Here is a 68,443-nt window from a genome sequence, read left to right as displayed (position 1 = left end):
TTGTTAATACATGTAGCAAAACCGGTTACATAAGTTACTGTTTTAAAAATAGCTAAAACGGGATGTTGCTGAACATTAGGTCTAAATTAGACTACGTCAATAATTGAGAAAATAAATAAGGGGAAAGATAGCTCCTTCCAAAAATTATAAAACAATAAAAAAATCTATATAAAATGAATTAAAAAAACTAAATAGGCCATGTTAAAATCAAAAGGCTTAAAAAAAAATAACTGTGCGAAATTCAGAGAGAGAGAGAGAGGCGAATTACTAGAACATTTAGGTCATGTAGACATAATATGTTCAGTTGTGTTGCTGATATCTATAATGTAAAGCATATACAAAAAAATCACATACCTTCCTTTCAGGTTGTTTTGTTGGATGATTGCCATTCCAAGACAAATGTTACTTCTTTAGCCATACTACAGTCTTTTGGTCAGATGCTGGAGTTTGATACATGTACCTTTCTCACAGCAAAGCTATTTATTTAAAATTGATTGTAAAAATTGGTCATGTGCATACATTAGTTTGATTTACTTCAAAGAAGCATCCCTATATTTTAGCCCAGAAAGCAAGGCCGTCAGAAAAAGGGTTGCGTTGGGAACAATTGCATTTCCTCTAAAAAAAAAAAAAATATTTTTGGGAAAAAAATCATCATTTGTTTGTCCGTACATTTCTTTTTCATCATGAATGGTTTTCCTTTTTGAAATTTGAAATTTTTACCCTCTATCTGTTTTTTTTTATTTGGCCCATGGGGCCACAATTTGAACAAATATGAAAATAACTACATACTTTTTCAGAGTTCTTTCCCATCTATTGACTCATCAGAAAAAGATTTTTTTTAACATTATTATTCTTTTACTCTACCTTATTTTTACCATTTCCTAATAATTTCCTTCTTGAAGAACGCACAACCTTTGCTGAAAAGAAACAAAACCTAAAACAATAAGATTTTTTACATTGATTAAAACATACAGTAGTCTGTTCTTGAAACATACTCACTTTCTCTTTCGCAGACAAACATAAATTGTCTGTTACAGTCTACGTCTGCCCATTTTCCGTAAAATTGATGTGAAATAATGACATAGTTTTCCCCTGTTTGACCATCAGGCTCCCGTGATTGGAAGGAATTGACAGATATGACTTCAGATGTGGAAGGAATTTATTCCCACTTTCGTCTTGGACAAGGTCACATACCCCAATATAGTAATCCCGATCTGAAAAGTGCACACAAAAGTAACACAATGAATAAAAAGAAAAACAAAGTGAGAAAAATATAAATCAAAATAAAAGTAGAGAAGTTCAAATCCAACAAATATGCCTTTAGTATATAAATACATATTAATATCAGAAAGCAAATGGTGGATTACGTACTAGAAGGGAAGAAGGGCTGTGAAAGTTTTTATAAATTTGTTAACAGTTATTAATGGTTTCATTTTTCTCCAGTTCAGTCGGATATACCAGCTACATGTTTGAATGTTAATGGATCAAACGTGGATCAAACGTAATCGGTATCTTATGAAATATAAAGATGACGAACAGTAATCAAGCTCAAAGTCTCTAAAAACATCAGAGGTCGGATCAGGTGCCATGTAGGAGTCAGCATACCTTGTCGACCCGGTCACACCCGTCGTGTGCTCATTGTCATGATCGGGCAAACGGAAAAATCGTAGACAATACAGTGTTATAATAATGGCCAAACAATTAGTATGAACAACTTCAGCCAGCATTCGACTTAATGAGAGATTGCATTTCCTGACAAGGCCATTGTATCGACCAAAGAACTTGCGATATGTTGACTTCAAACGAGACTGTTGATATCTTTGTTTCATCACCTTGTTTGTCAATAAATTGCTTCGTTTGAGAAATTGTTCATAGTAGAGCATGTTCTTGCGTATCGAATCAACTGGGAGACAAAAACCTCATATGCAGGTGATAAGGGTATATTGCTAAGTAAGTAAGGGGAGTTGACGATTGAAAAATTAGCGTTTATCATAAAGCTTTGTTGTTAGGTTACCATTAAAGTCTTTTTCTAGGAAAATATCCAAATACGAAACAGATGTGTCTTTTATTTCAAGCTCAGTAAGATATATCGAGTCGACATATGAATGGAAGTAACTTTTGTTAATTGATAATACGTCGTCGATATATCTAAATGTCCAGTTGAAGGCCACATCAAGTGTTTTCTTCTTCTCATGTAGAAGTTTTTGAAGAAATTCTGCTTCATTTGAATACAAAAATAGGTTTGCTAATAAGGGGGCACAATTGATGCCCAAATACGAAACAGATGTGTCTTTTATTTCAAGCTCAGTAAGATATATCGAGTCGACATATGAATGGAAGTAACTTTTGTTAATTGATAATACGTCGTCGATATATCTAAATGTCCAGTTGAAGGCCACATCAAGTGTTTTCTTCTTCTCATGTAGAAGTTTTTGAAGAAATTCTGCTTCATTTGAATACAAAAATAGGTTTGCTAATAAGGGGGCACAATTGATGCCCGTGGGAACTCCAACAGATTGTTGGAAGACCTGGTCTCCAAAAACTACATAGATATTGTCAATCAGAAACTCAACCAATTTTTAATATCAACTTCAGAGTACTTGTGTATAATTCAGAATGTTTTTTTAACAAAAATTATTTGTAAATGACCAATGACAAGGTGAATATATTTACGAGTTCCATTTTCATTGAAAAGGCAGCTGTTTATGATGTCAAAAAGCATGGACTTTAATGTATCTTGGGGAATGGTTGTATAAAGTGTTGAAAAGTCGTACGTTTTAATGTTATTGATTTTGTTAAAATTTTGTGGTTTCAAATTTTCTAAAAGTTCCTTGGAGATTTTAAGAACCCTCATCTGAATTACACAACTTTTCAAATATACTGTTGTACAGTTCAACTGAAGTTTCTCCTTCACTGCTGTAAATATTTTAGTGAGGACTAAAGAAAGAGGCTTGGTAGAAAAAAACTGGAACCCGCTATCTATCTTTGTTTGTAAGGATTTTTATGGAGTTTTGGAATCCAGTATAGGTATGGTAATCAGGGCCCCGTAAGGAATTGCGGGTGCCGTATAGTAATCAGTCTGTATGTCTGTCCGTCTGTCATTCTTCCGTCCACAAATTTTCTTTTTTTTCCTAATAACTTTTTTAATGGTTGACCAATTACGTTTAAATTAATTTAAATATTTTGGTTGAATAGGCAATAAGACATATTTTGATGCTAAGTTTGGTTCTCTTTGTCATCCAGTTTGGAGCGAGGGTGGTGGGGTAGATTAGAATGAATGCCAGGGCAAAGAGAGATAACTGCTGAGAATGTTCCTATTGAAAACTATGAAAGCTGCAATGAGTCCCTTATGATTAATTAACTTTCCTCTTGAAGAAAATTCAAAGCATTTTCTTTATCTGTTACATTGAGATTATTCACATTTGTAATACCTCTGTCTGAAAATGAAGTTTATTTTGAAGGTAAGGTCAATTCCGAATAATTGTTATTTAATAATTAATACTTTATTTTGGTTAAAATACACAATGACTTATGATTTTATTGAATTCTTAAAACAAAATATAGATAAAGATATCTTTATTATTATCATTATTATTATTATTATTTCATTTATTATATATTTTTAAAAAATTTTTCTTTTCTTTTCTTTGCTACCTTATGTAAATTCAATTAATTTTAACAGGTAGTCGGATAATAACCTCATTCTATCATTGCTGAAAAAGTTCTTATTGTAAACTTAGAAGAAAAGGATGACAGAGCAGAACATTAATTAAGGTGTCTGCTGCAGAAAATTTAGAGGCTTATCTTTATCTTCACTTTAAGATTAATTTGTCTGCAACTGATGTTTGTTTTGAAGAGAGCTTGAAGAGAATTTGTACACTTAAATAATGGTCAAATTGCTGTTGAATTTCAATATATTATTCTAGAATGAAAAGCTTTAGCTAATGAAAAAAAAAATTCAATATATTATTCTAGAATGAAAAGCTTTAGCTAATGAAAAAAAAAAATATCTGGGTAACTATTATTCTCATAGACTGAATGTTATTAAATTTGCGGAATTAATGTCAACTTAGAACGAAAAAATCCTGAAAAAATTATGTATGTTTATTTTAAAACTTTATCATGCTCTCTGTCCTCCTTGATATATTTTGATATATTTCCCACTTCATTCTTATTTTTCTATCCTCATTTTATACCAGATTTTGTGTGTGTATATATATATATATATATATATATATATATATATATATATATATATATATATATATATATATATATATATAAAATTTAGGGATGGCAATTTGTAACCGGTTAACCGATTACTCGGTCGGAACGATGGTAATCGGTTAGAAAATCTGCAATCGGTTAGTCGGAAAAAATAAAATATTTGTAAGTTTGAAGGCAATTTTTTTAAAATTCATTTTTAGACAGGAAACCTCTCCATAAAAGTTGATAATTAAGCGTTTTTAAAACATCTATTTAAGCTTATTTGGAGGTAATTAAGGCTCCCCGGATTGAGATGGATGGGTAATTAGTCAGTTAGTAAAGTGTTAATTGCTGCTCGTTACCCCATGGTTTTCAGAAAACATGAAACCATTTTGATGTATTACATTTTACTGGTGTTTCAACCAAATGAATACCATCCACCATGTTAAATTGTCTAGTATCTTTTGCTCTTATATTTTAAATTATATTGTTAGAAAAACATCGTATATTAAGTTAAAGTTCGGGTATAGTTTTGATTATGGTGATATTGCAGAATTTGAATGAATCTTGTGACATCTGCTTGGGAAAATTATCCATGTTTGATTTCTCAGGCATTATTCATGGTTTTCTTATATATTTTTTCTTGTCTATTGAAATCAAAATAAAACATACATATAGCGTCGTGATCAAGATAATAAACAGAATATTTCTAACTTCTAGCATCTTTTAGTTTTCTTGTGTATATGAATTGAAAAAAAGCCCCCCAAAAATGTGTATTTTGATACGATTAACCGGTTAATCGGTCGGAACGTCTTGCGGTTAACCGATTAGCATTTCTGTAATCGATTGCCATCCCTAATATATATATATATATATATATATATATATATATTATATATATATATATATATATATATATATATATATATATATATATATATATATATATATATATATATATATATATATATATATATAGTTGTGTACCTCTGACCAGTTTGTTTGAAATGTATATATGTTAGAAATGTACCCCATGTACCAATATTTGCTTTGGGAGAATAAACTGAACTTGAACTTGAAATTAATGTCAAGCCTGGGTGATATTTGCATTCACCGAAGGCTGGCATTTTATAAAACTTGACTTGTTTAGATATACATTTAATTAATTAATTGAGTTTTTATAAGATATGATTTTTTTAACTGCCGTATGTAAATACAAGGATACTATTTACAGGTTGTTGGATATTTATAGGAATTATCTTGAAATTTAAACTTTATAAATACAGTTACTGTTGCTTATTCTTCTTCAAATATTTTAATTTTTTAATCAAGTAAAATTCTCATTCCATAATGAGCACCCTTTCATTTCTACCCCTCGGCTGGGCCCTTGCTGACAGGTCAGTTTTCTAGTTCAAATTCATTTTGATTGTTGGGAGTATTAAAAATATTTAAAACTGACATATGGTTTTGAAGAATTTCCTCCTTAGAAAGAGGGCTTCGGGTATAAGTTGGATTACCATTCCTCACGATAAACTATAAACAAGACTTTCTGATATCATAGTTAACTGCCTCTTCAATAAAAATGGAAGTCAGAAATTTTCCTACCATGTGATTGGTCATCAACAAAATTACTTTGTTAAAAAGCACACTGATTCTACACACAAGTACTCTGAAGTTGATATCAAAAGGATGCTGGAGATCCTTATTGACAATATTTATGTAGTCTTAGGAGACCAGGTCTTCCAATAATATGTTGGAATTTTAATGGGCACTAAATGTGTTCCTTTATTCTGTTTTTATATTCCTATGAAGCAGAATTTATTCAAAGACTTCTACATGGGAAGAAGAAAACACTTGCTGTAGCCTTCAACTCGATATTTAGTTATATCGACGATAAATTATCAACTAACAATAGTTACTTTCATTCATGATATGTCGATTCGATATATCCCAGTGAACTTGTTATAAAATACACTACAGGGTCTGCCACATCTGTTTCATGTTTGACTGTTTTAATGACTATAGCTGATAAGTGCCAACTAACAACTAAATTGTATATCAAACGAGATGACTTCAAATTTTCCATCGTCAACTTTCCTTATTTATGTAGTAATATCCCACTGTCACCTGGATATGGTGTTTACATCTCACAACTTATTCGATACTCAAAAACATGCTCCAAGTACGATCAATTTTTGAACCAAGGCAGGCTACTGACAGAGAAGTTGATGTTAAGGGATTTCAGCGACCTCGTTTAAGGTCAGCATTTCGTAAATTTCATGATCGTTATAATGACCTTGTTAGCAAATATAACCTATTATTGGGTAGTACTTTGGCAGACTTGTTTCGTAAAAATTGTAAGGCCTTTGGTTTTTTTTAACTGAATTTGAACGTCTCGTCTACCTGATCATTATATAGGGCTCACGGCGGGTGTGACCGGTCAACAAGGGATGCTTTCTCCACCTAGGCACCTGATCCCACCTTGGAATTTCTAGGGGTTCGTGTTTGATGCCCTCTTCACAGTATTGTATTGTTCATAGATTTTTTTAGATCGATCACTGCTCGTCATCTTCACCTTTATTCATAACCCTGTTTTATTGGCTTCACAGCAAAATATGAAATACAGAAAAAAATGTGTGTGTGTGTGTGTGTGTGTGTGTGTGTGTGTGTGTGTGTGGGTGTGTGTGTGTGTGTGAGGGTGTGTGTGTGAGGGTGTGTGTGAGGGTGTGTATGTGTGTGTGTGAAATAATCTTGCAAGGGACTTAAAAATACACTGAAAAAATTGATAATCAATCATGATGTTTACATCACAAGATCAGGTTGCAAATAAATATCTAACAAAGCTTTTATGCAGAAAAATTAATTTAAGGACAATTCAAGCTGCAGAATTGACATTTTCATGACACTTTTTCCGCCACGATCTGTCCCTAAAAAATCACAACACATTTTTGATTAGGGATGGGTATCGGCAAAAATTTCGTATCGTGATATATCACGACCCCCCACCCCCCACCCCTCCAAACAAAAAAATATCACGACAAATCGTGATATTTTGCACACAATTTTTACTACAGTTTCATATATGAATTTCCATAATATTTCTTAAAAATATGCTATAAAAACAAAACTTTACTTTTTAATTTTTTTATCTATTTTAAAATATAAAGCGTATTTGGATGCCATTGTTTAACTGTTTTTCAACATATTTTCACTTCCTGTAATTGTCATTCAATAGTTTGAACAAATAAATGAGTAATTTCCGGAATTTATAGTTATGTACCTAATACCGGTATTTTAGTCTGTATCACGATACGCAAACTCCATACAGTGTCAATTCTCCGGGACTACTTTCCCTACGAATAATGATATGGAGTTGTAGCGTAACGTAATACTGAGCTGTCTGGAGCTTGCACGATACGTATCACGCAATAAAAAATCGCCATATACCGGTAAACCGATAAAATCGCGCATCCCTATTTTTGATAGATAACTAAAGTTCTCGTGTCTTTTCTGATAAAAGAGGAGGACATCTAATTCTTCTTTATTACAGAAAATGTCTAACAAATAAAACGTTTACATGTAGTTCATTTCTTTTACTTTGCAATGGTCTTTATGATCTTTTTTTTGAAAACTTAATTCTATTGACGCATAGAGTACTATTTTAGCACATGATTAGAATTTTCCAACTTTTCTCTCATCTACATACTGAAGTCAACTTCTAAATACCGGTAACTTAGGCTTTGGCCAGTTAAATATATTATCAGTGCAAAGTAAACGCAGTACAGTTAAGGCTACACATGAAGATAATATGGTAATGAGGTCATAATGAGGTTTGACGTCATGACAGTTGCTCCGCCTTGATAGATCCATATAAGGAAATAGAGCTCAAAAAAGCTATTTAATGATGATTGCGAGAATTTGTAATGAATGTCTGTATTTTCAGGTTTAAATAAATAAACATTAGTGATTTTCTCTTATATAGTAACAATACGTCTTCGAAATAATTCTCTTTTTGTTGTGTCGTTTGGCTGCATTCGGCTTCAGCCAAGCGCTTGCACTCGGTGACACGGAATGTTGTTTACATCTAAAAACGTGGCGACAGCAGCTGAGATATGCAGTGGATAAATGTAACAATCAGGCAATCTTTAAAGAGAACAGGGATAAAATAAGAGACCTGGGCCTTGTTTATCTTTTTGATGAGAAGATGATGACGTTATTTCGGGAAATCATGGAAAACTGAGACGATCCGCACTACCTCCCTAGGTCCCTTTCTGTTCATTAAGGTGTGTATGTGCATAGGTATTAACATGTAGACATACTATTCTTTACATCGATGTAAAATAACCTTGAACATGTACAATAAGATGTATTGTTACAGTCCGTCACAAACTACAATGCAGTGCCCTGTGTGTACCCCCACCCCCCACCCCCAAGCACACACATACACAAAAACACACACATTATGAAAGTTGCACACTTTTAAATATGCAATGATGTTGTCCTTTGGCATACATGTACAAACATGTAACATAATATAAGCACAGCACGTCATGATATCAAATAGTATAATTTAGATGCAGTCACACAGTGTATTTGTGAAGTCAAACTGCACAGTGTACAATGTATGTGCACTGTACATACAAGAGTATAAGACCCTATAAATTTTAATTTTTACCTCTGGCAATCAAAAATATGTGAATTTTAAGATTTCAGTTTTTACCAGTGCTTAATATTTTAAATTCATCATAGAACTTTTACTATCTATATCACTAGGCTGTAAATTTGTAGAATTTCTACATTAATGAAGATAAAATGTTTGAATTTTCATTTGTCTAACTACATGTACATTAAGTCAGTCTGATATGTATATACATGTGTTTATGTACTGTTTATATGTATAATTCTTTTGTCATTGTAGCTATCACAGAACTGGTTAAAACGAACATTTACATCAGCTAGAACTATCAAAATAGATGCATCAATTTCTCCACTGGGTATGATCACACTAAAGCATTTCACATTAATTTTATAGTATGCCAGTGTTAAATATTTTTTTTTAAATGTTGTATAGGTGAAAGAATTAAATGTTATCTCTAGTATATTGATTTTTTTTTTACTTAAATTAAGTATAGCTACCAATTCTACTTTTGCAAATGTCATAGGTTTCAATTTCCCAGAAAAGTTTTGTATCAAAAGTTTGTTTCCATTTGTTTTATGAATTTCAGAAAATATAGTATAGCATGGTTTGTTTTGTACAATGCAATGTCATTTCATTCTACAAAAGTAATCATTATGTTTTTCACTCATTACATATATATTGTGTTGTAGCTACTCCCAAACAATTTGAGCAATTCATTCAGGCAGCAAGTGTTTCCACCAATAAAATAAAAAGGTATGCTCCATATAAGCTCTAAACCATACATATTCCTAGCAAGATTATTGAAATGTTTTGATAATAAAAACAGTAGAGTCATGTATATGCTTTCCATGTTACTCAATGCATTGTTTTGAGTATCACTTTTTTAAAACACCAATGAACCTTCCATAATGGTATTTCATTTTGTTTTCAGAATTGATTTCATCCAGAAGAACTGTTTGAATTGTGGACTGTTTGAAATATTTGCACCTGCTCAGAAATCCCTTCACAGCTTGTCTTTGAATTTGAAAGGCTGTTTTTAATTAAATAAATTTTCTAGATAACTAATACTTTGAATTTTTAACAGTACAATGGTGTGAAAGTTTGAAGGCTGTTAAGATTTGAGTATCTTTACTTGCATGTATTCTGACAGGCGCGTAGCTGCTTATACGCAAATACGCAGGTGCGTACACATCGTTTACAAATTTAAAAAAATGGGGGGGGGGGGGGAGGGAGAGATTTGTGAGAAGAGAAAAAATATCAATACCATCCAGCAAATATTTCTGTTTCAAATTATTTTATCTCATACTGTTTCGATTCAAATTCAAATTCTATATTACTATGTCTTTATAAAAAAAAAAAAAAGTGTAATGTTTTATTAAATCATTGCCAAACCAAATAAAACATTCATTAATTTGTAATTCTTCTACAACACATTGATAATTTATTTTAAGATCTTTGAGGAAATATCAACCGTTGAATGCTGTGATCCACTAGAATATGATTTGAAATATTATTTTTATTAAAAATTGAAATTATTAATTATATTTGCTGCCGAAAGATGATACCAATATATCTTTTAAAAAAATATTCAGCCTCTACATGTACAATAAATTTGCACGGAAGTATTTAACTTTGTGTTAAAAACAATATTACTATGTCTTGTATTTTCTAAAGAAAATCGAAATGGCATGATTTTGAATGAAATATTTGGTAAAAACCATGAGCTTCCAGGGACTTCGCCCCTGGGCCCTCATCTGGACCCACTGGGGGTCTCAAAGCGGACCCCAGCCGTTCTCTGCGTACATTTCACTTCCATTCTGGTATGCGCCTGTCTGTGTTTTGGGGTACAACAAGATCTAAATTTCAGCATGTATATTGTGTTCACTTGTTCTTTAACAGAGTATCTGTTTCTGTATTACAAAGTTTTTACTATGATTATCTTGTTTGCGCATTGATTGATAATTACTCAAAAACATGAGACTAAGGCCCCCCTCCCCCCTACGCTGATATGATTTGTGCTACAATACCCAATTAAGTAAAACCTGATGTAAACACTGTTTAATAATTTATTTTTAACATGCCAGTAAGTATATGGTATCAAAGGAGCCAGAGGCAAACTGGTGAGGGGGGGGGGGGGGGTTAGATCTGTAGAAAGGAAAACAGGTTATTAAATACAGGAGTAAGCACCCCAATCCCTTCCTTCTGTTCTTAAAACTTTTAACGTAGTCTAGAATCCATAAACAGTTGAAGGTTTGATAACTAAAATAATCACATATGAAAAAAAAAAAAAAAATACTAAGTTCTGTTGGAGATATTTTTTCTGTGTGTCTACTGAGGAAGAATAAATGTTTAATCATTGATAGGGGCTGTCTATTTTTTATTTTTATTACAAATGACTGAATCTTTCAATATTTTTAACCATGGGCATTTTCCAATTTATTTGCATGATGGATGTTGCGGCAAATTTTAGGCGAACGGAGGAAATGCGGTAGGTGTCAAATACGTCTTGTGTAGCGTATAAAAGAACGAAGATATACAAAACAAAGTAAAGTCAAAGATTTTTTTATGCATACCGTTTTGATTTAGTGAAATAAAGCCCAGCGCAGTCCGTAGGTATTTGTTTGAAATTTGCGAGGTACACAAACTCTGCTAAGTACCACAGAGTTATCTCCCATGTTGGGTCAGTGATGCGTTTGAAAACTATATTTAGAATGAATGTGTTAAGATTTCAAATTTTAAGCAAAAAGTGCAAGGGCAAGGCGACAACCCAAGAGGTAGGTTTTTATTTTAAATACTTTATTTTACTGTATAGTTTTTAAAAAGTGATGCTCATTTCTTTGTAATTCATTAGGCAATTTAAAATTTCCGATTAAATGATGAAAAATACCCTACTTTTGAATACTGGTGTTTGTTTTCAATGGATAACTTAAATATCTCAGAAATCTGACTGAATGAGCATCAGTTTTTCGATAGGATAGATACCAAGGGACACAATGAAACCTTGTGCAGTTCAAATATTGTTTGCCTTGCCCTTGCACTTTTTGGTTAAATTTGACATTTCATATTTTGACCTAAAATCGGAGCTCACGTGACTTTAGAGGGTCACATGATGACAAAAAATACCGATGTGAAAAGCGATGGACAAACTCTTCATAAAGCCATTTAGATATTTCAGATAGAGTTTCATGCTAAAAAATAAGACGGTTGAACTTTAAGTGTCTCGTTTTTGGTGCCTTTTTATAGAAAATGTTGCCTTAACTGTACTGCGAAAAAAGAACATAAAAAAATTTACTACCCGAGGAGTACAATAATTACCAGGTTCAAAGGTTGAAGTGAATATTGTACTTGAGGGTTGCTATACCATCGTATTGACTAAAAAAAACAGCAATTATATTGTTTTGTGTATGATTTATCAATTAAAGAGGCATAGACACACTTGCATTGTTGTTTTGTTTACAATTCTGAATTCTAAAAACTCGTTCCATACGCAAGGGCATGCTCTGAATACAATCTATTTTTACCCCAAGACAAGCCACTGACAAATAAGTTGATGTTACAAGGATTTCAACAACCCTGTTTAAAGTAAGCTTTTCGCAAATTTTACGGTCGTAATAACGACACTGAATGTAATTACAACCTATCGTTGGGTCGCATTTTGTCTATGTTTCAAACCATTTATTACATTGTAGATCTTAGTTTTTATACTAAATTTGACTACGGACTACTCCGTAGTACTCAATCAATACATAGGGCTCACGGCGGGTGTGACCCGTCGACAGCTTACTCCTCCTATAGGCACCTGATCCCACCTCTGGTGTTTCCAGAGGTCCGTGTTTTTGTCCTGTTTACGATTCATTTTGTTTACTTGATTTATGAGATTGATCGTTAACTATAATTTGTTATCTTCATCTTTTACATTACTTTGAAGAAAAAAAAAAAAAAAAAAAAAAAAAAAACTCCAGTAAACATTGGCGAGCGAGCTCGTTTACTTTTTGCCAGGTCGATTTGCTGACATTGCTCACATCATTCAACACAAACATACAACACTGTTGTGTTGGTTTTGCTTTCTTACATTTCTTTTACTTTTTTATTTTGACTTTTCTTGAATATGGTTTTAATATGTTTAATATGTTTGCTGAGGCCACAATAGGTGATCAAAGAAGTTTAACACTGGAATGCATAGGAAAAATCTTTAAAAATCTTCACCTCAAGAACAGATAAGCTATAATTAGACATATTTAAATGTCTAACATTTTCAAGTAGTGCAGATTCAAATTTCTTCAAAACATATCCCCTGGGGTAGGGTGGGAACACAATAAGCGATCAAAGTTTGAAATAGGGTACAGGGAAAATCGTTTAAGATCTTTTCAAGAACAGGAAAGCCATGATTATTCGTACATATATATAGAAACATCCTCAGGTAGTGTAGATTCATTTTTTTTTTTCAAATCATGACACCAGGGGGTAGGATGGAGCCACAATAGGTGATCAAAATTTCACATAGGAATACACATAAAAAAAATTCTTCTCAAAAAGATCTTTTCAAGAACAGGAAAGCCATGATTATTCGTACTTGTATATAGAAACATCCTCAGGTAATGTAGATTCATTTTTTTTCAAATCATGACCCCAGGGGGTAGGATGGAGCCACAGTACGTGAATACACATAAAAAAAATTTCTTCTCAAGAACAGCAAAGCCATGATAAGTCATATTTATATGGAAGTATCCTCAGATAGTATAGATTCAAGTTTGATTAAAAAAAAAACATGCCCCGGGGGAAGGGGAGTTAGAGTGGGGTCACAATAGGTGATCAAAGTTTAACATTGGAATATATAGGGAAAATCTTTAAAAATCTTCTCAAGAACAGCAAAGCCATGATTAGTAATACATATATAAATATATATATTATATATATAATATATTTATATGGAAGCATTTCAGGTAGTTTAGATTCATATTTGTTCAATTCATGAGCACTGAGGGTCGGGTGGGGCCACTATCGTCGGTGAAAGTTTTACTAAGGAATATACAGAGAAAATCTTTAGGAAAGCCATGATCAGCCTTATTTATATGGAAGCATCCTCAGGTAATGTAGAATCAAATTTGTTAAAACCTTGACCCCTGGAGGTAAGGTGGGGCCACATTATGTGATTAAAGTTTTCCCCAGGAATATATAAGAAAAATCTTTAAAAAATCTTTTTCAAGAACAGCAAGACTATTTATATGGAAACAGGTAATGTTCTTTAAAAATCTTCTTTTCAAGAACAGCACAGCGATGATTAGTCATATTGATAGGGAAGCATCGTCAGGTAGTGTACATTAATATATTGAAGATTCAAGTTTCTTCAAATCATGACCCCTGGGTAGGGTGGGGCCACAATTATAAAATTTCAATTGAAACATTATAACACAAAAATAATTTAAAAGAACAAATATTTGCTGGATAGCATTAGCTTTTTCACCGAATAATTCTCTCCCTCTCCCTAGATTTTTTTTTTTGATTTTGATTTGATTTTTTTTTCTATCGCCTGCAAATACTCTACTGTAACATACCGACAGTGAACAATATGCTATATGAATGCTGAATAAATCAGGATCCCTTTGTTTTACTGAATACGAAATTAACACATTTTTTTTTTTTTTACTGAATACGAAATTAACACAATTAAGTAACAATTCATCTTTATTTCTGCACATTTTCTGCATTAAAAAATGGCCTAGCATCAACTTTGGCCAAGCGTCTTTTTCTGCAAATTCAAAGTGTTAACACATCGTCAAATAAAATAAGGTAAATAACTTTTATGTTCTGATAAAATTGAGTGCATTCATGGAACTTGCGTAACCAAGCAATAGGCAAATTGCACCAAGTTGTTTGTTATTTTTGTACTAAATCAATGAATTAAAGTATATGTAGAAATTTGTTAAAATAATAACAACACCCAGCAACATACCATTAATAATCCCCTTCAAAATATGCCCCTTACAACACCTCCCCCCCCCCCCAAATGCAATACAGTCGGTGTGTGAACAAACACAAATAAACACATCAAGCTAAATAATTCTTATAAATGACCAAATCAAGTCCCAGTGAAACAATTAAATTCAATGAATTGTCTTTTATAAAACTAAATATAGTTCATGCCAGGTAAAAAGTTTAAATGAACAGAGACATAATCCAGATATCTTTCTTCATAAAATGAATGCAAAATAATATTCATAGCACTTTTTATACTTTAACAGATATATGTAGAAAACTACAGTTAGAGAATTTTATTGGAGAACTCCAAAAACATTTATTTATAAAAATTCAGAACACTGTCAGATTTACAATCATACTGGTATCAAAATATAATATGTTGCCTCATTTAACATCTAAGGACAACTTTTTCAAAACATGGCTGCAGGAACTGGTGGTAGGGTAGGTGTGAGAGGATGTGTCCCCCCCCCCCCCCCCCCCCGTGCCAAAAAAAAAAAAAGAAATACTTTGCTGATATACAGTATACTATAGTAAAAAAGCTACTTTATGGATGTGCTCCCTCAGTAAATATATCTGATGACTTCTCTGAAAAAAATTATTATGATTAGGTTTTTTTCTTGTTTGCTTGCTGCCCCCCCCCCCCCTCCCACATTGAACAACTGAAATGACTTCCTACAGGCCTACAAAATGCCTTACCTACACAGGTACATGTATAAATGAAGTGCATGTTCAACATATGTTTACCTTAAAAAATCAAGCAACATTTCAACAATTTAAAAGAAAGGTTTATATACCATAAAATATTCATGAGCAATGTATATGAACACATTCATGTGTTAAACACTGGTTTCTGAAATGAACAGTTCAGCTTTATATGTTTAAAACATATTTCAAACAAATGTTGAGCATACATTAAATAAATGTAAAAAAAAAAAAAAAAAAAAGGTAAACATAAGTCAATTTTTTTTCTGTGTAAATTCCAACTTTCTTCAGTTGTGAGAATGACTATAATGATCTGGAATGTATTGTTTTTCTACTTCTGATCCCCCCCCCCCAAAAAAAAAATATATACGTTTGTATATATATGAATTATGCAGGTTAATCTTCTGTGCTATCACTTGACGAGTATCTGTAATTTGCAGAAAATAACAATGCTTACACCAACACCTCAGAAATTCTTTAACATGATGACAATTTTGCAAGTCGTCCTAGACACATGGCCGCTCATACAGGTACACTGTTGAGTATCAGAGTTATCAATGTCATTTATGTACTATTACAGGAAACTGTAGCATCAACAAAAAATCAAATCTCTTTCTGATTTGTGAGAGTCTTATGTAAAATTATCACATTCACAACTGTTTTATGGGATGACATATGGTTTTAATTTATTAATTAAATGGCATACTTTTTTAGATGACAAGGTTTTCTATTGTGTCAAAATTCAATACAAAACACATATCACACACATGTAACCTCCATCTTTCAACATTCAGCAGTTATGTATTATTTAAAAAAAAAAAACAAAATTAAAATAGTCCTTTCATCAAGTTGCTTTTCCAAGTTCTATCTTTTTTTGTAAAGCTCTGGATGAGTGATAAATCATGGAATCTATTAGACCAGCAACTGTAATATGAAAAATAAAAGTTTGATTTTTACCATTTCTATACTACATTACATTAACCAATGTAATTGTAAGGTGGATTTTCATAAGAATGTGTATCTGAAATTGAAGTAGCTGACTCAACTGTAGAAATTTCAACATCATTATAAGCCAGGAACAGTAACTATTGAAATTATCCATTATTGAAAATAAGGCATGAATTTGTGCAAAAAATGTCAGTATGGTCCAGTGTAGTTTGAATTAACATTCAAAATGTGCTAGTGAATACTTTCTTTTAATATGTGCTCCTATAAATTGACATTTTTCTAAATTTGTATAAACTTGCCTTATACACATATTACACTTATTAATCTGTTGAAAATAAAACCTGAAGGAATTGGACAACTTTAATTTTGATTACTGACTAATATATTAATTTTGCTTCAAAAATACTTAAACTGTTCACCCCAAGAGATACTCCCAAACCCTGGTAAAAAACTAAATCATTGCTTTTAATTTGTTTCTGCCTTGACAAAATAACCCATTAATTCCAAAGATTCTAGGGTGTAATAAAAACAATTTCATTATGCGGGACAGTTTGATGGTAATTAGTGGGGTGGGTTGGGGGTTTGAGAAAAAGTAAAATTCCTATTCAGCAATTAAAATATTTAGTACTTACCTGTGAAAATCCCCCCAACAATGGCACACACTCCAGTTAAAAAATGCATGAATGATCTGAAAAGAACAGATTATATCATACACTGTGTATTTGAGAGGGGAGGGGGCATTTTAATGATGTAAAACTGAATATCTAGTTTATTTTTATTTTTCCCCTTACCTCTGTTTCTCAGTGTATTTAACCATCATTGGTGACAATTCATAAATAAAAAACACTCCTGGCAATCCTGAATCTCCCAATCCATTTCCAACATTTTTGGAATGTTTTGTAACTGAATATTGATTCGTATACAATGCCTGTATATAAAAAGGTTTATTTCAGTGGCATAACAAGGCAAAAATAATGTGGATGCTTTCTTACTGCAGGGCATCTGGGGCCACAAATATCCTCCCTCCCTTGAGAATCCCCCCAGAAACTCCATAAAAAAAAAAAAAGAAAATATCTGAGTGTTAGACTGGGTCTTTTAACTTAAATTAATACCAAAAAAAATTATTTTTGAATAATAAAAACAATATATTGAAATACATTCTTTCATCAAAGAATTTTTTGTATTTCTTTATCAATTTAATATTTAACATTTAAAAAAAAAGAATGTGACTGCTTTGGCATACAAGAATATATGGTAGCTAACCCACTGTATTTGAAATTCATATGAAGACACTAGAACATATAAAGCAGGGTAACCTAATAAACAGTTATTTTTGTTGTTGTTGTCTAAATTGAATTACATGTATTAAATATCACATACACAAAACAAACAAACAAAAACTTACCCTCCCTTTTACATCAACATATGTTGTTGGCACAACTTTAACATAGTACTGGAACATTGTTTGCTCTGTAAACACAAAATTGAGAAGTTACGTGAACTTATGAAATGAGCTTGTACAGACATCACTGGTGGATTTTTTTTTTTGGTGTGCCCGTGGGCCCCTACCCCTACCCCAAACTGCCCCCCCCCTTTTCAAGATTCCTGGATCTGCCACTGGACATGCATACACCAATCTAATTAAAATTAGATGTTAGATCCGCTCGCATACTAGTTAGTGTAGTGAGTATGCGAGCGGATCTAACATCTAATTTTAATAGAAGTGTTATATTATACATTGTATATATTTTTCTAAATATTACATGCCACAAAGACAGTCTCTGCTCTTTATAACATTTTGTCAAAATTCATATTTAGTCTATTCCTTATTACATTTTTCTCTTTGGCTGTATGGTATGATCAGTTGCTAGGTAAAAAATACCTCAAAATAGAGGCTAGTAATAAGAAATGTTTTAAAAAAAAAAATTAAGATCGTTGGTATGCATATCTTATCCACTGTGGATGGAAAAAAAAAAAAAAGAAAAAAAAATGTACTTTGGGCCAAGCCGGGATTTGAACCCGGGACCTCTCGCACCCGAAGCGAGAATCATACCCCTAGACCACTTGGCCATGACAAAATCTCGGCGTTAAACTACTACATATGACATAGGAAAGTCGATGATTTATTTATTAATGCTCAGATGCAAAAAACTAAATATAAATTAGTGTAATGGACTTGTTAACGTATTCCCTTACTAGAATTAAGGGTCTTCTCGTTATTTTATATGTTGTAAATTGTTTCCACCGGAAGTAATATACACCGGAACTAGTATGGTGGCACATGTACACTGATTAACTGAACTGACATTGTTTATCACATCCTTTTTACACCAGATAAGGTAAATTGAGCTTCTGATTACTTAGCGTAATTTTAAATTGCAGTGTATTTTTCATTAAATCATTGTTAGCAGTGGTCAATCTTTTTGGTACTACAATATCAGTATTACTCTCGGAGTCTGACATTGAATTGGTGACATCAGAAAATCTCAGGGCCCCGTTTTACAAAAGAAACTTGCGACAAGGACCAAAATGTAATTTTGAAAATAACTTTCTATTTTATATTAACATGTAAATGGTTTACTGTCTTTTTAAAAAGAATTGAGGAAGATATTTTTCTTAACAATTTATCAGGTCTGGTGCAATAACTCTAGGTTTAGCTACGTAGCTTGAATTACCTACATAGCTTTATTTACCTACCTGAAGTAGCTTTATGTAGCTACTAAATCAACTTATTTCTTAATTTAGCATTTTTCTCAGGATGTGCAGAAAATCACACATTGATGCAGTGATCATTTTCAACTTTTAACTAATCTGAAAACAATTCATGAAAAAATTACTCCTGAAGATGTAGTTAGAATAATCTAACTGTGTCTCGGGACAAGCCCTCACCACAGTTAGAATATGTCCCATATACTTGCAATGTAGCAAATTGGAGCGGATCCACTCCGAAATGATTTTGAAGAATACAAAGCGAGTTGCACTAGAAATAACTACCAAATTAATCATAACAAACCTTTTCGAGATTGTATATGCCTTTTAACCTAAAAAATAATCCATATAAATACGAAAATTCTATTTTTCTCAACATTTTTCCTCACTTCAAATTTACATGCCTTGTTGACATTAGGATTCATAGAAAATGCACAGAGTTCGAGCTATAGCCCGTGTTTATTTTGCTACATTGCAAATACACGGAACGGATTCTATCGTTAAACCGGGTCTGTAGGACAATATCATTTTAATGATAGAATGTTCCATCTATTGAAGATGTATCTTTTTCTGTGCAATTGCAATCAAAGTTCTGAAAGTTTTGGGGCTATATACAACAGTTACTTTGTGATCAAACAATTACTTAATTCTTAAATAAAATAACAAAGAAGACCAGTTCTGGTTAACATGATAATTGATTGATAATTACTTGTATATTCACCACAATGTGAAGTAATCATACTCATCTAAGCCTCACCGAACACAAGGTAGGAAACAGTTACCCAAACAATGGAATTACATGTTTTGCTTAAAAGTGTTCAAATGCAGCAATGTTTAAACTATCTCTGCTTTGGATTGCTTTTTAAAAAATCCCTAGTATAAACATTAGTAGTCTTTTACTTGCAATTTTTTGTCTTTTTTAAATAAAATGCAAAATTGTGAAAAGTTGCATTGAAATAGCTGATGTAGCTCAATAAAGCTACGTAGGTAATTCTAGCTATGTAGGTAAATGTACCGATTGTACTGGACCTGTTTATAACAGAAATCAATGATTTTGCAAGATTTCACAATCACCTAAAGTTTTTGGTCTTAGTCATAAGTTCTTTTGTAAAACAGGACCCAGACTCATATAAAAACGACATATTCCTCCATCACAATGCAAAATTTTGAATATCTTGAAGTTCAAAATTAAAGAATAAAGAAGTATAACTTGTTCAAGTTACAAATTAAATGTTTAATCATTATGTGCTTAATATTCAGATAAACCGCCACTGCTATGCCCTACTCCCCACCCTCAGCATCCGGACATGGTGGTCCTAGCTGTTTCCAGAAAATGAAGATGGGATTCTTAATGGGTTTCACTGTGGGAATGTCTGCTGGGGCAATATTTGGGGGATTTACTGCTTTAAGGTAGTACTTCTTCAATTCTAATTTCAGTATACATTGTAATAACGTATTCAAATGTAACATGGCTACAATTTTTTCACAGTTGTAATTAATATGCACAGATCATCTAATGTAAACTGTTTGAAATCATATCTCTATTTGCTAAGGCCATAAAAAGGGATTTAATTATCCCTACTTCTTTGAAAAAGACTTTGGTTCAAAAAATGCCTTTTTTATATGGAAGACTTTTAGAATATATCAGATTCAATAAAAATGTACTAGATAATAAGGATTCAAAAACATGGACACAAACTATAACAAAGTTGCCTGTAGCCAGATCATGAACACCATATACACTCACAATTTTTTTTATTGTACATGTAAATTTCTTTTAGATATGGTGTCAGGGGAAGGGAGTTGTTACACTTAACAGGAAAATCAATGCTACAGTCTGGCGGAACCTTCGGAACATTTATGGCTGTAGGAACAGGAATCCGATGTTAAAAATTCAGACCAAATGTGATAAATATTTCAATATATTTGACTGGACATCACACATTCTCAAAGTATAATATAATTTCTTAAGAAGATTTACAGAATTTTGACAATAATGATTGACAATGAACCCATTATTGTTCTATAGTTCAGCAGAAACATGATGTGTGATGTACCAAACCACTGTGTGATTTTTTGCCATAAGGACAAATACCACATCTTGTAAAATGATCATTTGACTATTTTATGCACTGTCCATATTTGTAAATAAATTATTATGAAGGTAATTAAAAATAATTTTTCTTTTAATACATATTAAATGAAGCACTTAACATGCCTAGGTAATTACATGTATGTATGTTCTTTGAAGAGAAAAATAAATTATGTATAAGCTGCATACCTTCACTCGAGGCTTGACTGGTCTGATCCAGTGGATTTATTATGCCTGGATAATTTTGTCCAAAAGAGAGGTGTCGAATCACATGACTCAAATTAAACTAAAATTAAATAAATTTATTACTCATGCCATTAATAATCATAATCTTTTGGGCAAACAGGGACAGAAAACAAGTATGTCATGTGTATAAATTGACATGTACAGCTAAACTTCGAAATCTCGAACACGGATATCTCGAATACCCCGGATATGTCGAAGTAAGGCCGCGGTCCCGACGAAATTTGCTTTATAAATGATTAAAATAAACCCCTCTATGTCGAACAAGGTAATGTCGAATACTCCGGTTATCTCGAAGTAAAATTGTGTATCCATTCATTAAAATCACATGCGTTATCTCGAAGTCAGGATAATTTTCCGCTCTGATGATCAAGTCTGTTAGGTAAACTGAATGCTCTATTGATAACAACCACCTGTCTGTCACGCACGGGTTATCTGTGTTCCTGTGACCAATAGATAATAGCGCGATAATTATAGGAGGTGTATGTATGGCTTACTTTTATTTTAATTATGCAAGCCAAAGGTTGTGTGTATTAGTCTTATGCATACGCATGGATGACACGTTAATTGTTTTGTGGCTGGGGTACTTTATCTTGATAATCACTATTTAATGCTATGTGTAATATGCGCTCTTGCATAGTTTATGCATATGAAAGCGAAAATTATAAACATCAATGTGAAACAAAATTCTGTAATTTAATGCAATAAGTATTTATTTTTCCTATATGAGTGCGCAGAATTTACAACCGTCAGTACACACCATCATGTAAGCGTGTGTTGCAGTGAAAACTCGAGTTGTGCTATAGTGCCTTATGATTCAGCGTTGTTCTGTAGTTAGACAAAAGTGCGTGTTTCTTCTTTTCATTTGATTTTAATACGGTAAAATATTTCCTTTTAACTGATTATACATGTATGAACATGTTTTTCCAATAATAAAAAAAAAGTATATATATATATATATATATATATATATATTTCGTTTGCGTTATTCTGACAGCGACCGGTTTTAAATTTACAATGCATAGATGATATCCGGTTATGTATACATGGGAAACGATGCTAGCAGTTGACTTGCCGGGTTGGTAGAAGGATTATACTTCTGTTCATATTATAAAAAGTTTTTATTTTGTGAATTATAAAGAGGATGTAAAAATCTTTTTAATGCTAAATACATGATTGTATATTAAAGAAATCGTAAACAAAGTTTCAAACAGGAAGGAATTTTACATATTTCTACTATTAAGTGCATGTTCACTGCACTAAGTATATTTGAAGTTCATTAGAATTATAACCCTCTATATGTCGAACCCCCGGATATCTCGAAGTTCATCAACGGTCCCGTCAACTTCGAGATAACGAAGTTTAACTGTACTAGTATCTGAATATCCTGGTTCATAACTTAAAAAACTGAATAAATTAAAGCTTCTCCACATTACAGTCAGCTACCCTTAATTAACTCGGGTGACTATGGTTTAAAGCTGAACACGACTCGTAAGTAGGCATATGCCATATTAGTTTTCCTATCTCCGATTTCAGCATTCGTTACACCTGACTGCTTTCTTTCTTGTCACGGATACCTTCGTGGAATGGATGTGTTAGTGTTGGTTATCTCACATTACCTTTGTTTACATTTTATTGCAGTTTACGTATTTATGTTTGTTTGCACTGCATTGACCTGTGCAACTGATGCAAGTTTCTTTGGTAATTTTTTCTTCTGCTGTGGAAGAAGCACACAGTCACTTTTGTCACTGAGAGATTTACAATAGTTACGTAGAATACATGTGTACGTCTGCCCACACCAGTGAAAACTGATTAAACCGAATCGAGACCAAGTGAACGGCTTCTATAGGGGCCGTACAGCTAACAGAAAATGCAGAGTAATATGGCAGACAAACATAGATATCTGCCTTTTACAAATCGTGTTCAGCCTTAACTAACAATACACCCACTCTGGGTAAATCAACCAACCATGTAGTCAGTTAACTTAATTAAATTGATAAAAATACACTGTGGACATGAGGTGAATTAAATATTGCAAGATAATTAATATAGGTAAAGCTGATCCTGGTTAGGCTTAAGAAAAATATATTTGTTTACTATTATATGTACATGCTATAAAAAAAATATAGGGTTGGTGGTAAGATTTGTGATTTTTTTTTTTTTTAAATATTTTTATTTCACATAAGCTTAAAGGCATAACTGTGAAATATATTTTTAAGACCACAAGATGCCCATTTTTAATAGCCATAAAATCTTTTTTATTTACCATATACTGACAAGCGCTAAAATGGCTACTAAAAGGTGACCTTACAACCTTCAAACCATTAGGTTTGAAGAAAAATGTAAAGACAAGCAATTTTCTGATTTTACAACAAAAAAATTTATACTTGGGTTGACACATAAAATTAATTTTGTAAACAACCATATTTTTTTCTTAGGCCTTAATATACTGTATGAAGTTTTGTTACCTTTTGTCCACCAAATGCTTGCAGATCATGCACTAAAAAAGAGAAAATAAGTATTGAGTTGAACATATTAATAAACATAGGTAATCAAAGATTACATAGCTCATCTCAATGAATGTTATCTACAAGTACGGTAAGGCAAAGTCTCGCACCAAACAAATGTTCTGGTAGTGTGCACCCATATACATTTAATATTTATCAAATGTGAATGGAAAAGTGAAATAACTTCTCTCAGTAGAATACAAATTAATAGAGCCCTTCCCAGGGCCAGAACGCTTAACCAAACGGTCCAGATGTTAAAAAATCTGGTAAAAATACCCTTGCTTATATTATTAAAATTTTATTCAGTTTGCCTCCAATATGCCCAGAAGCAGAGAAGAATTTTACAGGTACAATGGTTTTTTTCACTACAGATTCAACAAAGCCCTACCCTAACACCAGAACCCAAGACTCAGGGTCAAGAAATATACAAATTTGGAAGAGTTACCCTCATCATCATAATTATGCATTTCAATGAATTAACACATTTCCACTATATTATCAAAATCCCCCTCCCAGAAGATTTTCAAAGAATTAATGCATTTTCACTATATAATCAATACAGCCCCACCCTAACATCAGAACCCCTGACCCAGGGGCCATGAAATTTACAATTTTGGAAGAGGCAACCTCACTCATCATAACTATGCATTTAGTTTGTTTGCATAATACCAAGGAGCAAAGGAGAAGATTTTTAAAGAAACAATGCATTTTCACTATATATTCAACAGAGCCCCACCCTAGTACCAGAACCCCTGACCCTGGGGCCATGAATTTCATAATTTTTAGAGAGGGCTCAATCTTTATTACAATCATGCCAACAGTTTGACTGCTTGATGTCCTGGAGTAAAGAAGAAGATTTTAAAGATTGCATTAATTTTAGTGGTTTTGGCCCCATCCCTCAGCCCCAAGGGGGGGGGGGGGCAGGGACTATGAAATTCACAATTTTCATTCCCCTTCACCCATAGATGCTACTGGGGAATCACTTTAATTCATGGGAGTCAATGTTCGTGGGTAAGTAAAACTTTACTTGTTCTTGGGGACGTAATTTCGTGGCTTACTCGTTTATACAGAAGATTCAATGAATCAATATGTTTACAAAATAAACGTTCGTGGAGATTTAAATTCGTTGGTAAGGGTGACCCATGAAATACACGAACATTGGTCCCCCACGAACAATGATGATTCCACAGTATATGCCAAAATTGGTTGAAATTGGTTGAGCGGATCCAGAGAAGAAGCTGAAAATGTTGAAATGTTCACGGATGTCGCACGACAACGGACGAAAACAGATAGTCATAGGTCATCTTAGTTTACTCAGGTGACCTAAAAAAGCATTATAGGCTAAACATTTCATGTAGTGGGGCCCAACATTTCTGAAGTTTTAAATATGTGTGTAATCACTTAAAGAATCACTGTCTATTTTGTTGGGTATGCCAGTTGATTAATGACAATTTGAAACATGGGATAATTTACATATGGGGCAAAGCCCGTTATGCATAAATTATCCGTATCCAACTGTTGTTAATGTCCCTGCCATACCCAACATACTAGATAGTGATTCCTTATATTTACATTTGTATGTGAAATAAAAAGGTAAATATAGATAAAAAATACTGTCAAATAGATATGAAATGCATGAGGCATCCATGCTAATTTCCATAGTCCCCACCACATGACAGCTACAGAAAATTGACATGTATATTAGGCACTTGACCTTTCACTTGGCAAAATTTGCATACAGTTGTAAATATTGTGAAATCAACACACTTTTAAAAATTTCTCAGAGTTATCACAGAGGAGAGAGTTGGAATATATATTCATGTATAACAACACCATAAAGATCTTTCGTAGTAACTAACATTTAAAATGTAATTTGCATAAGTATTCAACTTCAGACTTTAAATAATTGATGTCTCCTTGACCTTTTATTTCAATGTCAAAAGGGGACAAGACAATGTAGAAATCAATAGAGCTGGTACATTTGAAATGATATGAAAATTAAGAAGAAAGATGTAAGATAGTGACCAACCATGGACGTGATGCTGCTGAAAACTCTTGCCAGGAGCAAAATGGAAATTTCCCTGGACCTTGTTGACCTCTAAGTATCCATAAACTTGACACCCTTCCTTTTCCTGGGCCTTCATTTTAGCTGTCCATCCCTCCCTATTGCACTGTTCTATCCCCTCTGGTGAATTGAAGGCCCATCCTTTCTTACGATATGCTTCTCTCACATCTTCACATGTATTACAGCATCTGTAGTTATTAAAAAATTCTTTAAGTATACTGTTCTTGACATTCAGTGGTGTGAATTCTCTCACAATATATGCCAAATAACAGGTATTTTCTGTGGTTGGAAATTTTTGCGATTTAACCCCTGAAAAGTAGCAAATTAATTTCTGCATTTTGAATTTCTGCGGTTGCATTATACCACAAAAATTATTTATGGGGTATGATTACCAAACTCTAAGGATAAGCAGAACACTGCCACATTTACATTTCATAAATTCATTAAGACATGATGATCAAAGGTGCATGAGAATTGGTATTAAGCTATTAAGATTAATTAAGCTACTATCTTTTAGTTAGTACTGTGGAATCATCATTGTTCGTGGGGGTCAATGTTCGCTGGTAACCAAAATTTGACTGGTTCGTGGGGACGTAATTTCGTGGGTAACTTGCATATTTTATTAAGATAAATAAATCAACTGTGCTAAATATATGTGAGTTTCAATGTTCGTGGGGACATTAATTCGTGGGTAAGGGCTACCCACGAAATCAACGAACATTGATCCCCCACGAACAATGATGATTCTACAGTATTCATAATCTATTTTCAGATTTTTTTATTTCATATGTAAGCAAAATTCTTTTTTCTAAGAATATAGAATATAGAAAGAAGTTCTGAAATAACATTAAAACATGTTGACTGACACATGCACCACTTATCATATTTGCATGTATAAAATAGCTGAATAAAAATTGAAGAATATTTTGCGATTGTAATTTTTGCGGATTTGTCCTATCTACAAAAATTGGACAACTGCAGAAAATACCCATTATTACAGTATACTAATATCCCCTCAAACCAAAATGAACTAAATATCTTTGTATTACTGAGAATATATTTTTAGATTTATACATTAGAATACAAAACTAATTCATATAATTTATGGTTGTGCCCCATCAAAAATTGTCTTATGACCTTTTTTTTTTCAAAATAAATTTGAAATTGTTTCCTTTGGTTTTGCATGCCTTGTATATGTTGATACACATGTAATAGTAAAGCATTTTTGTCCCCCCCCCCTCTCCTTTCACCGAATGTGGGGGGTATAAGTTAGGTCTGTCCATCCATCTATCTGTCTGTCATTCTGTCTGTGTGAATTAAGCACTTTTGTTTCAGGACGATATCTTCAAAAGTCTTTGAGCTTTTGTGATGAAATTCCATATAACAACTTCTTTTTGCCTAAAACACACCCCCTTTTGATTTTGAGGTCAAAAAAGTCAAGGTCAGAAATTCATACATTCCTTCTGTTTGTAACACTTTTATTCCCGGAAATATTGTAAAAAGCCTTAGGGATTTTGCAATGTAATTTTATATCACAACTCCATATGGCCTAAAGAAAACCCATACTGATTTTTGAAAAGGTCAAAACTTAAGGTCAGAAATTCATACAGTTACTGCAAAAAAAGATTTCCAGATGATAAGTTTAATTCTCTTTGAGTTTTTACAATGAAGTTATATATCTTAACTCTTTGTGGCTTAAAGATCCCTTTTGATTTTTAGGTCAAAAGGCCAAGGCCAAAAATTCATATCTTGCATAAAATGGCTTCCTGATGATAACTCTAGTTCTCTGAGAGGTTTTGAAATTTTTATAACTTAGTCAATATGACTTTTAAAAAGACTCTTATTGATTTTGAGAACAAAACAAAGACAAAGTTCAGAAATTTATATATTGGGTACATAGTTTTCAGGTGATAACTTTAGTTCTCTTTAAGCTTTTGCAATAATAAAACTTAAGGTCATGAATTTCTTTAACATAAAATTTGACGCCCATTGACTTAAAGGCCAAAAGCTGGAAGGTCAATGTTGACCTTTTTCCCCTCCATTTGGAATTTTTTTTAAAAGTTCTTCTGCACTTTTTTCCTCCCTTAAACTGGGGCACAAATTCTTTGAATTAGCTTGTTACATGTATCTACCTGTTTTGCAAGCAGCAAATTATTCATGACCAAGACATCACATTTTCAAAGTAACAGGTGATTTAAGTCAGTATATTTACATTTTCCAATGTCTTTCTCTGAGATAAAACTACAAATAAGGTAATGGCTTTATAACCCCATAAAGCGATTTGCTCAGCACGTGACAGAATGGCATGCTTTTTCGCTGCGTGTTGCTTAGTGATACACCTGACAGGGATGCTGAGATTTCTTTATATTGAATTTTTCTTTTTATTGAATCAAAGATCTGGTAACAAGAAGTCTGTGAGCCAATGCTCACTAGTAACACTCCCGCTTTGATGTGAATATACATTTTGATGTGAATGTACACAAGTTAAGTTACAGACAGACACAAGGATGAACAAGAAGTTAACATCAGATTCGTACAAAAATGAATCCCACCATATTGCAGGCCTAAACAAAGAGTGTGCTAAAATTTCAAGCATCTGCAATCAGTAGTTGCTGAGAAAACTGCGACCAAAATTTGTTATGTATGGTTCGGACAGACACACAGATAAACAGGAAGTTGACATTGGATTCGTACAAAAATTTATCCCACCATTTGGCATGCCTAAACAAAGAGTGTGCTAAAATTTCAAGCATCTGTAATCAGTAGTTGCTGAGAGAACTGCGACCAAAATTTGTTATGTATGGTACAGACAGACACAAGGATAAATAGGAAATTGACATTAGATTCGTACAAAAATGAATCCCACCATATGGCATGCCTCAACAAAGTGTGTGCTAAAATTTCATGCATCTGCGATGAGTAGTTGCTGAGAAAACTGTGCTGAAAAATTTGTTATGGACAGACAGCTAGACAGACACACAAGGGTAAAACAGTATACCCCCTCTCCTTCAGAGCGGGGGTATAAAAATGTAAATATAAGGAATAACTGTCTGGTTTTTTGGTTTTATGATGATGAAACTAAATATCTTTGTATTACTGAGAATATATTTTTAGATTTATACATTAGAATACAAAACTAATTCATATAATTTATGGTTGTGCCCCATCAAAAATTGTCTTATGACCTTTTTTTTTTCAAAATAAATTTGAAATTGTTTCCTTTGGTTTTGCATGCCTTGTATATGTTGATACACATGTAATAGTAAAGCATTTTTGTCCCCCCCCCCTCTCCTTTCACCGAATGTGGGGGGTATAAGTTAGGTCTGTCCATCCATCTATCTGTCTGTCATTCTGTCTGTGTGAATTAAGCACTTTTGTTTCAGGACGATATCTTCAAAAGTCTTTGAGCTTTTGTGATGAAATTCCATATAACAACTTCTTTTTGCCTAAAACACACCCCCTTTTGATTTTGAGGTCAAAAAAGTCAAGGTCAGAAATTCATACATTCCTTCTGTTTGTAACACTTTTATTCCCGGAAATATTGTAAAAAGCCTTAGGGATTTTGCAATGTAATTTTATATCACAACTCCATATGGCCTAAAGAAAACCCATACTGATTTTTGAAAAGGTCAAAACTTAAGGTCAGAAATTCATACAGTTACTGCAAAAAAAGATTTCCAGATGATAAGTTTAATTCTCTTTGAGTTTTTACAATGAAGTTATATATCTTAACTCTTTGTGGCTTAAAGATCCCTTTTGATTTTTAGGTCAAAAGGCCAAGGCCAAAAATTCATATCTTGCATAAAATGGCTTCCTGATGATAACTCTAGTTCTCTGAGAGGTTTTGAAATTTTTATAACTTAGTCAATATGACTTTTAAAAAGACTCTTATTGATTTTGAGAACAAAACAAAGACAAAGTTCAGAAATTTATATATTGGGTACATAGTTTTCAGGTGATAACTTTAGTTCTCTTTAAGCTTTTGCAATAATAAAACTTAAGGTCATGAATTTCTTTAACATAAAATTTGACGCCCATTGACTTAAAGGCCAAAAGCTGGAAGGTCAATGTTGACCTTTTTCCCCTCCATTTGGAATTTTTTTTAAAAGTTCTTCTGCACTTTTTTCCTCCCTTAAACTGGGGCACAAATTCTTTGAATTAGCTTGTTACATGTATCTACCTGTTTTGCATGCAGCAAATTATTCATGACCAAGACATCACATTTTCAAAGTAACAGGTGATTTAAGTCAGTATATTTACATTTTCCAATGTCTTTCTCTGAGATAAAACTACAAATAAGGTAATGGCTTTATAACCCCATAAAGCGATTTGCTCAGCACGTGACAGAATGGCATGCTTTTTCGCTGCGTGTTGCTTAGTGATACACCTGACAGGGATGCTGAGATTTCTTTATATTGAATTTTTCTTTTTATTGAATCAAAGATCTGGTAACAAGAAGTCTGTGAGCCAATGCTCACTAGTAACACTCCCGCTTTGATGTGAATATACATTTTGATGTGAATGTACACAAGTTAAGTTACAGACAGACACAAGGATGAACAAGAAGTTAACATCAGATTCGTACAAAAATGAATCCCACCATATTGCAGGCCTAAACAAAGAGTGTGCTAAAATTTCAAGCATCTGCAATCAGTAGTTGCTGAGAAAACTGCGACCAAAATTTGTTATGTATGGTTCGGACAGACACACAGATAAACAGGAAGTTGACATTGGATTCGTACAAAAATTTATCCCACCATTTGGCATGCCTAAACAAAGAGTGTGCTAAAATTTCAAGCATCTGTAATCAGTAGTTGCTGAGAGAACTGCGACCAAAATTTGTTATGTATGGTACAGACAGACACAAGGATAAATAGGAAATTGACATTAGATTCGTACAAAAATGAATCCCACCATATGGCATGCCTCAACAAAGTGTGTGCTAAAATTTCATGCATCTGCGATGAGTAGTTGCTGAGAAAACTGTGCTGAAAAATTTGTTATGGACAGACAGCTAGACAGACACACAAGGGTAAAACAGTATACCCCCTCTCCTTCAGAGCGGGGGTATAAAAATGTAAATATAAGGAATAACTGTCTGGTTTTTTGGTTTTATGATGATGAAACTAAATATCTTTGTATTACTGAGAATATATTTTTAGATTTATACATTAGAATACAAAACTAATTCATATAATTTATGGTTGTGCCCCATCAAAAATTGTCTTATGACCTTTTTTTTTTCAAAATAAATTTGAAATTGTTTCCTTTGGTTTTGCATGCCTTGTATATGTTGATACACATGTAATAGTAAAGCATTTTTGTCCCCCCCCCCCCTCTCCTTTCACCGAATGTGGGGGGTATAAGTTAGGTCTGTCCATCCATCTATCTGTCTGTCATTCTGTCTGTGTGAATTAAGCACTTTTGTTTCAGGACGATATCTTCAAAAGTCTTTGAGCTTTTGTGATGAAATTCCATATAACAACTTCTTTTTGCCTAAAACACACCCCCTTTTGATTTTGAGGTCAAAAAAGTCAAGGTCAGAAATTCATACATTCCTTCTGTTTGTAACACTTTTATTCCCGGAAATATTGTAAAAAGCCTTAGGGATTTTGCAATGTAATTTTATATCACAACTCCATATGGCCTAAAGAAAACCCATACTGATTTTTGAAAAGGTCAAAACTTAAGGTCAGAAATTCATACAGTTACTGCAAAAAAAGATTTCCAGATGATAAGTTTAATTCTCTTTGAGTTTTTACAATGAAGTTATATATCTTAACTCTTTGTGGCTTAAAGATCCCTTTTGATTTTTAGGTCAAAAGGCCAAGGCCAAAAATTCATATCTTGCATAAAATGGCTTCCTGATGATAACTCTAGTTCTCTGAGAGGTTTTGAAATTTTTATAACTTAGTCAATATGACTTTTAAAAAGACTCTTATTGATTTTGAGAACAAAACAAAGACAAAGTTCAGAAATTTATATATTGGGTACATAGTTTTCAGGTGATAACTTTAGTTCTCTTTAAGCTTTTGCAATAATAAAACTTAAGGTCATGAATTTCTTTAACATAAAATTTGACGCCCATTGACTTAAAGGCCAAAAGCTGGAAGGTCAATGTTGACCTTTTTCCCCTCCATTTGGAATTTTTTTTAAAAGTTCTTCTGCACTTTTTTCCTCCCTTAAACTGGGGCACAAATTCTTTGAATTAGCTTGTTACATGTATCTACCTGTTTTGCATGCAGCAAATTATTCATGACCAAGACATCACATTTTCAAAGTAACAGGTGATTTAAGTCAGTATATTTACATTTTCCAATGTCTTTCTCTGAGATAAAACTACAAATAAGGTAATGGCTTTATAACCCCATAAAGCGATTTGCTCAGCACGTGACAGAATGGCATGCTTTTTCGCTGCGTGTTGCTTAGTGATACACCTGACAGGGATGCTGAGATTTCTTTATATTGAATTTTTCTTTTTATTGAATCAAAGATCTGGTAACAAGAAGTCTGTGAGCCAATGCTCACTAGTAACACTCCCGCTTTGATGTGAATATACATTTTGATGTGAATGTACACAAGTTAAGTTACAGACAGACACAAGGATGAACAAGAAGTTAACATCAGATTCGTACAAAAATGAATCCCACCATATTGCAGGCCTAAACAAAGAGTGTGCTAAAATTTCAAGCATCTGCAATCAGTAGTTGCTGAGAAAACTGCGACCAAAATTTGTTATGTATGGTTCGGACAGACACACAGATAAACAGGAAGTTGACATTGGATTCGTACAAAAATTTATCCCACCATTTGGCATGCCTAAACAAAGAGTGTGCTAAAATTTCAAGCATCTGTAATCAGTAGTTGCTGAGAGAACTGCGACCAAAATTTGTTATGTATGGTACAGACAGACACAAGGATAAATAGGAAATTGACATTAGATTCGTACAAAAATGAATCCCACCATATGGCATGCCTCAACAAAGTGTGTGCTAAAATTTCATGCATCTGCGATGAGTAGTTGCTGAGAAAACTGTGCTGAAAAATTTGTTATGGACAGACAGCTAGACAGACACACAAGGGTAAAACAGTATACCCCCTCTCCTTCAGAGCGGGGGTATAAAAATGTAAATATAAGGAATAACTGTCTGGTTTTTTGGTTTTATGATGATGATCAATCAATTTGCTCGTGTGATAATTTTACGCATAAACGCCTTTGATGTTTATGCAAATTATCAAGCGAGCACATTGATTGATCACATCATAAAACAAACAAGAGGCCCATGAGCCACATCGCTCACCTGAACACATTGGGTGGGAAAAGGAGCAAATCAGTTCAGTATTGAAAAGTTTAAAAGGGGGGGGGGGGGGCTTGAATTTTAAACTACCTGAGGATGCTTCCATATCAATATAACAAATGGCTTTACTGTTGTTGAGCAGAAGATTTTGAAAGATTTTTTCCTATATATTCCCTTGTTCAAAATTTGATCCCCCATTGTGTCCCCCCCCCCAAGTGGGGGGGGGGGATCATCATTTGAACAAACTTGAATCTACTCTACCTGAGGATGCTTCCAATATGACTTAACATGGCTTTTCTGTTCTTGAAAAGATTTTTTTCTATATATTCCTATGTAAAACTTTGATCCCCCATTGTAGCCCCACCTAACCCTGGGGGGTTATGATTTGAACAAACTTGAATCTACACTACCTGAGGATGCTTCCATATCCATATGACCAATCATGGCTTCGCTGTTCTTGAGAAGAAGATTTTTAAAGATGTTTTCCTATATATTCATATGTAAAACTTTGATCATCCACTGTGGCCCCACCCTACCCCCGGGGGTCATCATTTGATTAAAGTTGAATCTACACTACCTGAAGATGCTTCCATATCAATATGACCAATCATGGCTTTGCCATTCTTGAGAAGAAGATTTTTAAAGATGTTTTCCTATATATTCCTATGTAAAAGTTTGATCACCCATTGTGACCCCACCCTAGCCCCGGGGGTCATGATTTAAACAAACTTGAATCTAAACTACCTGAGGATGCTTCCATATCAATATGACCAATCCTGGCTTTGCTGTTCTTGAGAAGAAGATTTTTAAAGATTTTTTCCTATATATTCCTATGTAAAACTTTGATCCCCCATTGTAGCCCCACCTAACCCTGGGGGGTTATGATTTGAACAAACTTGAATCTACACTACCTGAGGATGCTTCCATATCCATATGACCAATCATGGCTTCGCTGTTCTTGAGAAGAAGATTTTTTCCTATATGTTCCTATGTAAAACTTTGATCGTCCATTGTGGCCCCATCCTACCCCCGGGGGACATGATTTTAACAAACTTGAATTTACACTACCTGAGGATGATTCCACATGAGTTTCATCTTTCCTGGACCAGTGGTTCTTGAGAAAAAGATTTTTAAAAGATGCTATTAATTTTTCACTAATTTGTAATTATCTCCCCTTAGAAGAGGGCATGACCCTTCATATGAACAAACTTGAATCCTCTTCACTCAAGGATACTTTGAGGCATGTTTGGTTTGTGAAAAATGTGAAAAGTTTACAGACAGACAGACACCGGACAAAATGTGATCAGAAAAGCTCACTTGAGCCTTCGTCTCAGGTGAGCTAAAAAACTACAGGTAACTCTTGATGGCTCGAACTTCGATCTCTCGAAGTTCTTGATCGCTCGAAGTGAGTCTCCGGTCCCGAATTTTTCCACTATATAACTAAGCAAATTTACTCTTGATTTCTCGAACTCTTGATCTCTCGAAACCCTTGATCCCTCGAAGTCAAAATGCAGTCCCACTATGCATATTCTATTAGAATTTACCCTCGATACCTCGAAGTGGCTATGTGTATACTAGATTATGTAATTAGCCCTTTACCTGGACATTTAAATGGCCCCAGGCAGAAGACGCAGGTCTCGAGGAACGTGATGTTTATTCAGGTGACACTTATGCTGCAAGGTGATAATTGATTTATAATTAATCATATTTTGCCTATATGCTATTAAAATAATTATCATCGACTGTCTTACGATAATTTAGAGACGCAGTGTCATTGAAAAGTAGTAATTGATTAAAAGACAAAACACTAATTTAATTTTTATTTCGAGACAGTGTCAAAGTCAAACGAAATATGAAAAAAAGCAGAAACAGCCTCAATGTCAATATGACGACTATTATTGGACAAATACTTGCAGAACTGCGTTCAATGATCATTTTTGGAATTGTCAAAGCTATGTGCGACGCTGTAAAATGACGTTTTCATGTAACGAATGCATGTATGATGTCCGTAATACGAAGAATAAATAAATATACATGAAATGACGATATACATTTTTTGCTTTACTCAGTTTAATGAAATATTCATCTGAATTACGGAAAAATATCGTTATTTTATAAAAACCACGTGTAAAAGGTTAGCACTGCATGAAAATCATTACATCCGGTAAGACTAATTTTAAAACCTGTCAACAAACCCGGAAAATTCCGGACTCGAACTCTTGATCTCTCGAAGTTTTTCCTAGGTCCCGCGGACTTCGAGGTATCGAGAGTTACCTGTAGACAGAACTTTATTCCTTAAGTCTGCACATACATGTACAAACATTATAAATCACAAAATGACATGTGGTGTTCATGAATTTGTAGAAATAAAAGAAATATAATCTGCATGAACATCTTGAGAAGTTAAACAATGAAAATAATAAGCTTACTTATGTTCACTTGACTCGGCCCCATAGCAACTTTCACATCGGTCAGGGTCTAACTTTTTTGTTGCAACCTAAAAATCAAATATCAAGATTATTAACAATAAATAAATACAAAGTAATTCTTGAACTTTAATAGGATGTATCGGGGATACTGTAAAATTACACTGCAGGTAACTTGATGGCTGTTGTGCATTAACAGATTTCCAGAGAAATGAAACTCTACCTGTTAACAACATGGACTTATGATATTTTTCCTATGTATATTTGAATTTTGATACAAAAGAAGTAACAACACAAAGATCTATTGAAATAATGTATGATAGGAATCTCCATATGGCACTGTTTATCAAAATTAGAGTTTTAAATTGTTTACCTTCTGGTATTCTCTAATAATATTGTTCAATGAATCAGACAAATCCAGAAGGATGAATAATAAATTGAAATTATTTACGATCCAACAAAGACTTTATGAGGAATAAATTTTTAAACAATGTTCATAGACCTCAGACACACACAGAGAGACAACAGAAAGTCTAAACAGTTTTGGTCTGTAACAAATAAAGCTGCAGCTCTCTGGGAAATTAAATTCAAACAGACACATCAGACCCACTCACTAAACAGGCCCACAAGCCACAATGCTCACCTGAGTCACCATGGCCCTTTCTGTTCTTTATCAGCAATTTTTTCCCCTATATATTCCTATGTAAAACTTTGTTTGCCTATTGTGACCCCAACCTTATCTCCAGGAGTTATGATTTGAATAAACTTGAATCTACCTAAAGATGCTTCCATATTAATATCAATACTCATGACTTTGCTATTCTCAAGAAGAAGATTATTAAAGGTTTTTTACAAGTACAGTTGAACTTTGGTATCTCGAACACGGATATCTCCAACACCAATTGCTTATTCCTGAAGTATTTTACCCTGGATATCTCAAACCCTCGGATATCTCAAAGTATTTTCTCGGTCCCATCGGGTTTGAGATAATAAAGTTTGACTGTATATACATGTATTCCTATCTAAATCTTTGATCACATATTGTGGCCCCATCCTACCCCACAAGTAACAAAAATAAGATTAGGAGTAAAATATATGTTTTATTAACAGATACCATGCTACAGGCAAAAGAAATGCATTTAATGTGAAAAATAATACCTGAAACTTGCAATAAAAAATGTATGTAAATCAAAGGTTTTTACAATGGATCTTTAGGCAATAGCCCTCTTTTATGTCTGTCCAAATTTAATTTCCCAGAGAGCTACATGTCTTCAACTATGACAAATAGATGATTTATCATTTAATGTGAACATTCCATTCTACTGAGTTATTATACAAGTACATGCAAACCAACCACAATAAATTCTATACCTCAACAATATCTTTGGACTTATCTCCAAGCTCTGAAAAAGAATATTATAGATTAAGCAACTACAAATCCTTTATCCAGTGATATTTCTAACAATAATTAGCAACTAAAAGAATATAAAAGAAGTTTTAAAAATATTTCTACAATTTCTAATCAATCACCAATTCCATGCTTTGCCTGCCAGTAATGTAATAATGTGCTATAAGTGCACTTTCTATGTGACATATTCTTACAAGCTTAGTAATGCCCATACCGTGTATAAATTTGATCTACTTCACACATCTCACATTTTTGACAATCCTATCATTTTCTAGATATCAAAGTTCAACTGTATGTACATGATTAAAAACAGGATTATCATAACGATGTTCCTAAATACAGGTGTGAATGTGTAAATGTTTTGCTGTATATCTACCTTCTTTTTCTGGTTCAATATCTTTAATTTTCTGTCCACTTGTGTCAAGTCTCTGTTTGTACAAGTGATGGTCTACATCCAGCTGTTGTTCACCAGAGACATCCATAGCATCTATACTTAAATCTACAAAGACATCCACAACACTTAAATCTATAGAGACATCCAGAGCATCTATACTTAAATCTACAAAGACATCCACAACACTTAAATCTATAGAGACATCCAGAGCATCTATATTTAAATCTACAAAGACATCCACAGCACTTAAATCTATAGAGACATCCATAGCACCTATACTTAAATCTATAAAGATATCCACATCACCTATACTTAAAACTACACAGGCATCCACAGCACCTATACTTAAATCTATAGAGACATCCACAGCACCTATACTTAAATCTACACAGACATCCATATCACCTATACTTAAATCTATAAAGACATCCATGTCACCTATACTTTAATCTACACAGACATCCATATCACCTATATTTAAATCTATAAAGACATCCATGTCACCTATACTTTAATCTACACAGACATCCATATCACCAATACTTAAATCTTCACAGACATCCACAGCACCAATACTAAAATCTACACAGGCATCCATATCACCTATACTAAAATCTACAGAGACATCCATAGCACCTAATAAAGTATACTTAAATCTACACAGACATCCATATCACCTTTACTTTAATCTACACAGGCATCCATATCACCTATACTTAAAATCTATAGAGACAATCATAGCACCTATACTTAAATCTTCACAGACATCCACAGCACCTATATTAAAATCTACACAGACATCCATATCACCTATACTTATGAGGGGTGATCAAAAAGTTCATGAACTAATTGTATTACTTCCATAAAAGAAATAAAATTAGGTTTCAGTGTTTATTATTTTTTAAAAGTACATGTAGTCAAATCAATTTTAATGCACATCTGCCACCGTTCTGCCCATGCACGAATCATATGATCCAGGCGGTCACGTGACATGCTCCGTAGCGTTCTGTTCACAGTAGCTAAAAGATTTTTTCCGAGTCTTATATTTTTTACCATGCAAGTTATTTTAATTTTTTAACAAGAACAGTCCATTTGTCACAAATGGACAAATCTCGGCAATAGGAAGGGTGGATATAAGGATATCTTTTTTCCAGAATGAGCATGGTGACCATCACAACCGGACTCCATTGTCTTGTGTGCGTCGTTTTTCCATTCAGGATAAAGTAGGGGTGCCTTTGTTTTATCATATCTGATATGTTTAAAGTCAAAAGTGAAGGATATTTAAGGAATTTAATAATCATATTGTAAATTATTGTCGATATTGAACTATTTTCTCTAACTGTAACTTGGCAATCTTTCATTATGATAACAAATTGCTCTAGACACATCTCTTCCCCAGCTTACTTTCACTGGGCACAAAAACAAACATCATGTTTAACCATCTCCCTTTCTTCACTTAAACATTCAATCCAATTAATGATTGAACTTCTAGCAAGTCTTTTGTCTTCATAAACCTTGTACAAATTATTATATGCTACTGCAAAGGAATTTCCAAGATATACGTTAAACTTTAGAGCTGTTCGTTGCTCAAGTACGAGTGAGTCAACCATTTTTTGTCACAAGTCATCTATATATTGATGTCATTTTCACATTGTGAAGTCACAAACATAGATCAACCATAAAGTCACATCTACTTTTATAGAACATGTTTATGACTATATGTGTGCCAAAGAACAAGGTACAGTTTCAATACAAATCTGGCCCTGTATTTTTCTTAAATATGAAAGTGATGAAAGAAATTAAAATTCATGCTTTCTGAAATGTTGAAACTCCATGCACTAAGGTCAAACAAATTGTTTTTCTCATTTGACTTCCTAAATGCTAATTGTGACGTCATAAACTCGTGCACTTTCCCGTGTTTTCTTAAAAAGTTGCAGAGGACATCAATTTTCAGTGAAATTTTCTTTCAGATAATACAGACCACATGCATCGCTCATTAAGATTTTGAGATATGTGATTTTTTAAAGAATTTTACACAACATATCCAAATATTAAAGTGGGCGACGGCTGTGGACACTATTTTCTCAAGGAAAATACCCCCATGAAATGAGTCATTTTCGGGCTTTTTCTGCTGAAAACTTAGAAAAATACGAAATTAATGACGTCATATTTCCAGAATGGTCCTTCTTCATGCCATATTCTTTCATGAATTATCACACTCATATACTCAACTCATATTTATGCCAATTTCAAAACTTTTTGAAAACATTCAATTTTTAGGGCACAATAAAGCCAGAACCGTACCTTCTTCTTTCATTTTGATCTGAATTGTGGTTTTGTAAATATAGAGATAATTCACAAACTTTTTGATCACCCCTCCTAAATCTACAAAGACATCCACAGCACCTTTACTTAAATCTATAGAGACATCCATATCACCTATACTTAAATCTTCACAGACATCCAAATCACCTATACTTAAATCTACACAGACATCCATACCACCTATACTTATACTTAAATCTACACAGACATCCATAGCACCTATACTTAAATCTTCAAAGACATCCACAGCACCTATACGTAAATCTACACAGACATACATAGCACCTATACTTAAATCTACACAGACATCCATATCACCTATACTTAAATCTTCTCAGACATCCATATCACCTATACTTAAATCTTCTCAGACATCCACAGCACCTATACTTAAATCTTCACAGACATCCATATCACCTATACTTAAATCTTCACAGACATCCACAGCACCTATACTTAAATCTTCAAAGACATCCACAGCACCTATACTTAAATCTTCAAAGACATCCACAGCACCTATACTTAAATCTACAAAGACATCCATATCACCTATACTTAAATCTACAGAGACATCCATATCATGTATACTTAAATTTACACAGACATCCATATCACCTACACTTAAATCTTCACAGACATCCACAGCACTTATACTTTAATCTACACAGACATCGGCCTCTCCGTCTGAGTGAAAAATTCTCGAGAGGGACGTTAAACAATAAACAAACAAACATACACAGACATCCATATCACCTATATTTAAATCTTCACAGACATCCACAGCACCTATACTTAAATCTACAGAGGAAATGATTATCTCGTTTATACAATCAATTATAGAATCAAGAAAGAAACTTTTGTTAAATTAGAGTTACCTATGTCACATTTTGTGCAAGGATAACCTGTTTACAGTTTTCTGCAAGTACGTTATCACAGCTCAAAATTAAGCTTTATACCCCCCCCCCCCCCCCCCCACCACACACAAACACACACACTCCATTAATGTAGAGAAACTGACTGGATGTATTTTCTAAAAGTCCCATGAGAAATTGGTCCTCTCAAACATAAAAGATTGAAGAAAAGTGAATCTTATATGTTGCTTTATGCATATTGTTTTGCAATAATATAATTCAGATATTACTTTTTTGTGAAAGCAAACATTTTGTTCCAAATGTCTCACTGCTTTAGCAGGGTTGTGAAAACTTGGAATCAATTAGTAGAGGACATAGCTGGGTAAAATGCTTACTCTAGAAATGGTCAGATTGTAAAAATTGTCAATTTCTATAGGTAATTAAACTGGAATGAATTAACTTGGCATCAACAAAATATTATCATCTTAAATACTATATTTCTTGAACAAATAAAACTTACATGTAAGCATACTACTTAACAAATTTTGAGCTTTGAGGAAATATCAACTATGTTAATTTATTTAAACAAACTCTTTTCAATCCAGTTGAACAGATGTCCACTCAGATATTTGTCAGTCTAGATGGTCATATAAATTTCAAGCCCTGCATGAGTAAGCTATTCTCTCCAGAATTACAAAATAATTGTTACTGTCTGTTAATTTCAGCATATTGTATTAGATTAATATACAATAATTTGGAAACAAGGTGTCTAAAAATTTACAAATCCATTTCTATTATATGTACACTTACATGCACAAGGCACTTTTGGAAAATCTATATCAATGTTGATACGTATCTTCTGTCCTCTTGTTGTATCAACAAATAATTCTGGTTGAACATCTTTTGTAAGATAGAAATTCAGTTCAGAAATAAAGAGTATCACCATCAGAAGAGAGCTAATCACTGTCACTGAAAAATAACATAAGCATATACATGTACATGTATACCATAGGTAGTTACTGTAATATTTTAAATCTGCTACATGTACTCCTTACCTCTAATATCAATAATCAAAACTTATAGGCACCTTAAAAGTGTATTTGATGTATAAATGGTGTCTTCAAGTAGTAAACCTCTTTGACAACAAAAATGAGCAATAATATAATGGGACTGGTCCCTTTGATAAAGCACTCTGCTGGCAATGCCGCAAGGATATGTGGGATTCTAAATTTGAATCTTTGTCCACTTAACCTTATCCCTGCTTATTTCATGTATATCTATACAAAGGACAGTGGAGGGAACCAATACTAAGGCTAACAAATATAGATAGTTTTCCTATGATATACTTTCCACCTGAGTTATTCCCCTTGGTTGCCATCTTGGAAGTCAAGCTGGTGAATTTTCCTCTTTGACCAACCAATTTTACTCAAGTATGGCAGATATATATTGGGAAATATCTTTACAATATCAAAAGTATGAATTAAAGAAGGCTTTAATAAATATATATTTATCAGAAACATAGTATACAGTATTATCTACACCAGAAATGCCCAGTATGACAAGTTTAAATTGGTTGAATAATGAAGGAATCTGGGCATATGGACATCCAGTATGGCAGCCAACAGGGAATAAGTCTTACTAAAATTGTATCTATTAAAAACAATGTATTACATGTAAAAAAAATCTCACTTAATATTCATATACATGTATACTATAATGGAAGTAACCACATAAATTGGGATAATAATTAAGTCTTATTTGGGAAACTGTTCTTGCCAATTTGGAAATTTCAGATAAACTGAATTTGGGAGGATTTATTTATAATATTGTACTTATTTATTATTCAAAGTTTACATACAGTCAAACATGTCATAGTGACCACCTGTATTTACTATTCAGCGACTTCCTGTGATATGCAACCACTAAATTTCCTCCCATGAATTTTTCGTCATATTTTACCAGAATTCAGCAACTCCCTGTCTATAATGCAACATGAGATTATCATTTTTCATCTCAAAGCAGTTAAAGACCCTGAATTTAGTGACATTCATCCCTGTTTTTGATAGCAAAGTAATCTAAACATTTTCTGCATGAACAAGATGGTGAAGTTTAGCAGGATCTAGTCTAGATAATTACCTACCTTTAGTGAACTAGCTATCATGATAATATTAAACATTCAAAAAAAAATTTAACGAACCTTTTAAATAATAGGATATTATGTGCTATGTTTACAGGTATATTTTAAGAAAAATGCTTTAGAAAAGTTTTCTTTTAAAGTAAAGATATATCAAGATTAATTGTGAAAAATTAATTTCACGTGGTTTCACATATATTGTTAATTGTAGATTAATAATTTTTACAAAATTATGTGACCATGTTAAAGTTTAATCCATTCCTAAAACATTGATATAATGTGACACTTTAATGATATTTAAGTACTTAATTAGCATGTTCTAAATGTAATGGTCAGTCATTTCAAATCAGCCAAAATGGCTTCAGGGGGAAGCCAGCCAAACACTCTAGGGAAATGGCAAGAGCGTCAAATGGTGGCAACAGGGGGACAAGAATTAAAGAATTTTCATGTTACATTCATGAAATTAACTCTTTAGGCTGTTTAAAATTAATTCTACATTTAACGTCACCCACGCGTGTAGGTTTAGGAGAAATCTGTCTTTGAAAAAAACAAACAATTCAGAATTTCATATATCTGTTCCGGTTTGGTTCTACATTTATCGACTTAATTCTGCATCCCGTAGTGACAGAAAATGTGCTTTGATACCGAAGCTCGAAGTTTGTGTCTTATTAAAAGAAAACTAGTGAATTAAACAGTATGGGATCATAAATGTAAGTAAAAAATAGATGATTTTATGATTGAAGTTAAGGACAAGGTCTAGATTGTTGAGTTTTTATCAGTCTTCGTATCACACTGACAGACTCTCAGTTCGTAATTATGTTGGCTGAACTATTCATTGTATTTAGAGAGAATTGCAAAACTTTTTACTGTCTGAGTGCAAAGTGTGTCAAAAACAAAGATTTTATGATATACAGTGAGATGCTTCATCTAAATTTTATTTAACAGTTTCATCTTAAAATATTTCTGTAAAAATTTAAAGGAACATTAAGATTATTGATATCTTCATAAATGTAGCATTCGTGTACCTACAAATGGCTACATTTTTAGGGAAAGTTCATACTAGTCATTGCCATTTGAGCAGGGAGAAGCTTACAGAAGATAGAGCCTTTCAAGTGAAGGAGAGTAAGGAAAGTGATTGGGGTATTCCAAGAAGTGAAGAATCCTGTCATGTGTGGAATTCGAGGTATAATAATCTAACACCTATGGTCCAAATATAGTATTTACACTTTCAAAACTAAATGCTAGTAGATCTAGTACTATGAGTAAAAATACAGCAGAATTCAATTTTGAGACATTTTTCAATTTTATAATGTTCTACATACTGTCAACATAATTTTAATTGTAGATATCGATCAACTATTCCCACAAGAAGAAGCATTTTCCTACAGGATACCATGGACGTATGGCAATATAAATCCAAAGGACAAATGAGGCCAGTTAAAAGCCACTCTCCTGTACACTCAGTCTACATTGTTTGCTCACAAAAGGATTCAAACCAATATACATACTAAGGAAAAACTCTGTTTAATAGGAAATTAGACTTAGATGTCATATCCAATACTTTTATTACTCAGTAGTGTTTTTTAACATACTGAATAGGTTAATTTGAATAAATTCACAAATGTTTAAAATTTTTGTTTGTTTATTTTTTTTCCTCCCTCCCTCGTAGGTTTTGAACTTTAGAGGTGACGTTAAACGTAGAATTGACTTTGAACAGCCTTACCCCTTAATGTCACGATTTGATGCATTGCATAGCCATATATCCTTAGAGTTTTTGCTTGGCTGACCCTTAGACCATTTTAGACAAACTGGAGTGCAATTTAAAACTGAGTGATCAGGGTCAAAATATTTTATTCACACTATGTATTATTGTATACATAATTAGATTTGTAAACTGTAATAAATTAAAATTTTCAAATCTATTGAGTCAGATTGGAAATTTTTGTAAAGAAATAATCCAGGTGAAAGCAAGTGCAAAGAGCAAGGGCCACTTAGGGCCTTTCTTGGCCCTGTAAATTTCTGAAAAATTAAAACTGCATAATTTTAGTCGATAATGCAATAAATATCACTTGAACACTTGGTGACTGAATTTCTACTAAAAATGATGTCATTTTCTTGCTAGTCAATGCATTATGTCGTCATGAATTGCGTCATTATTCACATATCCCGAATATTTCTTCAAAATGGCCAAAATATGATGCTATTTTTTAATATTTCGTATACAGCACAACCTCCGATCCGAAATGTGCAAATATATCATGAAAGATCTGCTTTTTAAGTTTATAAAACATATTTTAATTTTTGGATCGAGGGGTGTGCTCATATTTTAATTCTTTGTTGAAGGTTCTCAAATTCACCTGTTTTCTGCAAAATTCAAGAACATTGCGATTTCACACAACCTATTTCCAGTACCTGGACTCTTTAGAGGAAACTTTTATATACAAACTGAAAGCGCCAAGTCTCTACTTTATATTGATGTTGAGAAAGGGACATAGTGTGTTAGTGGATAAATTGGTTTATCTACAGGGCCATTTTATGCATAAAGTGAACCTAGCTCTTTATAACAAAATAGATATTTTCAACATGTAAATCAGCTTTATTAATTCAAAATTGTCTGTAGATAATATTAAAAATTATATGTGATGAAATGATTAATGGTAAAATTATAAATTTATTGTCATTTTTAGAAGTTTAATTCCTTAGAACTCCTTAAATTAATTAATAAGCTATTTCAATGTCACCCCCCCCCCCCCCCCTACTAATTTCAGACTTGCGTGATTAAACTAGATTTCTGAACATGTTTGTTTACTCAAATTGTCAAATTATGTTAAAATATTTATTTTCGACATCTTCATATACAGCTGTACCTAAATTTGTGTAAAATGGAAGGTATCTACTGGATTTGTAAGAAATAGGTAACAAAATTGGCACTGCACGGTACCGAATGTACTTCACAACGTTTTCCCAATACTTATCCTAGAGTAATAAAAATTGTTCGTTATAATTTTTAAAAATTTTATTAAATAGCTAGATTATAACTTGAATTTCACGTAATACTTTACTGGATTAAAAAATAATGCATAATTAGCAAGTTTTGTACTCAGGAAAACATCGTAACAACAATTCTTTAATTTGTTTACACAGATAAATCATGTGATTTCTGAGAGTAGTATGATGCAGTCATCTATTGTTAATTTGCAGGTGGCCACCTGTGTAAACAAGCGGTAATTTTAAGCCAAATTAACAACAGAATACGACGGGACCCCAAAAATTTTGAAACCATGACAGCCCTACTTGATATGCCCTTTAATACAGGCTAGACTGTATTTACGGAGTTTGTGGAACCATTATACATTTAAGAGAGACAGACATACATGACTGTTATTTACTTATTTATATGTCTGATGGGAAATACAATAATTCATTTTCAGGAAAAAGGAATGGCTACAAATTTGGGCTAGTTACAAATGTATTTGTAACAGCGAGCGCAGCGAGTGGCGCAAAGCGCTGCTAGCAATGCGAGCTCTAACGACAATGCCTGGGTGAAGAGAAAATTCGGACTTTGCACATTGATCTTAATGAATTTTTTTCCGCAGTAACCTCGAGACCCACAATGCAATGTTTCTTGTTCTTGCTGCTAACTTCGTTCTCGCGGTATATAACAACAACTAAAAATTCACAAAAAATAAACTCGCATTTATTTAATGGATATTGCATACAGATAGTAGATCAAACGTTCTTCGTTAAAATTTTGCACTTTTCAAACTTCATTTATGGAAAATGCTAAAGTACGACGTCATGTGACGTCGCAGTCTAGAAGTTCCAAATGTCTCGTGCTATTTGAAGAGGCGGATCTTAAAATTAAGTGAACAAATGCGCTCGCCCCAACGGTCGCACCGTCAACATATTAAAAGGATCGATTTGAAATCTCAGTGATCAGGGGGAAAATTCAAACAAGAGGATACATTTTGTAAAATATAGGTCGGTTTGAAAAGCTGTTGAAATATTGTACTTCAAAATAGTGGGGTTACAAACCAAGTGCTCCACCGAAAGTTTTTACTCTGAAGTCCTCTAGTGTTTTTGGATATGCATCAAATTGCCGCAGTCTTTCTAAAAGGTTGTTTTCCGTCATGCTGAAGACAGCACACTTCCCGCTATACCCAACTTTGAATAACAGAAGCAACAAATAAGCGATCAGAACGTGTCGAGAACAAAACAGGATGTTGACATCAGTTTGTAACTCTACATATTGGAGAGTGCATATCAAGGGCAATAACTATAGATAGTCTTTTTCAAACCAGACGCTCGGTCTGTTTAGCAAGCTCGTCGGAGTTTACGGAGATAGTCGAGCTCGGGCCTGGTTGAACAAAGACTAGAACTGGTTCATCCTTGCCATGGCAGGAAAAACCCTTAGTGATAATGGCACGAAGGGAACCAGACTAGATCCAGAAAAGGGGGAGGGGTGAACAATGGAAAAAAAAGAAGTTTGATCTTTCCATTTCCTACTTTGATGCATGTGTACACATGTACGTATTCTGCTGTGTACATGAGTTCAATTTAAGGACATACGCAACGTACGCATACGCAACGTACATGTACACAAATTCTACAATGTACCTTTCCCACTGATAGTTTTCTAAGATACTCTCAATTTAAAATCATAGGACTATCAGTGGCGTATATTCCATATAGGCAAAAAAGGCTGTAGCCTTCACATTTTACCAAATTTGTAAAAATTAAATATTGTACTGCAGTATGATTGAAAAGGGGGAAAAACGATAACAAGACAATTATTTTGTTTTATGTCAAATGCAAAAGTAATTAATTTGAGAAAATTGCATTTCACTTATTCAACAATGAAACAAAAATTGTTTACGGGATGTTTTTGTTTTATTAGAAAACCGTAAAACAAATTAGTATTCAAAAAGGAAGTTTCCATATTACATGTATCTAAGCAAGTTGTAAAGGGTTGAACTGTACAAGATTAAAATTTCTTAGTTTTCTTAAGTGGTCATGCCAATTCTATTTTCATAATTGCTAAAAAGAAATATGTATGTATCACTGGCCAAATGACAATCATGGATATGTTTCAACTGCATGTGCATGTACAAATTTCTACGGCAAACAATTTCTTTTTTAATATTTGATACTTAGAATACCAGAATACATGTGTAAAAACGTAATATAAATAGTGAACCAAAATAAAACTTTTTTTTTCATTTTTACTACATAAAATCGCACCATTTGGTCTTTTTTTCGTATTTTTACGGTGGGTGACACCCCCCCCCCCCCTTTAGCAGGTGAACCCTTCTCATACTGACACTTCTCTGAACACAAACACCTCGGAGTATTTTTTTCACACGACGCTAGTTGGTCACTGCATATTGAAAATCTACTGTCTAATGCCTACAAAAAATTATCTCTTTTGAAAAAATTAAAATTTAAAGTAAATCGAAAATCCTTGAAAAATAATAGTACTGTTTACTCTATAGTGGACCTGTACATTTTCTTTTTATTGATCAAGATGGTAGACTAGTATTGGGCACAATTGGCATATTTTTTTCAGACATATATAAGATGTTATTAATAATTTCTATAATATTCATTTATCAGTTTTGAAAGTAAGCCTTAATTTCTACAATATTCTTTTATCAGCTGTTTGTTCTTTTGAAAAGATGAAGTTGAAAGTATAGGCTACTTATATCGTTTTTTTTTTAAAATAAAGTGTTGGGAAACTTCCATAAAAAAGAAAGCGATATTATCAGTGAAGTTTGACATCCCCCCCCCCCCCCCCCAAAGACAAGAAGACGTAAAGAAAATTTTTCTTGGGAGGGAAGTATAAACTTATTATTTCGATACATGTATACATGTACAATGTATATTTTCACTTGAGAACCAGCAACATAAAAAAGGAAAGAAAAGACCCCCCCCCCCCCCTTTCAGTGATTTTTTTTTTCAAATATCACAGCTTTGCATCACGATTGCATTTTTCCCTGTAATGGAAAGAAAAAAATACTAGTTCATTTTTTCTTTATTTTCTTTATCATGCATTAAGGGCAAATGTGTTATGTATAATTGTGTTAACAGATTTTATCCATTAATTTATTCTTATTGTGAGCGAAACAAAAACGATTTAAATGAGATGTTCTTCAGCTGTTTACTTGATTATGCACAATATTCTGTTCCAATTTTTTTTCGACAAAGGCACTATACTACCAGGCAAATATGATACATTGATCAAGAGAATAAATTATGAAATAATCACATTAAATTTCCTAACCTCAAAATGCTTAATTAGTTTTTTAACAATCATATGCAATCAAAACTCAGCTATCAAATTATTTTGAGAAAATTTTTAACCCTTATTTAGCAGCATTTAGATCAGGGTATGGTTGCCAATCTACCCTATTAAGAATCACTGAGGATTGGAAGAGAGCTTTAGATGAAAATAAATATGTTGCTGCTATTTTAATGGACTTATCCAAGGCGTTTGATTGTCTCCCTCATGATCTTGTCCTGCTCAAACTAAAATCTTATGGTCTCTCCCCACCTGCGGTAGATCTGATAAAGAACTATTTGTCTTGCAGAAGACAATGTGTCAAAATTAGTCAAAATATAAGCACCTTACTGGATATCTTTAAAGGTGTACCTCAAGGATCAATTCTTGGACCAGTTATTTTTAATATTTTTATTAGTGACATTTTCTTTTTTGTAAAAAATTCAGACTTGTACAACTATGCAGATGACAACACCTTATCCAAATCAGATCCTATCTTAAAAAATGTTATTACTACACTTGAAAAGGAAAGTGGTACTCTCATCGACTGGTTTTCAGTTAATAAAATGCAGGCAAACCCAGAAAAATTTCAAGCAATAGCTCTGGGGAAAAAGATGCATGATAAACACATTAATTTAAACTTAAATGGTACAACTCTTGCCTGTGAGGAAGAAGTGAAACTGCTTGGTGTTACTTTTGATTTTAACTTAAACTTCAATTCTCATATTTCAAATATTTGTAAGAAAGCAGCTCGACAGTTAAATGTGTTAAAACGTGTCGGGAAACATCTCTGTAAACTGGGTAAACTTACCATCTATCATTCCTTTATAATGTCCAATTTTAGTTATTGCCCTTTGGTGTGGCATTTTATTAGTGAACAGAATTGTAAAAAAATAGAAAAAATTCAAGAGCGAGCACTAAGATTTATATATAATGACTATACAAGCAGTTATGACCAGCTACTACTAAAATCAAACCTCCCTTCACTGAAAATCAGGCGTATGAGAGCCATGGCCCTCGAAGTCTTCAAAATTGTAAATAAGCAAAGCCCATTGTTCCTGCAAGATTTAGTTCAACAGAGAAATTCCACATACAATTTTAGGTACCAAAAGACTCTGGAACTACCTAGGCCAAGAACTACTAGGTATGGAAAACAGTCTTTCAGCTATGCGGCTGCTACGTTGTGGAACTCTTTACCAAATCATGCTAGGGAACTTTCCACCCTCAACCAGTTTAGAACATTCATTGACACATGGAGGGGGGAAAAATGCAAGTGTAGTTCCTGCAGAAACCACAGCGTGGGGGCGGCATAGCTGATGAGACAATATTTATTTATTTATTTATTAATTGAAAGAGTCACAGTCTTCTATTTTTGCAGTTTTTCATTTATTTTTGAAGTCTTTCATTTGCTTTACTGATACCACCTCTATTTATTTTATTGTGTTCTTCTAAGTTTCTTTTATATCTATATATTAAACTTTGTTATTTACTTAAATTTTCAATAATAAGGACCCTGGGGGCTGAAACTTTTGGAGTAACATCCTATGATGGCAAAGGTGTAAGCTCTCCAGGATCCTAGTTTCTTTTATTTTTGTTTTTGATATCTGCTTTTTCCTAACCTCACAACAATACATATCCTGTCTATGTAGGTAGGGGCTGACCCAATCACTAGACAGGATGTGTGTTGGTGAGGAACTTTAATTATTATTATTATTATTATTATTTTTTTTTTTTTTAAATTTTTGGTTAAGCTGTATTTGCTTGAATTTTTAAGTTTCTAAGCTATCAATTTTATTTTTCTATTATTAATACAATTAGTGCTTTTAATCTGATCCCATGTGTTTAATATAGTGCTTTATCTAATTTGTTATTATGATAATGCTTATTTTTTTTAATTTTTGTTCTTAATGCAATCATTTTGCTCTTCAGTTTTCTGTTCTTTTTTTTCTAATTCTTATGCGTGTGTATATATGTACATGTGTTTTTTGCATGTTAATTTATGTTGTAAATGTTTTCTCTGTGATATTTTTAGCTGTGATAGTCGGTTTAAGAGCTCTACAGAGCTCATGTTCATTGTTAAACTTTGTAAAAAATGCCGACTTTAAATAAAATTTACTTACTTACTTACTTACTTATATGTTGTAAAACAATCTTGTCTGCATTTGATTGACATGTGATTTTAAATTACCCCAACTTCTACAGATATTTTTTATTTTGATCATGTGAACAAATATCAAAAATAAAAATGCAGTTTGGGATGTTATATTCATAAAGATGGGTTATAAATAATGTAACAATATATATATATTTTCAAAAATGCATTTTTCATTACATAATTTATACTAATTAATTATTTTATAGGATGGTTTAAATAGTGAAACTCTAAACTTTTGGCGAAAATGTTCATATATTGGCGGAAAATAAAACATATAAATGTTGGCTTTATATTTTAATTTTTGTTTTAAAGTTCTTTATTAGTATCTCCATTTGGTCAAAGAAAATTATCGGTAAAATTGAATAACTACAATTAGCAATGATAAATCTCTTCTTACTTGAGAAAGTCAAGTGCATTCAGTTTTTAAATGAAAAAATAAAATCTGTGATAATTCTCATTGATTGCCCATCGTTTCCATAAACATGATATAGAGGGAAATGAAATATTAGTTGTGATAGTAAATATGCCTCTGGTTGTCCAGTCGATAGCATCGTGTCAAACTTTTGGAAACACCTTTACATATCGCCCAAGGCACGTCAGGTGTTGAAACGAACTATAAATGCCGTGACTTTTTGGAAACAATGTATAGATTACTCGCGAGCGACCGATTGGACGCTTAAATTGAGAAAGGTCAAGGTCAAAGATTGTTGATTTGTGAAAATATTTTGGTCAATGAAAAAGACATGGCTGAACTGAAACGAAGTATAGTTTGTAATCCCGGGTAAAAGTTTGTGTTGTAAAATCTACATTATGGGGGAGTTACGGAATCTTTTCAATCGAATATATTCAGGCTTTGTTTTGATCGCCACGGTACACGTGTGTTTGTGTTTAGAGCCCAGTGACAACACAGAGGAATTTCATATGGTTCAAGGTATTTTCTGTTTCTACAAGATAAATATTTTATGATCTGAAAATCGCCATTCACTTTTATCATGAATATTAATATTGTTTATTAAGTGGAAAATGTAACTCGGTATTTTAGGGAGCAGGAGTTCGTTGATCATCAAGGATTCAGCTTCATATACCTTTATCAAATTAATCCGGTTTCTAATATATATATATATATATATATATATATATATATATATATATATATATATATAGAAATAACTGTTTTCAGCTATTATTCACTCTCATTTTTAATCATGTTAATCTCAAAGAATCTTTACTTCGCTGTTTTCCACCTCAGCAATGTTAATTAATGTTTGCCTCCAGCAGGTTTCCAATATGAGGAGTATAATTTTGAAAAAAAGTTAACGGTTAGCTGCAGAACTGTAGCATTATGGTTTTATATATATTAGTATTTTAGGAATGACTCTAATTCTTGGCCAAATTATTCGAGTATAACCTGGTTTGGGTCAGTTTACGCTTTATAATCCGCGAAGCTATAATCTATAATCAGGTTATACTCGAATAATTTGGCCAAGAATTAGAGTCATTCCTTATAATTTAATTTTAAAATCATTAAATAACTATGGGTGTAAAATTTGTTTGCTTTTTATTAATTCAAATTTGCCGCTCAATGTAACGGAAGTAAAGGAAATGATGGGAAGCAAGGGGAGGTAAAAACTGATACATAGGCCTAGCAGCCTTGTTGTTTATTTACATATTTACATGTGTTAAGATCGAATTATTGTTTGAAGCTAAAGGTACATTTATTAAATCTGGAATTTTCCATGAATCCCGAGGACTGGAAATGAGAGGATTGTATGGATATAGATGATTCAGCTGGTTGTCAGGGGGGTGTGTCCCCATACCAAACCAGGTTATACAGAAATAATTTGTGTTCCTTTTTGGATATTAACCAATCAGAGGCTAGAATACAAACAAAATTAAATTATTTGACCATAACGCCACAATGCAAATATGGTGCAATTTACGGCACAATATTTTCTGCGCATGGTTGGGGAGAATTTCTCTACTTTCCAGCATTGCATGGTCAATCAACTACAGGTCTCTGTGCCAAAAGTGAAGATAATTTTATATATTAAATATAACAATTTCTTGGATTATCGAGAAATTTAATTGTGGTAAAGTCTGTCAAGAGATGTTATCATTCCAGTGATTTTACAAAATGTTGTTTTCAGTTAAGTATATAGAGAAAAAAATAAAATTATCTTCACTATTGGCACACAACTACTTTTCACTTCCTAATTCTAGACATATTCTTTAACCAGCCTGTATATTCTATTCATCTCCTAACCTTTTATAGTCATCTCTACAGAACAATAAACTCGCTTTTTCTGAATTTTCTGCCATCCAACAAAAAATCTCTGTTCTTGTCAGTCAGGTTTCTGAGGTTTCATTAAAAATGCATGATAAATGACAAAACATGTTTAATGCATTAGTTTGAACTATTAGTACCTATAAAAACATGTTTTCTGTTATATATTAATTGTTAATGAATACCAAAGATAAAGGATCGCCTGGAGCCTTATTTGACTGTAAAATTCTGAAAAAATCGAAATTGTTCAATTTCAGTGGATCGTGATTTGAATATCAATTAGACTTCTATAGTGACAATCTAAGCTTTATATCAAGACATCATGAAACAATGCATCAGTACTGACTTTTCTTGAAGCCATCCTACAAAATGGCCAATATTTCAGGCTTTTTTTTCAAAACTTCAACTAGAGTGCCACCGGTAGTTCAGATCCAAAAATTACCAGAATATTTTTACAAAACTGTCCTTCGGTTTATTAAACATGTACATGCTTTATTGTTTTTTTTTTTGGTTTTGTTTTGGTTCAACAGCGTGTTTTGATTCTTAGAATTGTTGAAAATACAGCATTTTGATGACATGCAATGAATATGGCTGGGGCATATAGTGTTTGTCATGTCTATCTTCTGTCCTTCCATCCTTCTGTCCTGTCTGTTCTTTCATTACACTTTGCATTTAGCTCAGTTTCAAAGAAACTATTCATTGACAAGATATTTTTATCAAACTTCATATGCTGGATACATATTGATAAAAGCTATTCAACTGCATAAACATTTTTTGACCCTGGCCTTTCCTATGACCTTGACACCACTTTTCTTAAAATAGTGTTAAGCTCTGTTTCAAAGAAACTATTCAAGATTTTTTAATCAAATCTAATATGCTGATACATATTGATGAGAGCTAGGCCTAAAATAAAAAATTGTTTTCTGTTGCCTACCGACCCAGACAATTTTTTCAGCCACTTCTTGAGATAATTTTTGGGGGGTTATAGATTCAAGTTTTCAGGATATTGAAACTGTTTCATTTTCTATTTTTCTTTTTATCAATGAATAGCTTAAAATAAATGGAGCTTATTTACTTTAGTAGCTCTCTGGAAATCCCTGATTTATTGTCAAACATTTTTTTTTCTTAAAAAAAAAAATTCCTACCTAGCTACCCACTCTAAAAATTACAGGTGAGCAACTGCAAACAAATATTTTTTTAAGCTTGGCCCTGTTCAACTGCATCAACATTTTTGACCTTGACTTTTCCTGTGACCTGGACTTAAAATTTGTGTTCAGCTAAATTTCAAAGAAACTATTGAAGATATTTTTAGTTATCTCAAAATTTCAAATAAACTGTGCAAGACTTTTTTATCAAACTTCGTATGCTTATACATATTGATGAGTCTCGAGCTATTCAATTGCATTATTATTTCTGACCTTGAACTCATTTTTCTTCTGTTTGTGCTTAGCTCAGTTTCAGAGAAATGTATCAAGATATTTTTGTCAAACTTCATATGCTGATACATATTGAAAAGAGCTATTCAACTTCAACTTTTTTTTTGATCTTGACATTTCCTTAGACTGCCTCTATTTTCTCAAATTTATGCTTAGCTCAGTTTAAATGAAACTTTTCAAGATATTTTTTATGTAAGCTTAAGCACAGATACATTATTTGATGAGAATTACCAACTGTGTCTAATTTTTTTTACCTCAACCTTCCCAATGATCTTTGAATTTACGATTTATTGTGTATAAAACTAAGTTTTAAAGAAACTGTTCAAGATATTTTCATCAAACTTTATACACCAATACAAATTTTCCTGTTGCATTACAAATGAACCCTGGGTATGGCATTCATGGAAATATGGACATATTTCTAGTTTTGGTAACCTTCATGAAGTTTGCATTTTCTTGAAGCCTATTTTCAGTTACTCTTACTCTCAGACAAATTATTTATTTATCAAGGGAAGGAAGGCATGGAGTCTGCATAATATAAATGTTTAAACTGGACTTTGGGTGACAGTTTATTAATTGGTTTATACACAAGGCCATCTTATGCATAAAGCGAACTTTGTTCTTTATTAATCTTATGCATTAAAAACATCTTGTCATGTGGATATACCACTCTAAATGCTAATTAAGAATATATTAATGGAATGTATTAATTTAGCTAATATATTACATGTCTGAAATAAAACATATTCAGTAAAAGATGATTTATTTAAAGCATAAAATACTGTTTGAAGGTACATGTATGTTTATAAAGACACTTTGAGGCCCATTTAGGACCTATCAAAAAATAGTTTTGAATTTGTATTCTCGAATTTGTTTAAATGAATTTGATTTGTTATACAGCCCTTGCTCCAATTCATTATTTCACAAATTTTAGAATTCGTTTAAACAAATTTTATTTTTTATGACAAATTTTTGATTTCTTATACCAAATTTTTGATTTCTTATAACAAATTTAAATTGTTATAACAAATTTATTGAATTCATTTTAAACATATAAAAAAGATTATAAAATTTGTTATCAAGTTATTTGGAATTAAATTTGAATAAATGTATTTCAGAATTCATTATTTGCAGTTGTTCAATTTGTTTTTATGGATTTATAAAATCTATTTTAATATATTTCTATCCAATCTGTGATCATGGTGATAACAAATGAAATATATTTTGGAAAAAGTGAATTGTGGAATTCGTTAAAACAAATTTAATTCAATATATCAAATTTTTGAACTCATTGTAATGAATTTAATCTGTTATAACATTTTACATTGCTTTAAATTTATTCAAACAAATTTAAAGAATTAGTTATCACAAATTACATCATTCTGTTTTAACAAATTTATAATTTTAAATTGTTGAATTCATGTTCTCAAGATCAGTAATCCATGATCAAATAAGAAATATAACAGATTTTATAAATCTGCTAATAAAAGCAAAATGAACAATTTGAAATTATGAGTTATGAAATTTGTAACAACAAATTTAATATAACAAATTTTTGAATTCCATATAACTAATTCAAGAAATTTGTTAACAGAATAGATTCGTTATAATCATATGATAATGAATTCAAGTAATGGATATAATAAATTAAATTTGTTGTAACAAATCTGAGAATTTGTTATATTGAATTAATTCAAAAATCTTTTTTTTTTGATAGGTCCTAACTCCTAAATGGGCTTCCATAAGGCACCTTGTACTGCAAATTTATAATCAAGATAATAGTAGCAATATATTGAAATTAAAAGGAAGAGCAAGAAAACTGCAGTGTACAACAACCTTGACAAATGCTTGTGAATTAATTTACTCACTTTGCAAAAAAATCTTATTAGGATTTTCTTTTTGTACTTTCAAAATGTGGAATGTTACAAATTTTATTATGTTATTACATCAGTTGATAAAGTATCAGTATATATTGCAATAAAGGGAAAAAGATAAAACATGTTAAAAAGAAAATGCTGTATTGATTAGCATTAAAATTGTGTCATGTTTGATCTGACATCAGTTAGTACCAGTTCCTGCCTCCTGTCATGTCATCTGTTTGATGAAGACGCAGGAATTTGCCAATAGTCATAATAACAGGATGTAAGCAGACAAGCTGGCTCTTTATCAAAAATAACTCTAAATTGGTTTTTCTGAATTTGTTTTGTAGCTTGATTGACAAATTTTAAATTAACATGCTTCTTAAGTTTTCTTGTAGTGCACGATATGCGAACTAAGCTGATATTAGAATTCAATGACACTGCTGACAGCAATAAAAAGACAAGTACATCTCAGCCATAATTGACTTGTCTAATTTTATTTCAGATAAATCCTTTTCTAATGTGACAATTTATGACATGAATGTGACGTGTGGGGAGCACAGACCAGGACTGTTTCCCTCCCAGACTTGGACCTGTAATGACATTAGGTAAGACTAAAATTAGAATGGTGGTGGTAAGGGGGCCAAAGGGAGGTAAGTGAGAAAAAAGGGGGAAGGTCAGATGTGGGAAATTTTTTTTTCCTTTTTAGCTCACTTTGATAAAGTTGTGCTATACCCTCTTTAGTTGTGTACTGGTTAGAGTTTTATGGAGTAAGTCATCTCTCAAGTAAGTGGTAACAATGTACACAATTTGGATCAAACTTGCATCTGAGGATGATGTAGCTATGGATGTACACTACCAGACTTACATGATATACTCACTGGACCAACATTTTCCTCAAGAGTGACCAGGTTCAAATTTTTGGAGCAAGTCCATTCCAAAGTATCTATATAGTCCATTCAAAAGTATCTATAAAAATATATTTACATTTCCAATAAATTTCCCCTATGATTCTTTACAAAATAGAAAACAGTTCATTTTCTAATGAACTACCTTGGATGAGCATGAATATCTCCATTGTTACCTTGGCTCATAATACCCTACTTGACATCAAAACTATAGTGTGGACTGATTTTTGCTTTAAAAATGATAGTTTAATGGCGTTATTTGTTGCAACTCATCAGAAAAATAATGTAAATATGAGAAATGACGCGCTTCATGAAATATGCCGGCGTGAAGCGTCGTAGTTCATGTCCCCATGAATCTTCAAAAATTAAATTCATTTCTTAAGTAAGCCCTACATGGATCAAATTTACATGGATGTTGCATTTTGGAATAGACTCATCAGATGTGCTTCAGATGCTGCATCTGACCTACAATGTTTGGGTCATAGAACAGTGAAGTTTTTGGAGGAGGTCAATGTCCTAGTAACTGTAAGGCCTAACAAGAAAAAACCTGCATGAATGTTGCATCCAGGGATGCAGACTACTAGAACATTCATTTGATTTAGCTGTTTTTGTGAATGACATTCATTGAAGCATTGAGAGTATATATGTTAATTTCAAGTAGCAAGATCACTTCTTTGGCTTAATTTTCCATACAGCTATCTTATTTTTGGCTAGCTCAATTAAGTGAACTTTTCTGATCATTTAATCCATCCATCTGTCTGTCCTTCTGTAAAATTTTAACATTTTCAACTTCTTGTCAGGAACCACTAGGTCATTTTCAACCAAACTTTCTTGGGTAAAAGGGATTCAAGTTCATTCAAAAGAAGGGCTACATCCTCTTTTAAGGGAGATAATTGAAAATTAAGTGAAAATTTGATGGATTCTTTCAGAAATCTTCTCAAGAACCACTGGGTCAGAGAATTTGAAACCTATGTAAAGCCTAATTACATACACTGTACTGTAGATTCAAGTTTGTTCAAATCAATACCTCTGGGGCTAGGATGGGACCACAATAGAGGATCAAAGTTTTACATATAGGTATACATGGGAAAATCTTTAAAAATCTTCTTCTCAAGAAGTGCTGATGAACAGTATGATCATAGTGACTCAGGTGAGTGTTGTGGCCTATGGGCCTCTTTATATTTTAAGTTTAGTCTTTGAAAAGTCTTTTGATGGCAGTGTAAGTACATTTTGGGACATAAAGGTTTCAGTTCTCTTGTATTAGAACTTGTGTGATCAATGTATTTTGTAGGGTGAATGGGATGAGGATGGCCTATGGCTACTACCCTGGTCTAGGGGCAGACAGCAAATGCACAGAGTCAGGTGGATTTGATGAACTCCGACAACTTTGTTACAAGTTGATGGAATCCATTGCTTCAAACAGACAATTATGGGGGGCTCAGGTAAGAATTATAATGTACCTGCTGTACCAGAATTGTGAAATTCATGTCTCCTGGCTCCAGGGATCTGGCCCCAGGATGGTGCTAAGTTGGTCATATATTGAAAATTTATATTTAAAAAAAATGTACCATAGAAAACTTATTTATTCTTTATCATTTAGCAAGCAATCTGTGTGCAAGGTGTCAGTAAACTATGAACCCAACCAAACTGTGAAAATTGCTTACCCTGGCCCAAGCTTAAGACATCAGAATACATATGTAGAGCTATGTTGACCATGTATTTAAAATAAATTTTTTCTTTAAAAAATCTTATTAACTAACTAATAGTGATGTGAACACTTTGATTTTCTCTGTTTGACCATGATTAACCTTACCATATTTTGTAAGGTCTTTACCATATACAACAGTATATATCTAGTCATAATGAATGCTTTAACACTCACTATAAGTCAATTACCTATAGTGAATGACTGATACAGCATCTCACACACCAGGCAGTCAGCAGGATTTGTAAATATGATCAGTTTTTCATGTGGGTGAGGTTCTACTTTCACACATACTGTACTTGATTCAATTTGAGATTATGTAAGCAATCCTTGTTTAAAAAAAAATGTGTGAAGTTGATGAGTACTTGAAAAAAAACCTTTTCAAGACAGAAAATTTTGCTTTAACCTTAACCTTAAGCACAAACAGTTTACTGATTAAGTTAATCTAGCTAAATAGGTCTGTTCCTAGAGATTTGAAAAAAAAAATCAATATTGACAGTGCCAGAGGTTGTTTTTAAGTCTGTGGTAATTAATTGATAAGCTTCACTGAGTGCATCATCTTTTCATGTTATCCTCACAAAAATTGGATGAGAAGATTTATACTATAATTTTATTGATTGTTAAATGATGAAGTAATACTTTTTTCCTTTTTGCTCCTTGCATGTTCACATGAAATAGGAGAGCATTCAGGGACTGTACTAAATAAATGTCATATCTAAATTAATAAGATATGATTTATTGGAAATTATACCAGTCGAGATTTAAAAAAAAAATAATGCCTGGAAAATGGATTTAAACATGCTTGAACTTCCCCTCATTTTTTTCTCTAGGTATCCAAAGCAAGCTGCGATTACATTAATGAAAAGCGAGTGATGCTGAATCTGTCCCTGGATGGTTACTATTGGAAGATTATGAAACCAGGTTATGGTTGGATAGAAACACTGCAGTGTGTGGCCTTTCCAAAGGATGATGCTTTTCCATTCCCATGATGCAATAAATGCAGAATTGACCTACTTTTAACGAGAAATGAAACAGGAAAAATTCATCACCTGCCACTTTGGTTGTTTGATCTCAATCTTTAGAAAAATGATCAGATTTTACATTTGTGCTCTTGTTTTTTTCCTTTTTATTTCTTGGAGAACTGTTGAGAGGATTAATAAAGAGAAATATTTACTCTAAGCTTTTATGACATCGATTAATTCAGTTGCAGTTTGAAAATTGCCTTATCAATTCAAAAGCATGCATCTCATACCCAGTTTAGAAGCACATATTTTCTAATTGCCTCAGGTTATTTGAAATTTTTACCAGTTATGTTGTTCATATGTTATTAGGTTTGAAGACATTTTTTAAAGAAAATTTGCATAAAATTGTTTTGATTATCTTTCCTCTCTGATATCTGTCAGTCAGGACTTATAGTCACACATTTATTTGTAGTGAATCAATACAAGTGTTTTTATGTTTTTAAATATCCCAGTAACTTGTTTTTCCCAGGAATAAGATATTGTTTCTTATGAATATTTATATATTGCATTTGCCTGTATGTTCATATCTTGGTAATCCGTGTTTGTGAACTAGCCAACAGGTTACTGTCCCTGGCAATCGTTATTGGTGAATTGACTTCTCGTCTTGTTTTGTAATAATGATAATGTCATTTTTGAAAGGAAGTTTGCTGAAGTAAATGTTTTATTGTGTTGTCAATATCATTTGCTCTAACTATTTATTTTAGAATGAAGGGGTAGCTTAATGAGGTGTAAGATAACTTTTTTAACAGATTTGAATGTAAAAGAAATCATGCTTCTGGTATTTTAAGAACTGAAAAGGTTAAAGTGACTGTGTATTCAAAATGTAAAAACTATAAAGTATACAAAATTTACTGATAAATTGCACTGGATTTAAACTTGGTGTTCTTCGAGCTGAAAAAAATTGTGTAAAGATTTTTTCTTGGTTACGTAGGTAATTAATATTTGATAGCATCTCATATGTATAGGGTATTGATAATATGTAGAAAAAATAAGGTTCTAGCCGAATTTGTACTCATATTAAAATCATGAAAAAAGAAACAGAGAATATGATAGTTTGTAATTTTTATAGAACTGTTAGTGTCTTAATTGTAAACCAGCATCATTTTGACTCACAAAATTCACAGAGGACACAAGAAAGTAATAAGTACAAACAGTTTTTGGGATTTCCTCAAGTTTGATGAATTTTTAATCATATTTCAGTTAAAACTGGGTGGAAATTAGCCCATCTGAGATTTTCATATGAAAGAATGGCATGCTTAAATTATGTAAACTTGGCAAATATGCTGACTCGCTTTATATGTTTTCTACAAACCTATGTTCCTTTAAACGAAGAAAAGTTTATAAAAGTTCAGATTCAGATGTTAATCCAAGGCATGAAATTCCTGTTTCTTTTGTGTATTGTGTCATCATAAAAAAGAAAAATCAAAATTTTTAAATGCAGGTGTTTGATTATCACAGTACTCTGCATGACATAAAAAGAGGGCTAAAAGGGGACCATAACAGGCTTTATTCTTTAATGTAAAAAAAGTTTTTTAAAACTGGTGAGTTTATCTTATATCCAAATTAGAGTGTGATTAGAAATTGAGTACATGTATTTTCATTTGGCCGTGTGATTTTGTTTTTTGTGCAATATGTTTTATGTATTGTTCCTCTCATAGACAAGAGAAGTAGAGTTATATACCTTATGTATACTTGTATTGAGCAAAATTGCTTAGTAATGAATTTGTTTATTGTTTTTTTTTCTTATTTGCCTGTTGTTTAGCCCAGAGGTTCTAATATTTGTAGGATCATGTTATTGATCTGTCTATCTGTTTGTTGGGAAGCCTACATTTGTCTCTCTTTTGAACTGTACGAGATATCGATACATAAAGATTTCATATTTGGCTTGCTCCACCAGTAACTAATAATCCCAGTCTGTTTTTTTGAGATCATAATCATCATGTCACAGGTGAGAAGTTATTGGCTGAGGTATATTGAAAAAATTACTGAATTCATAAAAATGAAATGTGAAATCTTACTTTATATGGAGATATTGTCTTTCAGATAACACATTTTGTTGATTTTAAAACAGATACCAAGTGCTATTATTACTATATGCTTTTTGGAAGTCCCATTTTTAAAAAAAAATATTATCTTTATTCTATGCAATATCTAATAATATGTCATTGTTAATAGTCATATTTTAATATGTTCATGTACATCGTAAAAATAAAAAAAGGATGAGAAAAACGTCATCATGTAACACAGTCTAAGATGTACATGTACTCTGTTAGAATTACTTAAATATCAGAGCGCTAGTACACATTAGCAATTGTAAATAAATTTCATTGAACAGTACTGTGTACAAACATTGACAATCATATAACTATACACTTGTAAATAAAATGTGAAGGCACCTGGATTATTTGTTTTGTCTTTACTATTTAATTTTTCATGGTTTGAGGAAAAATAAAGATTTGAAGGGACTTTATTTTGTGATTTCAGAAGTGAAGTTGAGATTTGAAATTTTAAAGCATTAATATGAGCTGCAACTTTTTGTGGCAAAATTGTAATCAACTATTTCAATGACAGCAAAAAAGAATGTTTATAAACGTCTGTTGTTCATATTTGTGATGGAAGAACTATTTATAAGCTTTGATTGAAGCAAAATTACATTATTGTCGTCCTCTACAATATTGATTTCTTATATAATACATGTACTTTACATTCCATTGTGCAGAAAATGTTTCTTCTGACACAGTTTAATACTTTATTTTATTCTAATTAATCATAAAGGTTAAAGTAACGTACAGATTTTTCATAACAGCACATTTTAACAGCAAATAAATTTTTCAAAAAAGCAGCTCATATTGCTTTAACTTTTCATGGTGAACATGATATGGTGGGTCTATACATACCATGAATACAATCAAAATTAATCAACTGATTTCACAGTATTTTATTTTACTAGCTCACCTTGACAAAGTCGGAGGGGGCATTTGCTATACCTTGTGCCAGCATCCATGTGGGCATCCCAGGTTTATTTTTGAGTAGAATTATTTCCACATAATTCTGCCCAATTCTGATAAAAGTTGCATGGATGATGCACCTAGTACAAGCATTTTCACTTGACCAGTCAGGTTTCAGATGCTGCATTTCCAGCCAATATTTTCCAGAAGAGTGATTTTGGAACAGGTTAAAGTTTTAGGAGCAGGTCTCAATACCAAGCTTTTATAGGCCTTATCTGAGCATCTAATAAATGCATACTTACAGACTTGGTTTGGATGCTTGATTTGACCTGCATTTTCAGGATGAGTGACCAGGCTCGGGGGGTATATAACTTATATGAGCTCCCTTTTGATCTCAGACTCACTTTTTCTTTGGTAAAATTAAGACTGAGATAAAAAATGAGCTCGCATAAGTTTTATGGTCTCTGGATTCAGGGTGGAGCTAAGTTGGTTATACATTGAAAAATGTATTATATCATATAAAATCTCCTTTACCCATGGACATGTAAAAGGCAAACTGTTTTCATGATTACAAGAACACTCAATTTTTCACCAAATTATGAAATTCATGGCTCCTTGGTCCATTCAGACCCAAGGGTGGGGCTTAGTTGTTCACAATGTATACTGAAAACAAATCTTTGAAAATCTACTCTATTCATGGACATTAGCAGCCCTCTACCAAAATTGTGATATTCATGGCCTTTGGGCCCATGGTTCAGGCTCAAGGATTAGGCTTAGCTGGTATTATTAGTCTAGTCAATTAAGCAAAAATCCCAACGTCAGTCTTATTGCAACATAATTATTTTGTGATAAATGAAATCTAATCTTAATGAAAATCTATGGGGAAAGCATAATTTTGGCACGATTTATTACCTATGGAAATTACTATATAAAAGGGGCACAACTCTGCATATCCATCCAATTTTTGTTGAAATTATGGAGAGGGCTTAGATAGGCAATGTTTGCTGCCTAATCCATTTATGTTGATCATAATAGAATATGTTCAAAACAAAGAAAATCCCCTGTTTTTTATGACAGCATAATCCTACTAAAACATTTTGATACAGTTAAATAGATAATTACTTCACATACATACTATAAATTTGAAATGGTTGTTATGAATCTGACTTCATGCTTTTTAAATTATTAATTGGAAATGTTAACATTTTTTAACAGATGGTGAAATACAGCGCTCAGAAAAGAATAAAAGTGCATAATTTGCTTTAAAGGGGCCTATACACAGTTCCATTGTCTACATTTTAAAATTCTACTTTTATTCAAAAATAAAACCAGTTAAATAAATTGAACTTACATGAATATTCTTAGAATTCAAAGACAATGACATTCTTCTTTACATCACGTCAAACATACTCTGTTATTGCTAATGTTTACGGTTTTACCGGGTGTGTTCAATTTTTTAAACTCTGCACACATCACTGTGCACGGATTGGCAATAACGGTGAATTTGTTTTGCTTTCTCACATTTCTACTCTGAGTTTTCTCGATTAAAATTTTAATATTTTTCATTAATACACAACAAAATTTCTACTTTTCTTAAGCATTAAGGATAAAATTTACTTCGTGAAAGTGCAAGGATTTGTGTCAATCAAACGCGTCCCGAAATTCGTAGTTTTAATAATTTCCAGATAAAATAAGCTTCTGAACACGTTTTTCTTATATTTCAGTGTGAAATCTCTAGCAACTTATGAGTCATGATATCATATAGAAAATTTGAGAAAATATTAACTTCAGATCCTTTAAATTATGATTTATAGTATGCAAAGGAAATTTCATTTTGTTCATTAAAAAAATTACACATGAAGATTTAGAATCAAAGTTTGACCTTTGTTCTGAAACACCAACCTTAACATTTTATTATTATGAGGCGAGGAAATGCAACGTACAGTCTGAAATGGGCCCATAAATTAAACATCTGCAATAATTTTTTTGCTAGGTATTAAAGGGTTACGTCGTTATACGCAGTTTAATTCACTTCCTCTTTCTTCAAGGCAGAAAAAATACACAGAGAGAAATGTGATTTTTAGTTTTACGGATCTTTCCAAAAAAATTGGATAGGGGTACTTAGGAAAAACAGAAAGAAGAGGTGGCTGATTTTTCTTCAGTTAAAATTTGCTTTTTATTGCATTCCAGGTTGCTGGTCGATATAAACATTTGAGATTGACTTATGAAATATGATCAAATATCACACACCAATGTCAATTTCTTGACATGTTGATTTGCAAAAGGACAAGGTTTTGAGATTGACTTATGAAATATGATCATACATCACACACTAATGTCAATTTCTTGACACGTTGATTTGCAAAAGGACAATTTTCTCGGATACCCAAAGATCACCGGTCATATAATCAAACCTACTATTACTTCCCAGTACCTTCACAGGCAAAGTTCAATTACTATATAGGGCATAATTAAAGGAGAATGTATCTAAGCAATTCTATCCATCATTTATACTACAAATTATTAATAAAAATTTCAAAACTCATTCGGGAAAAAAGTTAGATATGAACAGAATTGAGAAATAAATCAGAAATTGAACCTGTGTATGCAAAAAAAACTATTTCTTCGATCAAAAAGGATCGTCTAGGAAAAAATCAAAGAAGAAAAATGATTTTGAAAAAAAATTAAATTCTTATATTCCCAACTCCTTCGGTTGCACACAGTAAACATAAGTCTACAAGAACATACAGGAACAAAGTGGGAATACCCATCGCATCAACATAGGTTTAGAATATGCGTTTCGGCAAAAACGAAAAATAATCAATTATTAATAAAAAGACTATTCCCAAAATAAGTGGTGTCAGACCCCTATTCCCCCAGCCCCGTAGGAAGCAATTTCAGTTTGGGGGGCACTGCCATACATTTTCAGTTGGGGGGGGGGGGGCTATCAACTACCAAAAATTCCTTGACAAGCAAATAAAAAAATATAAATAAATAAAAAGGTCATCAGACGTTTTTATGAGGGGCACAGCATATAGTAGCTATGTTTTCTATAGTAATCTATTTATCGGCAAAGTTACGGGGGGACCCTCGTCCCCCCTGTTCCAACGGCCATGCCTCCGTTATATGACCTTATTTCAACTATACTCTTTGCAACAATTCGTGGACGGAGCTATTATTAAATTTTTGTTGTTTTTGTCCTTTCTTAATTCTTTTTTAATGTTTATCTGGAGTTTCTAGTACAAGAAACCTCAGAGTATTCATGTCATGTTGCAACACACCAAATCATGTTTGTTTTAAGTTCAATAGAAACCATGATTTTCTTTTATCAAAGGGAGGAAAACTTTTCCCGAGGAATAAATGCATCCTGTTTATGGTTTTTGGAATTCAAAAATAAAAGAAATAGCTGTTAAGGCAAGCACTGTTAAAGTGCTTTTAAATCGATTAAATGATCTTAGTTTTTATACGAACTTGCATTTAAAAACTAAATACATGTACACCCATGCAAGAATGTTTTTACAACAAATTAATCTGGAATTGGTCAGAAAAGTACAATTTAATAAATAGCAACTTTGTAACAGGCACTTCTTCTCAAACAGTTGAATCCATTCGGAGCTTGGAACAAAAATCCTTGTCGAAGGTTTATATTTTTTTCCTCTTAACTTTGTCGGTCAATAAAAGTGATATTAATCATTATTGAAACGTTGACAACGGAGTACAAAATCTCTAAAAACAATCTACGCGTACATCACATTGTACAATTTATTTTATCGATGATGAAAATTATCGTGTATTACGAATGTTTATCATTTTAATTCTTCTCTCCTTTCACTAGTTTTTTAAAGCCATACTCCATAATTTAATACTGTACACATAGTCCCAATCGAGCTGATGTATTTGATATAATATGTGTCAATTACTAAATAGGGCATTAAATATAAGTTCATCCTGTAAGGTATGTGCAAAAAAGAAAAGAAAACCTGCAGTCAATTTCTTTTTAAAAGCTATGAAATCTAATCAATTTGAGGCAAGAAAATAGTAATTCAGATCCTTTTATTACTGTCAATACATGGAGGCATTGCCCCTGCTTATATACATGTATTTAATTAATTAACAAAAATTAAATAAAAATAAATTTAAAAACAGTGCCAGAAAATTATCATAATATCAAGAGTGCAGTGGTATTTGGAAAAATAGCAATGTTTAATTATACAATATTATTAGATTTGCAGACTATTTAAGGCAAAGTGGTGTTTATAGAGGAATTTAAACTTCCCCATAATTAAGTCCTTTGCAGCATCCTTTGATCGAACATCTTCAAGATACGAGATGTTACGCTTTTAAATGTGAATTTGTTAGTATTATCGAACATTTTTCTTGTAATTAACTTATAAAAACTCTCTCTATCTCTTTCCAGAAATATTTAATTAGATAGCTGAGGAAATAATTAACGCATACGACAAAAGATGAACGCAGCAATACTCTGGCTTTTCTAAGATATTGCTCAAAGGGGCTTGGTTTTGTTGCAGTATTTTAACATGTAGACTGCATTTATTCATCTCTCTCTCCTGTGTATTTAATCCCTTTTTCAAGCGTACACAATAATGAACGATACTGTAGTGAAGGTTCGCTATTTTTGAAGCTTAAATGAAAAACGCAGGGTAGCGGAATATTTGGCACAATTATGAATTAGTACTAGTGTTCTTTGTATATGTTTGTCTCACTTTTTATTGCTCACTCTTTTCTTTTGCAAGAAACTTACAACATATGTACATGTTTATTACAGCTTATCATTATATCTAATAGAAAACATTCCTTGAATACGAAGTTATAAACGCCGTTATTACTAGCATACATCTTTAATTTGAATACATGTATTTCAGAAAATAAACCGCGTATACGTATTCAATTTGTAAAATAATC

At 32.6% G+C, this 68,443-nt stretch overlaps 2 protein-coding genes, 1 long non-coding RNA gene and 1 other non-coding gene across 4 annotated transcripts; 2 read left to right on the top strand and 2 right to left on the bottom strand.

The window, feature by feature from the left end:
- Positions 1-15,488: 15,488 nt before the first annotated feature.
- Positions 15,489-47,161, bottom strand: LOC133188947 (endoplasmic reticulum-Golgi intermediate compartment protein 3-like). Its single transcript, XM_061324423.1, has 12 exons — positions 46,962-47,161; positions 41,603-41,761; positions 37,599-37,721; positions 37,186-37,217; positions 35,818-35,885; positions 26,055-26,278; positions 23,987-24,018; positions 21,465-21,561; positions 17,880-17,944; positions 17,266-17,402; positions 17,107-17,162; positions 15,489-16,450 (listed from the first exon to the last, which is right to left on the bottom strand). Exons 1-12 carry the CDS (start codon positions 47,056-47,058, stop codon positions 16,371-16,373), a joined length of 1,170 nt encoding a protein of 389 aa, XP_061180407.1. The 5' UTR covers positions 47,059-47,161; the 3' UTR covers positions 15,489-16,370.
- On the bottom strand, positions 18,473-18,544 carry Trnap-cgg (transfer RNA proline (anticodon CGG)). Its single transcript has one exon. It is a non-coding gene; the product is annotated as a tRNA-Pro (tRNA).
- LOC133188960 (uncharacterized) lies at positions 43,582-44,380 on the top strand. Its single transcript, XR_009721355.1, has 3 exons — positions 43,582-43,636; positions 44,008-44,109; positions 44,272-44,380. It is a non-coding gene; the product is annotated as an uncharacterized LOC133188960 (long non-coding RNA).
- Positions 47,162-52,093: 4,932 nt separating the features above from the next.
- On the top strand, positions 52,094-62,973 carry LOC133188938 (uncharacterized). The gene is made up of 4 exons (XM_061324411.1): positions 52,094-52,289; positions 57,443-57,545; positions 59,137-59,287; positions 60,381-62,973. Exons 1-4 carry the CDS (start codon positions 52,169-52,171, stop codon positions 60,537-60,539), a joined length of 534 nt encoding a protein of 177 aa, XP_061180395.1. The 5' UTR covers positions 52,094-52,168; the 3' UTR covers positions 60,540-62,973.
- The last annotated feature ends 5,470 nt before the right edge of the window (positions 62,974-68,443 follow it).

The sequence above is a fragment of the Saccostrea echinata genome, unplaced genomic scaffold (genome assembly GCF_033153115.1).
Source record: "Saccostrea echinata isolate AGI-Se365-2 ecotype Australia unplaced genomic scaffold, CSIRO_AGI_Sech_v1 ptg000001l, whole genome shotgun sequence".
Lineage (NCBI taxonomy): Eukaryota > Metazoa > Mollusca > Bivalvia > Ostreida > Ostreidae > Saccostrea > Saccostrea echinata.
Note: the sequence above shows the minus strand (reverse complement) of the source record. Positions and strands in the feature narration are given on the sequence as shown.

Excerpts from the sequence above, each read along its gene's own strand:
- LOC133188947 (XM_061324423.1), bottom strand. The coding sequence starts at position 47,058 with ATGACGGAAAACAACCTTTTAGAAAGACTGCGGCAATTTGATGCATAT. Across the intron at positions 35,886-37,185 it reads AGTCCAAAGATATTGTTGAG|GTTGCAACAAAAAAGTTAGA; the intron begins GTATAGAATTTA and ends TTTGATTTTTAG. Across the intron at positions 17,403-17,879 it reads ATGTTGATGTAAAAGGGAGG|GCATTGTATACGAATCAATA; the intron begins GTAAGTTTTTGT and ends TTTTATATACAG.
- LOC133188938 (XM_061324411.1), top strand. The coding sequence starts at position 52,169 with ATGGGGGAGTTACGGAATCTTTTCAATCGAATATATTCAGGCTTTGTT. Across the intron at positions 57,546-59,136 it reads TGGACCTGTAATGACATTAG|GGTGAATGGGATGAGGATGG; the intron begins GTAAGACTAAAA and ends TGTATTTTGTAG. Across the intron at positions 59,288-60,380 it reads GACAATTATGGGGGGCTCAG|GTATCCAAAGCAAGCTGCGA; the intron begins GTAAGAATTATA and ends TTTTTTCTCTAG.